Source organism: Pyrus communis, chromosome 9, assembly GCF_041283825.1.
Source record: "Pyrus communis isolate YQ-2024b chromosome 9, ASM4128382v1, whole genome shotgun sequence".
In the NCBI taxonomy this organism is placed as follows: domain Eukaryota; kingdom Viridiplantae; phylum Streptophyta; class Magnoliopsida; order Rosales; family Rosaceae; genus Pyrus; species Pyrus communis.
This window is the reverse complement of record NC_142573.1, coordinates 16,019,346-16,091,434: the sequence shown is the minus strand read 5'-3', so window position 1 is coordinate 16,091,434 and position 72,089 is coordinate 16,019,346. Positions and strand designations below refer to the sequence as shown.

General features: G+C 37.7%; 3 protein-coding genes and 2 pseudogenes across 3 annotated transcripts; 2 read left to right on the top strand and 3 right to left on the bottom strand.

The window, feature by feature from the left end:
* Positions 1-30,177: 30,177 nt before the first annotated feature.
* Positions 30,178-34,492, top strand: LOC137739111 (plastidic ATP/ADP-transporter). Its single transcript, XM_068478603.2, has 5 exons — positions 30,178-31,511; positions 32,066-32,320; positions 33,027-33,170; positions 33,258-33,605; positions 33,855-34,492. Exons 1-5 carry the CDS (start codon positions 30,759-30,761, stop codon positions 34,206-34,208), a joined length of 1,854 nt encoding a protein of 617 aa, XP_068334704.2. The 5' UTR covers positions 30,178-30,758; the 3' UTR covers positions 34,209-34,492.
* A 2,387-nt stretch (positions 34,493-36,879) lies between these two features.
* LOC148694336 (uncharacterized) lies at positions 36,880-40,648 on the bottom strand. Its single transcript, XM_088700808.1, has 3 exons — positions 40,256-40,648; positions 38,023-38,403; positions 36,880-37,449 (listed from the first exon to the last, which is right to left on the bottom strand). The coding sequence occupies exons 2-3, from the start codon at positions 38,203-38,205 to the stop codon at positions 36,880-36,882; spliced, it is 753 nt and encodes a 250-aa protein (XP_088556934.1). The 5' UTR covers positions 38,206-38,403; positions 40,256-40,648.
* LOC148694337 (uncharacterized) lies at positions 38,532-40,114 on the bottom strand (annotated as a pseudogene).
* A 1,381-nt stretch (positions 40,649-42,029) lies between the features above and the next one.
* On the bottom strand, positions 42,030-62,513 carry LOC148694334 (uncharacterized; annotated as a pseudogene).
* LOC148694335 (uncharacterized) lies at positions 54,170-58,694 on the top strand. Its single transcript, XM_088700047.1, has 3 exons — positions 54,170-56,154; positions 57,214-57,805; positions 58,181-58,694. Exons 1-3 carry the CDS (start codon positions 55,080-55,082, stop codon positions 58,692-58,694), a joined length of 2,181 nt encoding a protein of 726 aa, XP_088556173.1. The 5' UTR covers positions 54,170-55,079.
* Positions 62,514-72,089: the final 9,576 nt, after the last annotated feature.

The following is a 72,089-nucleotide window of genomic DNA, read 5'->3' as shown; positions in this document are numbered from 1 at the left end:
AGTTATAATGCATGTATGTTGTGCCCCAGTCTCCGGGAAAAAAAAATTAAGAAAAAGCTTAGAGAATGTTAAGGGTCATGCGTGTCCATAAAATAAGCAACAACGAGTTTCATGTTTTCCACGTACACGGTTAAGCGGTGGTTGATATACATAACAAGACTTGCAAACTGTCACTGTGACCTTATATATGTGATCGTTGTTGATTATGTTTTAATTGTATCCACTATACCAATAGCTTGCTTTAAAGTGTCTTATAAATGCGAAAAGCAGTTTGTTGTTCGATCTCCATTTCTGTGCATAACATGTACATGTACTGTACATATTATGTGCATGTCATGTGCATATAGTGTATATAGTGCGTATTTACATATTTGATACTCTTTGCATTAAGGTAGTTTAGGACACATAAGGCACTGAAGATAACAAGGATACATAGTCCTAATGTTTATTATCATACAATAGTTATCAAATACATTGCACAACTATATTACATTGCTTAACATCTAAGCCTTCAAATTTATTCTACTATTGCTATTAAGCATAACCCTTACTGAGTGATCACTGATACCAAATTTTATTAAATGATTCAATTCCTTCACTGTCAAAAAATCCCATTGTGGTTGATGCGTTCATTTCCCTTTGTTACCTGACGAAAATCCTCAAATCCCTTGTTGCGTTCCTCATCCATTTTGGCATTTCCCTCTTGGGAACGCTCGTATGACTCAATATGGCCGCGACGCTTCTGCGACAATTCAAAATTTAGGAATGGGGATCATTTCTTGAGATGTGTCAACCTTTATTTTCTGCTTACTTGCACGGCAGAGCACTTCGTTGGTTTTACAATTGAGGTCCACAAGCTATTTTTCTGCCTTCATTAGCTTGTGTTTCCAATACTCAGTGACGCCCGTCTCATAATCAAGCCTCCCACGGACCTAATATATATTTTCTAGCAGCGTCTCCTAATCGATAGAGCTAAATGGCCTTAGGTGACCCCAAAAGTGGAGTAGGTTCCATGATGTACCACTCGTGGAACTTGGAGTTAAAACCCCAGTTTCATGTTTGAACTTGGACATGTTAGTGTTGTGAATTATTTTGACTATCTGAGAAGGGAAATAAGTGTGAGAAGCCTATTTATACAAGTGTAGCATTGATGTGGATGAAAACTTGTTGGGTAAAAAAGGGATTATGTTGAAGGTGTTTGTGTGGTGAGGATTTGATGCATGTGACCTACAAAATTTGGAGGAATTCTCACCACTCCTTTTTTGTCCCTCCTGCCACTTCATTTCCAACATATAGCTCATCAACTCCTGCTACTTCATTTTCAACATATAATTTAGGTTTGGGCAATTGATCAGTGGCAGAGCCACATGGATGCCATGGTTGGTCTAGGCCCATCCTAGAATTTTTCTACTGTATATCAATTGTGTGTAAGTTTAAACAATAATCAGCGTCAGGTCAGTTGGTGAGTATAGTTTGATAGTTTTAGCAAGACATGGGTTTGAAACTTGAAGGTTTTTACATCTTTTTTTTTCTTTCTAAACCCTGCCTTATGTTTTATCATATAAAATTCAATTCCTTTTTTGTTGTATACAATTTAAAGGAAGATCTAATTATGTTGAAAAAAAATGTCATAGTAATGTAGTTTTGAGTCATGACCTTAATTTTTATTCAAATTTAATGTAGTAATTTTTTTTATTTATTAAAGCTCGTAAACAAGTTTTGTTCTTATGATATAATTGACCCAATACTAATTTTTTATATATACTTTAAAACTCCATCTCTCATGTGTGATTAAAATTTACCATACTAATGTTTCTTAAAAATCCCATAAGCAGCTCTATGGCGAAAGAGTTTTTTTACATATCATATGCATATAGTGTGCATACCATGTGCATATAGTGTACATATCATGTATTTGTACATAGATTTTTATATATAACTAACAATTGGCCATTATTCTAGAATTAGAGACCTTATAATTCATGTATTTGTGTTGGAATATGATTATGATAACATGGTTTTCACAATATGTGTATTCATGTGTGAAGGTATACCTTATAATTGGAGTCCAAATATACATATGATTGTAGTGAAATAGATTAATAAATAAATAAATAAATAAATAATACAACTGTTTAATTAATTAATTCTAAAGGATATGACTGTTGGATATAACTGAACAGTTATATTCAACGGGAAAAGTTGTAACTGGATAGTTGTATTCAAAGGTATTTCATCTCTATATATATTCACCAAATCCCTTTATTGTCAACCATTCAATTCCACTGTATAATTGTTCTCACTCTCTATCATATCTCTTCCCTTTCTTGTCCAAGATATAAACCATATATTTAAGTTGTTTTCTTAAGGGTTTGTATTTTATTTCAAAACCACAAGTTCGAAAAGATGAAGAAAGCTAGAACCACCTCATCGCCCATACAATCTCTTCCGAACGAACTTCTTGTCCAAAAACCAACGAAGGTTGCTTCCTCGTCTTTTAATGACCTATTTTTAGCAAAGATGATGTGCAAGAAGTTCAACCAAATCAGCGAAGGTGACCGCCTATTCGAACACATCAACATTAGGAAATTTGAAGACTTCAACCTGCTTAGTTTATGGAGCAATAATGAAGATGTCTCCAAATTCTTGAAATGCTGCACAAATTGTAGCAATTCCAACGCCCTGTACATGTTAGGGATGACATAGTTCTTCCAAGATACTAAGAAAGAAGTCGGAAATGAGGCTCTAAAGATGGCGATCTTTGGGTCATGAAGTAGCGACATAAGTCTACTCTATCATCTTGGTGTCCTACTGAGGGATTTGAAGCATGAAGACCTCAAGCTTTTGTATTCTCTCAACTGTCACAAATCGGGACGGTTGAGTGTAATTGAATGTAGAGAGATGGTTTAGCGGTGTTGGTCAGGTCTTTGGGTGGATAGGGAAGTAATAGTTGAAATTATAAAATTTCACGATAACAATGCTACCATTAAGGCATGCAACGACTATGAAAAGTCCATAGGGTCTTTTCACAGTGCAATTGCATTGGGATTTCTTTTACCATGAAAAATTCAGTAACTGTAATTTCTGCATATGACATCAAAAAGTAAATATATTTTGTGAAAAATTTTGTGGTAAAGATAAGTAAACTAAATTTGTTTATTTTCGTTTAATTTTCTTGTAATAGTAGTGTTCAAATTCCAACACAGCCTTTTTTCCTTTTTTCTCATGTACCTTTTTCTTCCTAATTATATGCCCTTTCTATTTTTTATTTGTGCAATAAAAGCCATCATGGATCCTAAAAGTTGTCATAATTGCAAAAAGCCATCAATTTATGGTAGTAATGGACGGAAAATTTTTAGGTGTTCCGGGTACACCAAAAAATTTTGGTGTACCCACACTCATTAAAATTTGATTTTATTATTTTATTGAAAAAAAAGTGAGGGTAGGGTCCACCATTATGAGTGAGGGTACACCAAAATTTTTTGGTGTACCCGGAACACCCAAAAATTTCTCGTAATGGACGGCATCTAAGTTGTCATCATTACCATGCAAGTGTGCAAATCAAATTATTAATAGCCTATATCTACCTTATTTTGTCACTGAATCCTATATCTATATTGTCTTATCATTAAGTCTTATTGAGTCATTTGGTGGCAAGTGTTTAAGACAATTCCTAGGCCCATATATAATGCATAGCCCCACTCATATCCTTTTTGCCGCCATTTTTCTCACTCATGCTTTATTTTACCTATTAAAAGTACACATTTGATAGTGCTCACTCCACAGATGCATGATCAAACACCGACTGTATGCTTTCAATTATGCTTAAAATAACATTACAAAATATCAAAACTTTAGTTACTCCAATTTAAAAGCTCTGTATTACGAAAAGAGGTATGATTGTTGTTGTTATTTGTTAACCTAAAAAAAAAAAAAAAATAGACTCGAACGATCCGGCATAAAAAAACAGAGGTATTTTGAAATACCTCATTTTGTTGAAAGATTATGTATGCATGTTTCCTTGGTGGATCATCATCGTCACATTCACCATCTTCATGGACACCAACCTTCGAACCCAGATCCCAGAGGAACCATGTTTGCACACGTATCCACTAGGTTAGGAAGAAGGTCGGTGCAACTCTGTGTAAAAGAAAAATATTTAACATGTCCTACTTTCAACCATTTAGATTTAAGATCAAGTCATCAATGTTTTCCTTTGTGTTCTACAAATTACTGTTCAACAAAAGACACATTACTTGGAGTCGCTCAGCGAGAATGTTAATTTACCCTACCGTGGCAACAGTGGAGTTATGGTGGAGTACAAACATCACTCACGATCGCGGCGGTCATGAATCGGCGCTCACGGTGCCCCAAAATCGACTCTGGCAGTGATCGTGATGGAAGAAAGAGAGAGTGGGAGAGTTGATTTTTCTGTGATTGCAGGTTGTTGAAAGCCGACCCTTCTTTGTTTAGTGTTTAAAAACTCTAAAAACATATTTATTGTGTTTTTATCAAATTGGGCTTTGATTTTAAGTTGTTTTAATTTTAATTTTTAGAACCTACCAAATAAGAATTTTAGTTTTGGAACTCAAAACTTGTTTTTGAGTTATAAAAATATATGTGGATCGACTAATAAACAGGCCATTAGCTTTTCAGATAAGAGAAATTGATATTCTTATTTTCTTTGGAAGATGCATGTAATTTGAGTAGTTAAGAGTATTTATCCATGCATACGAGATTCTATGTAATGCTACACTTATCATATATTTATATCATCTCTCAGTAAAAGTAGGGTCCACAAACATACGTTAGTCTTATCTTTATTAGAAAAATAGTACAAATAATGACACAAATATGTGATAAGAGTAACATTTTTGTTAATTTCCTCTCCCAATTTTCGGTCTTTAACTAAAGACGAAATTCAGTCACTTAAAAGAATTTTTCGCCCATACCATGGAGAGAATAAACTGGAGGGGCAGAAAACAATATGGCATAAAAACAGAGGTACTTTGAAGTACCTCATTTTGTTGAAAGGTTATGTATATATATGCATGCATGTTTGCTTTCAGTTCACCTTCCTAACCATTACCAACCTTCGAACTCGGAACCTAGCGGAATAATGCTTGGCACCTATCCACAAGGTTAGGAAGAAGATCGGTACGTTTACATGTAAAAGAAATATATTTAGCACAGTTCCATCATTTGGGTTCAAAATTTCTACAAAATAAGACACAATGCTTGGAGTAGTTCAACAAGAATAGTAATTTCATTTCATTTCAAATATTCCATTTGCTTTTTACTTATTCGATCTAGCTTTTCGAATAAGAGATTTTGAAATCCTTCATTTTTAGCAAAGGGTTTGTGTGGTAACAAGAATCTTCCGTCTTCAGTCTTGACAAATTTGTACCTACAAAAAAAAAAAATTAATATCTTTGATCAAAGACTAAAGCCTCACGCACCCCCGAGCTGGTGGGGGTGGAGGTGTGGGGAGGGGGGGGGGAGGTTGGCCAATAGTTCTTCGATGCCAAAGTCATAATCTCTGAAGAGAGTGAGTGTTTAAGGCTTATATGCGTAGCAAAAAGCTTATCGAAATTTGGTGGAGATTGAGGTATTTATAGGAGGAGGTGGCCAGTCATGGTGATTGGATTTTGCCCTACACGTGGTGGCATCCTATTGGCCAAGGTTTGTGATCTGTAGGATGCGCGAGGAAATAATATTTCCAAGATACTAATTAGGAGATAATATCTCAGGATAATGGTGGGAGTATTCTAATTGATTATGAGAAGCATTCCTTACTTGATGGAGTTGATTTTCAATTGAGATTGTATTAAAGATAGGATTTAGTAATTAATCCTATTTTTAATACCTTTGCCTTTTCCATGCCACAAGCTGGGGAGCTTGGAGCAATCGTAGTTCGCTGCTTGAACTTCCAAGGATGTTGAGCTGCGTATGAGAATATTTGTGTGACATGCCCATTTAATGAGGGAACTCTTGTCTTTCTTGCGAAAAAGTCTATGAGGCCTCCATGATTTTTGGGATTATTTTTTGCTCCACAACTTGTAATTCGAGTAAATAAAAATATTTATCCATGCACGCGAGATTTTGAGTTCGATTCCCTTTTACCCAAGTTTTGATTTTATCAAAAGTTATTTTTGCTTAAAGCCTAAAAAATAATCATTGCATTCTCTTCACTTGTAAACTAAAGGTCTTAAGTTCGAATATTGTAAATGGTGAGTTTGAATCGTATCACACATGCATAAAGACTGAAGACTAAAACGGTACATATTCCAGCTTACTCCGAAAGGCGTCGACTTGGGTAACAATCCATCTTCAAGGGAAATAGGTTGCCTCTTAGATGGATAGGTAGGGGTAAGACCATGATTTTCCAGGCCAGAGTAAGGCTGATTTGAATACAGTTACCTCATAAGTTCAGTCATGGACTCACCAGCTTCAAGCGGAGCTGTATCAGACGGAGCAGCGGTGCCACATCACCTTGTTTTAGACCATTAGGCGGAATAACCATGCTTGTTCCGTAAGACACGCGATCTGATCCGGATATGGACATAATCATATCCTATAAGTGTTGAAGTTCCTACAATCTAGGAATTGGTGTGCACTGCAAGTAATCACAACTCCTAAGAGGGTGCGATATCTACTTCTAGATATCTTCTAGGATTCTCTCGGCTTAGAACAAGGATACTATCCTAAAAAAGTCTCCCTCCCACGGTATAAATGCACCTATCTAGGATTCATGTCTAGTAATGCAATCTAAACACTTGAATTATCTTGCCCACTACTTGAGTCTAAAGTCGTTCACTAACTTGACTGTCGGATAGCCTTTGGGCGGCACACTCCTGGCCTTAGGCTTGCTCACGGTTATTAACTGTTTGGCAGGCTGCTTGAGTTTGTGCACAACCATCACTCACGATGGTGCAAAAATTTTGTTCCAACAAAAGAGAAACGATGGTGATGGCAATGGAGAGGAGAGCATAAGTAATACAAGCAGAAGGAACCATGATCAAGAGGATGAACTAAAGGATATTGCAGTTTCACCCTACAAGCAAAGAAGAAAGCCCTCTTTTGCGAACCCAATGAATGGAAAACTTAGCGGAAAAAATCAAGATACAAAGAAAAGATGAAGAGATTTTAAGGTGTGCAAGAAAGACGACGCTGGTCTGATTAGTCTAAGAGGAGTAGTGGCACCTGAAGCCCAAAATGTTGTCCTCAAAGATTACGAGGAAATGATTCGGGGAGGGGGTGCAATACAAGTCTCGTGAGAAAAAGAATTGGAGATTGATTTGAATGTAACATTGCAATTGATGGAGGAATCGAAGAGCAACGAGCAGAACAGTCATAGTAACAATTTCCATAAGAAAGAATTAAAAAATCAAGAGAATTTCTACTGTAAGATAATTTTCCGTTGACAATGTAAAAGTCGAGCTTGAAATCCAAAAGATGCGCTTCAAGTACATGTCAAATACGTTGCAATATACAATGGCTTTGTAGATTTGGCCACTTGAACTTTGTTTTTAAATTTCAGAAACTAACAAATTAATCCAGTTTGTGTCAAAAGTATAATCAATTTATTATTTTTATTCCTTCCCTTCCTCTTATCACTCTTCTTAGTTTCTTTTTCCTTCCTCTCTCTCTATATATATATATATATATATCTATATATATATATATATATATATATATATATATATTTATTTATTTATTTTATTTTTTTTTCTTTTCTTTTCTTTTTTTCATATCTCAAGCACAAATAGTGACAACTAACAACAATATAGTTACCAAACCAACCTTACTTAATTGTTAATACATTATGTCGTGTTATGCTTCCACATGTCGTATGAAGTTATTTTATCCCCTATATGCATCAATGTTGGGACTCAACCATACGTATGTGTTGATAGTATCAATCCCACATCATGAAATGAGAGACCTTGTTTGTGCTTATAAGTAATTGAGCTACTCCATATGTTGCCAATTGGTTTTATGGTGGAACCTCAACTTTTTCATGGTATCAGAGTAGGTTGTTCTGTGTGTAAAGCTCAATGGTCATACGTGCTTCATGTCACTCGATTTGTTTTATCCATATACTAGGCTTGAACATTCATCACCTGGAGGGGGCTTTTTGAGATGATCAATCCCACATTGGCACAATGAGAGACCTTGCTTGTGCTTTTAAGTAGTTGAGCTACTCTCCATATTGCCAATTGATTTTATGATGAAACCTTAACTTGTCACTACTGTTGGACATTAGACTCTAATCCAATGGTAATAGATCAATATAATTATAAGGATTGATGTGGAATGTAAGTGTGATTAAGGTTTAGTTATAAGCTATAACTTGGACTCCAAGTAAAGGTATATAACCTGGTTATGATTGGAGAATAAGGGCTCTTGATACTATCCTATTTGGATTGAGATTTGGTAGATTATGTCCTTGTACAATAAGGAATCCTAGCGTATGATTATGGGAATGTATGCTAGGGTTGTAGTAGTATAAATACCAAGGGAAGGTCCCTGCATACACCACTGATACACATACTTGGAGAACTCCCCATAGGTTTGAGTAATTCAGTGGTGGTGAGTGTGCAGAAGACTAACCTTTAAAGTCTAGGGTGTTCGAGGAAAGCTTGCTGCAATTGCAGTCCTTGCCGTGCTAGGAAGATGACTTCTCAAGGTTAGTTTAATGGTGTTTTAATGGTACATAAATATATCAGGTTTAATAGTTTGTATCAGAGCCAACGTTTATGTAATTAAAATCCATAAAGAACTGACATACTTGAAATCATGCATGCAACATGAATGAACTGATGTTTCTTTAAATTTCGATTCTGGTTTCTTTTCCGCTGCTATGATTAATACTTGCATGTATGAAGTCTTGAGATATTTTCCTTGCATATCTATAATAATATCGACTAAATATAAGACTAAGTAATATGCATAAAGAACTGCAAACAAGAGCCATGAATGTTGTGCTTACATCCACAAAAACCCTAAACTGTCTACCATACATGATTGATGTAAAGAACTGTCTTTGGCCTGTTAAAACTAAGAGATTGTTTGCTATAGAAGTCTTGATTGTTAAGCATGTTTAATAATCGAAGGTTTTAAGGTTCATAACATGCTGAAGGTTATATCATGATCAATGTTTTTAAGATGTAATTGAATGATTGAAACACAACAAATTCGTTCCAATCATTCAAGAACTGCTAAAAATTCAAGGTTTAAATTGATCAATTTGTATCAGTAGCCATAATAATGAGGTTATATCCCCAAATCAAGGTGTGACTAATCGACATTAGTTAGGTTACTGATAGCTCAGTGAGAACATATAAGATGCATGAGCTGTGAAAGTTAATTGCCAAACAAAGGTGGATGGCTTTCATGTTGTACCATTACTTATGCAACTTATATGTTTTGCACTGATACTGATTAAACTTGAAAAACCAAACAAAGGTTGAGTTGTTTCAGTTATATAGAATTTAGAGTCTTGAATGCTTATTTTCATTTGAAAATCTTTCAGTAATTAGCTCCCTGAATTTAATTCAAACACTCAATGGAACCAACTATAAGAAGTGGAGGCAAGATATTGAAATAACTCTAGGGCTCATGGATTTCGATCTAGCTTTAAGAGATAATGAACCAGCTAAGCCTACTGAAGATACGACTACAGAAAAGAAAAATGAGTATGAGAAGTGGATTAAGGTTAATAGAATGACGTTGTTGGTAATCAAAAGATCAACATCTGATCTAGTTCGAGGAACATTGAATCAGATAATGCTAAGGCATAACTTGACTCCATTGAAGCAAAGTTCAAGGAATCTGAGAAGGCAGAAACTGGAACACTCATGAACACTCTTATAACCACTAAATACCTTGGTAGTGGTGTGAGAGAGCACATTCTCTCAATGGTTGATGCAGCTGCAAAGCTCAATGCACTTAACATCAAAATAGATGACGTGCATCTTGCTCTCAATTCCTTACCTCCCGAGTACTCTCAGTTGAAGAGTACTTATATAGCTCAGAAAGAAAAATGGGACCTGAACGAGTGTATTGCTATCTGTGTGCATGAAGAGCAAAATATTCGACAAGATAAGGGAAAGAAACAAGTCAATGCAGTGGAAAGTGCCAATCCTCCCAATGGGAAAAATAACCTTCCACAGAAAAACAACAAAAGGTCTGCAGGAAGGGTTAATAAGGGCAATAACCATTTGAGAATTCATAAGGGTGTTGGAATGAAATGTTTCTTCTGCAAGAAGATAGGACATCAGAAAAATGAGTGCTAGGTATAAACACTGGAAGGAAAACAAAGAGAGTAAGAAAAACAAAGGTACGGTGTATAAAATTTTAGTTTGTTTTGAATCGAACTTGGTTGAGATATCTTATGATACTTGGTGGCTTGATACTGGTGCTACAATTCATGTGACAAACTCATTACAGGGGTACATTAGTAAGAAGGTGCTAAACAAGGATGAGGTGTCAGTGTTTGTGGGCAATGAAGCTAGAGTTGTTGTGGAGTAGTTAGGCTTGAATTATTTTTTGGTTTTTTGCTAGATTTAGTTGATGTTGTTTATATACCTTCCATGAGAAGGAACGTAGTCTCAGTTAGTAGGCTTGTTAAATCAAAGTTTAAGTTTGATATTAATGAGGATGGTTTTTCAATATTCCAACTTAATTGGTAATGGAGTATTGGTTGGTGACATGTTCAAGCCTACTGCAATATACCAACAAGTATGGTTAACACAATAGGGCACAAACGAGCACTGACAAACGACACTTTATCCAAGTTATGGCACAAAAGATTAGGGCATATTTCAAAAGAAAGAATGCAAAGATTAACTAGGAACATATTCTTCCATCACTAAACTATGGTGATTTCGAAATTTGTACTAATTGCATTAAGGGAAAATTGATAAACAAGAAGAAGAAGGGTTCAACTAGAAGTACAAAGTTGCTAGAACTGATCCACACAGACATCTGTGGACATTTTCCAACACAAACACACGATGGATACAAGTATTTCATTACATTCATAAATGAATTTTCTAGGTTTGGGAATTTATACTTGTTGGCTGAGAAGTCTAGTGCCTTTGCTACTTTCAAAACTTATAAAGTAGAAGTGGAGAATCAATTAGACTGTAAAATCAAGGTAGTAAGGTCTGATAGGGGTGGAGAGTATTATGGAAAGTTCAGTGAACCTGGAAGACAGCCTGGTCATTTTGCATTGTTTCTGCAAGAACATGGAATTGTTGCTCAATACACTAATCCATACACCCCTGAGCAAAATGGAGTTAGTGAAAGAAGAAATACAACCTTGATCGAGATGGTGAGAAGTATGATGAGTAATTCAAAACTACCTACCTTTCTTTGGGGAGAAGCAATCAAAACTGCAAACTACTTATTAAATAGGGTTCTTAGTAAGTTTGTCCCCAAGACACCATTCGAGTTGTGGACTAATAGAAAATCAGTGCTAAATCATTTGAGAATTTGGGGATGCACTACAGAAGCAAGAACATACAATCTAATGGAGAAGAAGCTGTACCCTAGAACAATCACATGTTTTTTTGTAGGGTATCTAGAAAGAACCAAGGGTTACAGGTTTTATCGTCCTAATCATACTTCAAGATTCATTAAAACTGGGAGAGCCACATTCATTGAAGAAGCTAATGATGATGAATGGGAGGAGAATCTTGACTGGAATGAAGAGACCATATCAACACAAGAAGAAAACCTAGGTGATGCTGTGACAGATGAAGTTGTTGTACCAATTCCAGTGCAAAGTGACCGAGTTGTAGAACCAACACAAGTTGTTCAACAAGAAGAGATGATTGCAGTAGAACTTGTGCAGTTGATCAATGCACCAACCATTCAAGAAGAGCACATTGAGCTTATGCACATGGAAACCAGAAGATCCACTCATACTAGAAAGCCTACAATTTCATATGATTTCCTTTTGTATTTGCAAGAGGCTGAGTTCAGTAGCCAAGAAGAAGATCCATTAAACTTCAGGAAGGCAATTGAGAGTCTCAATAATGAACATTGGCAAAAAGCTATGCAATCAGAATTAGACTCCATGAATAAAAACAAAGTATGGGAGTTGGTTGAGTTACCACAAGGATGCAAACCAATAGGTTGTAAGTGGATTTATAAGACTAAAAGAGACTCTAAGGGTGATATTGAGAGATACAAAGCTAGACTTGTAGCTAAGGGATATACTCAGCAAGAAGAAGTTGATTACAATGAAACCTTCTCCCCAGTCTCTACAAAAGACTCTTTTAGAGTAATCATGGCACTAGTGGCTCACTTCGATCTAATCCTGCATCAAATGGATGTTAAGACTACATTCTTGAATGGAAACCTTGAGGAAGAGATCTACATGAAGTAACCAGAGGGTTTCATTCAAGAAAGGAGAGAGAATTTGGTCTGTAAACTTAACCAATCCATTTATGGATTGAAATTGGCTTTGAGACAATGGTATTTGAAGTTTGATGAGGTTGTTTCATCACTTGGTTTCGAAGAGAGCCCTAGTGATGAGTGTGTGTACATGAAAAGGAATGAAAACTATTTTATTTTCTCATCCTTTACGTGGATGACATATTGTTAGCATGCAATAATGCATCACTGCTAAGTGACACCAAGAGAATTCTGTCTAAACGTTTTGAGATGAAGGATGTAGGAGAGGCAACATTTGTTCTTGGTATTCAGATCATAAAGGATCGAACTAGAGGACTACTTGGTTTATCACATAAAGCATACATTGAAAAGGTCCTCAAAAGGTTCAACATGGAAGACTCGAATGGCTGTGATGTTCCCATGACAAAGGGAGAAAAGCTCAGTAAGGATCAGTGCCCTAAAACTGATTTTAAGAAGAAAGAAATGGCTAGTAAGTCTTATGCTTCTCTCATTAGGAGTCTCATGTATGCACATGTATGTACTAGACCTGATATTGCATATGCTATTAGCATATTGGGAATGTTTCAGTCTAATCATAGCAATGCACACTAGATAGCTGCCACGAAAGTTTTGAGATGCTTGCAGAGAACAAAAGAATATCAACTAGTATACAAGAGGGATTCAAAACTCGAACTAGTAGGCTATAGTGACTCAGACTTTGCAGGCTACATTGATTCACTAAAGTCAACTTCAAGTTATATATTCACATTAGCAAATAGGGCAGTGTCATGGAAGAGTGTGAAACATGATACTGTGGCCACTTCCACCATGCAAGCTGAGTTTGTAGCTTGTTATGAAGCTATATCACAAGTTATATGGCTGAGAAATTTCATCAGCAGTCTCGAGATCATGAATTCAATTACAAAGCCTATTCAAATTTGGTGTGATAATAAAGCTGTTGTTTTTTATTCCAAGAATAATAAAAGGTATTCTGGAACTAAGCACTTGAACACAAAATATCCATTGACAAGGAAGAAAGTGAATTCTGGAGAGATCAAGGTTGATTACATTGACACTCATGCAATGCTTGCTGATCCACTCACTAAGGTATTACCAAATGCAGTTTTTTCATAAGCATGCAGTCAGTATGAGAGTGACTGTAACCCTAGATTTGTTGAACTAGTGGGAGTAGTGAGTGTATAACATAGTTATGCATATTGGTTATTATTGTGATAGTTAGTTGTAATTTTGGTTTTGTGTTTAGCCAGACGCTGCACTTGGTTGAATTGAATGTTTAATAAAGGGATGCTACTTCAATGATTCATACATTGTTTCAATATAGTTCTAATTCTTATTTTCTATTGGAAATAAAGGTTGTTGAAAGTTCATAAGCAATTGATATGTATTACAGTGAGACAATGTACCAGAAAAAGGTTATTAGCTGCAATTTGTAGTGCTGAGAGATTGATTGGCATATGTACTGAATTTTGTCACAAAAAATATATGTGAGCTATTCTTATAGCTTGAAAGCTTCATAGGAAACATGAAGCAGTCATAAATAAGACTGATTAAGTGGACCTGGAAGTGATGGAGTTGATGCTTTTGACTCATGGTTATGTGGCTCACTTCTGTACCAAGTTTGTGATTGATTATTTCATCTAAGTAAGGATCTTATTCAGTGATTATAAGAGCTCATGAACACTCATGTAAGTTCATAGTCTCCGATAGTTTTGAAAGAGTAATCTTTACTTGACAAAAGTATGCAAGAAGCTTATTAGCTTAAGTGAATCTATTAGCCAATAAAAAATCATGCTTACATATTCATTAAAGTTCTTTCTTGAATTAACTAATTGACCTAGTGGGAGAATGTTGGATGTTAGACTCTAATCCAACGGCTAATAGGTCAATATAGTTAATAAGGATTGATGTGGAATGTAAGTGTGATTAGGGTTTAGTTATATGCTATAACTTGGACTCCAAGTAAAGGTATATAACCTGGTTATGATTGGAGAACAAGGATTCTTGATACTATCCTATTTGGATTGAGATTTGGTAGATTATATCCTTGTACAAAAAGGAATCCTAGCGTATGATTATGGGAATGTATGCTAGGGTTGTAGTAGTAAAAATACCAAGGGAAGGTCCCTGCATACACCACCGATACACATGATTGGAGAACTCCCCATAGATTCGAGTAATTCAGTGGTGGTGAGTGTGCAGAAGACTAACCTTTAAAGTCTAGGGTGATTGAGGAAAGCTTGCTGCAATTGCAGTCCTTGCCGTGCTAGGTAGATCACTTCTCAAGATTAGTTCAATGGTGTTTTAATGGTACATTAACATATCAGGTTTAACAACTACGTGTATGACTGTCAAAACGAAAGATTTAAAACGTTCTTAGTTAGTATATATAATGCTTTTGGCATTAATTTATCACTCCTTTTGAACCAGAAGAGCAAATTGGTTCAAATTATGGTTTACAATGATTGTTTAGGTGTTTAAAAGTGGCTTACGATATATATGTCTTTTGGGGGTAGGTATTCTTGTATTGTTGTTGCAAACGTGCAACAACCGAATAACTTGATTGTCTTCATGTGTAACCATTATATATTTTGGCGTGAGAAAAATAGATGGAATCTTTGGGTTCTGTTTTCATTGTTTTCTGATTACACTCTTACTTGATTTCCTATTTTCCTATCATATTCCTCATCTAAAATTCAATTTTTACGATTAAGAAGTGAATCAGACCACAATGCCACTTTGTCAAATGACATATTCAACTTGCAAATATAAGTTCTATTCAAGTCTATACCAAATTCATATAAACATTTCCAAGTAAATTCATACATAATTAATTTAAAAATAAACAAAATATTTAGCATATTAGGCTTAAACACTTACTCTGCAAAAAAAATACTTTGAATACTGATTTCAAGTAATCCAATAGCTGATGCTTAACTCAGAAAAAGACTCAGACTTTTGCAATTAGATTCTAACATAATTTAAACCCTACAAATTTCATTAATTAGGTTAATCCACAAATTAGATTTTCACGTTGTAACATCCCACATTGCCCAGGGGAGTGGATCCTGTAAGCCTTAATATGTATATTCCCATCTCTACCTAGCACGAGGCCTTTTGGGAGCTCATTGGCTTCGGGTTCCATCAGAACTCCGAAGTTAAGCGAGTAGCGCGTGAGAACACTCCCATGATGGGTGACCCACTGGGAAGTTCTTGTGTGAGTTCCTGGAAATAAAACCGTGAGGGCATGGTTGGGGCCCAAAGCGGACAATATTGTGCTACGGTGGAGTCGAACCCAGGATGTGGTGGGGGCCCGGGTCGGGATGTGACAATTTGGTATCAGAGCTTAACCCTGGTCGTGGTGTGTCGACGAGGACGTCGGGCCCCTAAGGTGGGTGGATTATAACATCCCACATCACCCAGGGGAGTGGATACTGTAAGCCTTATATGTATATTCCCATCTCTATTTAGCACGAGGCTTTTTGGGAACTCACTAGCTTCGGGTTCCATCGGAACTCCGAAGTTAAGCGAGTTCACGCGAGAGCAACCCAGGATGGGTGACCCACTGGGAAGTTGTCATGTGAGTTCTCAAAAACAAAACCGTGAGGGTATGGTCGGGGCCTAAAGCGGACAATATTGTGCTACGGTAGAGTCGAGCCCGGGATGTGGTGGGGGCCCAGCTTGGGATCCACCATATCCTGGGCCCGCTCCACCACTGTTGCACGATATTGTCTGCTTTGGGCCTCGACCACGCCCTCACGGTTTTGTTTATGGGAACTCACACGAGAACTTCCCGATGGGTCACCCATCATGGGAGTGCTCTTGCACGCTACTCGCTTAACTTCGGAGTTCCCATGGAATCCGAAGCCAGTGAGCTCCCAAAAAGCCTCGTGTTAGGTAGAGATAGGAATATATATATATATATATATATATATATATATATAAGGCTTACATGATCCACATCCTTGGGCGATGTGGGATCTTGCACACGTAATCTCAAAAGAGTTTCTTTTAATCATAATTTGAAGAAACAGAACAACCAATGCATGCCAAGGTTCTAAAAGACGCTAGGCGCTAGTCGGGCGGCGAGCTGGGGCCTAGCGCTTAGGCGGCTAGGCAGAGCCTAAGCGGGGGCTTAGGTGAACTAGGTGGATTTAGTTAAATTTATTACATATCATATAAAGTTAATTAAATTTACTCTATAATATATAAATAAACTTTGAATAAAATGTTATTTAAAAAAATATATCTATATGTAAAATTTTAAACAATTTATGTTAGATTTATATATTTTTAAGCCCATAAGTTTTGTTGGGCCTTTTATTCTCATTAACAAAATGAAAGGCTGGGCTTTAATCCTTGTTTTTGTTGGTTTGCACATGCTCAATAAAAACCCTAACTAAAGTCTAAAGCATGCTAAAGGTGCTAAAAGTCTTAACCATTGCCGCCGTCAGACATTCCCATTTCTGCTTTGTAGATCTAGTTCCGTCCCTTTTCTTCCTATGCAGATTTTTCCAACCAATGCCACAGCTCCTCCCCCTCGTTTTTTCTTCCTCTTCAGATTTCTCCGACCATTGTCGACATATTTGTTCACAATTGCAGATCGATTTTGTTTGGACATCGAGAGGGAGATGGCGAGACTCGGGGAGACAAATCGGGTCTCACGACATATGTTCTTTCTCAGGCTGACAAACCACCTAGCATATGCCCAGGTTACCCAGATGGCTGTCTTATGCCGACTAATAACCTTGCTGATTTTAGAAACGATTTCGTGTTAATCGCGGCGGAGCACCACCGCCCAGCGCCTAGGCGTCGCCTAGACCATTTTTTAGAAAATTGATACATACACAATCACAAAGCTTAATCAGAACATATGAACCTAAACAGAATAGAAGTTTCACACTATTATCTCACCCAAAATAACTTCCCATAATCTGGAAAGGGTTTCTATAAATCCTGATTTTAAGGCAACCCAAAAGTTGAATTATTTGCTTACCAAAATATGCAAACTTTTGCTTTAGAATTGGAAATGCCATCACTTGAAAGCTTAGGCAAAACCCATGAATCCAACCATAAGAAAGATGCAAACTTTTGCATTGGCAAACCATCCATAATCCAAAAATATAGCTTAAGCAAAAACCATGAATCCAACTCAAAAAGACCCAAATCTAAACAAATCAAGACAAATAAAACATCAAACATGGTTCATTGTCTCTATTTGCATTTGTTAAAGCTCAAAATTTATGAGGCTAACAAAAGGTTGAACGGATCAAGTATTGATCTTTGATGGATTTGTTAATGCTCAAAACTGGTGAGGCTAACAAAAGGTTGAACGAATCAAGTTTAGACCCTAGATGGATTTGGGCTTTGCAACTACTAAAAATGGACACAAGGCTTAAGTGGTTCACCCCTTAAAATTGTACTACATCCATTGAGTTTCTTTTGATTGACAAAGGATCGTGTTATAAATAGCGGTTAGCTAGAACATTATATGTCTTTCTCTTTGAAATCGTCAGAGCCTCGTTAAGTGGTTTCTAGCCTCTTTATATATAGGCTTTATTGTGAATTCCTTGTTTTTTCCTCTGAACCTGCCATTTCCCTTGCATTTAATGCGTTGAATGCACATACTTGACTTACAAGCTGCCTATATCTTCTTTGGCTGACACGTGGCAACGAGGTAGCTTCTGCATAGATCCACTTGTGTCTTTTCTTGGGACGAGACAACTGAGCGCCTTGCTTGACTCAATTGTTGGTTGACATCCGTACCTTAAGACCTCACTTGTCAGCTTTTATGTCCCTTCATAGGCCTTTTGTCTCCTGTTTAACTATCATGTGGCCCATAGTAGACATCTAGGTAGGCCTGCCTCTTTGGTTCCTAGGCCTTGAAAATGTAAATTACCAACTTGTTAGAGCAGTACTGAGCAGCACTATTTCTGTTTCTCTCCTAATCCACATGACTTGGGCGGACCGCACATGCATAGATTCAACAAATCAAACACACATCTATCCCACATTACAACAAATTCAAACATGTCAAAAAACTTCATGTCATTCAAGGGTTTAGGGTTTAGGGTTTAGCCAACATACATTTGTACATCCATACTCCTTTCCATTTTGCACGAAGGTTGAAAATTGATGTCCTTGTGATTTGTTCGGTCAGCTAAATCATATGTTGTATATATAAGATACAATGAATTTTTTGCTACAAAATATGGTCCATATTAGTAAAAAATGCCTCATGTTCCTTATTTATTAAAAGCCAAGAAATTAATGTTGATTATTTTTTAAAACAATAAACTTGTTCAAATATTATTGGACAAAATTAAAAAGTGAATACTTTCTAGTGAGCACTCAAATGTATTATTCGTCATATTATTAGAAAAAATGGTCAATAAAAAGCCAAAACACTATTAATGTCTAATGTACACCAATGAATGACACATTCCACAAATTTATAATCCCTTACATGTAACTTTCATGTGCCATGAGGCTTAAGGCCCTCAACTCTGAGAAGTTTTCTAGTGCGCCAGAAACACTGTCTGGAACACCAAGTGTCATAATACAATTGGTTGAAATTGTTTTCTTCACGTTTCCAGTCAATTATATTATTACACTTTGTGGTACCGGGCCCTGTTCTCGGCACACTGAAAAATCTCTCCTCAACTCCAAGTAACAAAAAAGGAGTGAGCACGGTTTGGTTCGGTTTTAAGGTGAAACCGAAATCAAATTTTATTTTGGTTCGATTGGGTTCGGTGCTATTCAATTTCAAATGATTTTGGTTTTGATTTGTGCCTCACTTATAAGCCCGTTAGAAAATTGGCATTATTACAACTATCAACATTCAAACAAATTCAAAAGTTCAAAACTTAGTCATTTACAAACTAAATGCTTTATGCCATTAATATAACCCAATTGAAAAAGAAATTTATGACGATCGCCATACTAAAATTCAACTTGAAACAAAGTTCAACATCAAAAAACCTTATCATAGTATTTTAGTCAAACCAATTGAAAGAGTTAAGTTTACAATACTAAGATTAAAGTCCTAACAAAGTTCAACGTCAAAATGCCTTATTATATCGATAAACCGTTTCTCAGTCCCTTTCCTTTTGGATACTTACTCTTCGAAGGTTTAGGAGGCCTTTGAGCATGAGAATGTGATACTTAGGAAGACCTTAGACCTTGTGAAAGTAAAGCTGATGGAGAAGTCATTGAATCTTGTGAACTAGAAGCTTGATATTGCCTTGGAGCTTCTTGTTTTGGTTGTAGATTAAGAGTAAGAGCAATGATGCATGAATTCAAATCAGACAACTTTACACAATACAAAAACATAAACGATATAAAGTAACAAAACACACTGAAAAAATAAAACAAACAAAGTTGTTAAATACTAGTTTTATTGTTTGGCTTCATTTGTCAAACCTTGTATTTGGTACCACACATGCTCATAGTTTAGAACTAGGATGCAATGCAAATATGGAATTACTATTGGGGATTGAACTTGTCAAAGCACCAGCCATCTTCACTACAAGAGGTTTGAATCATACATTTGCATACGCATGTCAGGCTTATTTTTCCAGAATTCCTTTTGTCTAATGTAGTTGTACAGTCAGAAGTTTCGCCTATTTTCTAGCTGTCTAGGCATGCAAAATAAGATAGCCCACATGGGCCATTTGACACATTTTCCCGTGCATGGATATCTCACCCTTAAACTGAGAAGGTCTTTTTGGCTCGTGACACGTGTCTCTTTGTTCCCTTTGTTTGAAACATCCATCTCTTTGATTATAAGAGTTTTTAAGGTCACATTTGTTTCTTGGTTAAGTTTTTCAGATTTTCAGAAAAAACAGTGTATTTAGCCTAGAGCTACCTCCAAAGTTTCTAAACTGAAACCCTAGCCACAAAACCATCTCATGCATAAATACCCAATCACTGCATATTTGGGTTGCATTGCTTTAATGGTTTTGCATTAAGCTTTTGGTCTAAACCTAAGTTTTCATATCATTCATAGACCAATCTCTTAGATTCATATTAGGTTTTTCTTCATCTGTTTGACTGGAAAACCTGACTGGTCAGTTAAATCTAAATCTCATGTGCATATCATAAAATCATATCACATCATTGATCGTGTTGATCTCGGTGTCACAAGGTGATGAGCTCAGGAGAAGCTACCACTTCATGAAGACCGAAGGAGTTCGTCTTGTGTAATACAAGCTTGCACAAAGGTAAAGCTGCTCCTTAGATATGGTTCTAGGAATTGAGCTTTGTGTGGATCTTTGTATGAGCCTTTGTTTACACTAGTGAATTGGACTCAGTGGAGAGTCCCCAGTTTTTTAACCCAGAGGTGAATTTTTCCAGCCAAAAACTTCATTGGGTTCAATAATTTACAAAACCTTATATATAACCTTGTTGGAACTAAACATTATAGGGTTTGCTAGTATTGACACTTTATTAATCAAGTGAACTTAACTCAAGTACTAAGACTAAAACTTAACTGAAGTTCACATTGTTAAGTTTTAACCTTTTAAGTTTGATTTATATGCTTGTGGGATTCTAACAATCTGTACTCAGTTGACTAGGTATTCCATCTGGTACCAATTTCAATTGGTTTCAGAGCCTTACTCTAGACATACATAGCATAATCTCTGGGATTCTACTGGTATTGAGTGGTCTCACATCATGGATCATGATCGTGTAACTCTCCTCCATTCTTTGATGGCTTGAATTATGTAGCATGGAGTAAGAAGTTTCAAATATTCCTTGAGGCTTATGATTTTCTTATTGTTGATTATCTTACTCTTGAGTGGAGGGCTCCCTCTAGAGCTATTGATGGGGAGTTGGTGATCAAACCTAAAAGTGAATGGACTACTAGTGAAGTGACATCTGCCATGGCAAACAGGAAGGCAATAAATGCCATTGTATCTGCCATATCGCCAACTCAGTTTGCTCATATTCATTACTGTACAATTTCCAAGCAAGCTTGGGATAAACTTCGAATCCTTCACGAAGGTGATAAACAAGTGAGGGATTTGAAGCTTCAAATGACCCTATCAAAGTTTGAAGATCTAAGAATGCTTGAGTTCAAAACCTTTTTTGCCTTCTATGAAAAGGTAGAAATGTTGACGAATGAAGCCTTGGGATTAGGGAAACCAATATGTGAAACAACAATTGTCCAAATGATCTTGAGATCTTTGCCCAAAAGATTCTAAGCAAAAACGGTTGTCATCCAAGAGTTTCAAGATTTAAATAAGATTAAACTCGGGAAGTTAGTTGGGAAACTTATTACTTATGACATGGAGCTTGACATGGATGATGATGTCACTAAAAAAGGAAAAGATGTTGCTCTTCAAAGTGTTGATAACAGCAACATTGCAAGTGACTCTTGTGATTTGCTCTCAGATGATAATCTTGCCCTATTTGTCAAGCAATTCAGACAATGCCTAAAAAAATAAAGGAATAGAGGTCAAGTGGTCTGAAAGGTCATCAAACAATCGTGGAAAACTATTCTCTGGTGAGAAATATAGTGATTATTCATAAAAGAAATACAAAAGTATATCCAAAGTGTTTGGCCCTTGTTTTGCATGTGGTGGAAGTGGGCACCATGTAGCTGAATTTGCCAACACCAGACTTCTTAGTAAAAAACGTGAAAAAGCTATGATGGGTACTTGGAGTGACAGTGATGAGCAAGATTCTGTGTCATTAGACAAATCATTAGATGATGAAGATGAGAATGTTGCGCTTGTTGCATTTGTTGATGAAACATCCTTTAGAGGAAAAGACAAAGTATTAGATGATACTGTTACGTCATCATCTCAGGAGCTGTCCAACTCGTATGAATCTCCATTTGATGAGATGTGTTTGCAACATTGGACAATGTTGTCAAAAAGATATTTGTGTTACAAGAAGAGGTTAAGTCTCTCCGTCTAGTCAAAACAAAACTGAGTGACAAGGTCATATAGTTAGAGACTAAACTTCACACGTTAAATGAAAAAGGTTCATTATGTGGTGATCATGATGAAAGGGATGACCTAATCGCCTCTCTTGAAGATCATGTTTATAGTTTAATGATATCGCACGAAAGTCTGCTTCAACAAATGCATTTGCTGCTGGAAAACAATGAACTGTATCAGGAAGCTAATTTGAAGCTAACTTCTAAATTGAATGAGGCTACTTGCAAGTTAAATTGTCTGTTTATAGGTGTTGACTCATCATAAAGAGTATAAGTTGCAGGAAATCAGTTTGAAGGTGATGATATGGTTGCTTGTGATGAAAGTAGCTTAAGTTCCACGAGTGTGAACTTGCATGCTTCTAAGGAATTATCTATTATATCTCATTTGGCTGACTCTACTTCAGGGTCTACATTCGTTCCCAAATGTCATCATTATAATGATCTGGGCGATATTAGATCTATGTGTAGAAAATTGCATTTGGAAAGGAAAAATGATCTAAAGGAATAAGTGGATCGTTTAACCATAGAAGTCAGCAGAATGTCCAATATTGTTAATTCTTCGAGCTCAAGAAATGTCAAGCTAAGTTCAAGTGGCTTTTAACGTGGATTTGGGAAGTGTTTGGTTGCTCAAAGTTCAACATCATTCTCTAGCCCATACATCTAGCACCTTGACAGTGGTTGTTCTCATCATATGACAGGTGACAAAGATTTTTTATTTTTTATTATTTTTTATATCTTTTGTACCATTCAAAAGTGGTATGGTTGAGTTTTGTGGAGGAGACAAGGGTGAGATTGTTGGATGAGTAGTGAAGATTCCTGGACTTCCTATGCTTGATGATGTTTGCTATGTGGCTGGTTTGTCAACTAATCTCCTTAGTATTGGTCAACTCGGTGACGAAGTTGCTAATGAAATTTACTTTTCCAAGTCAAGTTGCAGAATTGTTGATAAACGTGGGAAAAACATGTTGGTGGTTCCAAGATCAAAGGAAAATTGCTATACAATTGTTGCCTCTAAGTGTGATGATTGCTCAAGTTAGAACATAGATACTTTTTAGCAAAAGGTCCAATGTGGAAAATTACAAGACTTCGTCTCTGAATGCTTTTTGTGTGAACCTAGCATCTTAGGAAGACATTATCTAGAAACAACTAGTTGTGAACTTCATATCTCTTGGAAAATAAAAGACACATAAATCTTCGAGGGTTTGTTGAGTTATGTGCTTTTGACTGAACAGTTTGAGTAGCTTTGCTTCTATTTTGTTATTCTTCTACATATTTACTTTTCCTGTTCTTGTGTCTGTCTTGTCAATCAACTCGTCAGTTAAGTCTGTTTGTCACCTTGTGCATTTCTTAACTGTTTCACATTTTGGTATTTTGTAGATTAACCTTGATTAATTATTTCTCTGTGATGTCAAAGGTTCTCGCTATTATGGCTAATAGCTTTTGAAAAATCTTTGTCTTATTTGACAAAAGCTCTTGTTGATTTATGGGTTAGGCATACTTTGGTCTAGATTGAGGTGTAGTGATAATTCTTCTCTATATATTGGGCTAAGTGTCTTTTCTAGTGTGAAACACCACCTAGTTAGTCATTCATTGTGCTCAGACCATCTCAAAAGTAAAATCATATTTCAGAGCTTCAATCTCTACATTCATAAGCAAAGTTTTCAAAAATTCAAAAAGGGGAGAAGAGAAAATTCTAAAATTCTCAAAAGTGTTATCTCATGCAATGTCATGAACATTCAATTCATTTTTCCCCTATCTCAAGGACTCAAAATGTGTCTTGGATTGTCCAAATGCAATTCTCACCAATCCTATCAATGGTTAGGTGCTCCATATCACCTTTGCCAACTTAAAAGTTTTATTAGGCTAGGGTCTTTATTGTGAGTAGTTTTGTGTTTAGACATTGGCTCAATTTATGTTGCAATGATTGTGACTTATTCTCAATGGTACTAGGTTTGTCACTATAGTTGTTTTTCTTTTGTGTGTGTGTTATCTTCTCTCTTAGTTACAACTTGTTGCATCAATGTAGTTTAATAGTGGTTTTGTTCAAAATTCTTACTAGTCAAGTGTCTTAATTAGAAAGGTAAGGTTCATTAAGGGCATTTCTGTCTTTGCAGGTCTTTTTGACCTTATGCACCTCATCCATTGGTTTTCATTGCACAACTTAGTTGTCTTAGGTTCTAACCTCATCTACCACATCTAGGTTTTTACCATACCTTTTACTGTGCCATTTGCTTTGAGTTATTTTTCCCTTCTGTCTCAAACTCTTAATCCATTTCACCGAAAAATTTCTCTATCAATGGTTGGAAACACTACTTCTGCCCGTGTTTAGCCCTCTTGTTGCTCTACTCAATCTCATATTGCAAGGAATTCCTCAGGATGTACATCTAATGACCAAGTTCCCATCTTTTCGTCCACTCAGGCCACAAATTTCTTCTCTACGATGGCTGCACAAAAGGTCGTGCTTGAACAACTAATCGTCTGGGATGATTTTCCCTTGGCTAACGCTATCTGCTTTGATTACTTAATTGAACGGTATAGGTTTCATAGGGTAAACTCTCATCCTCTAAATTTCAATTTGTCTATGGTTCAAGAGTTTTACTCTAACATTCTGTCAACTTTTCCCGAGTCTGGTAGTCTTATTTATGTTCGTGGTGTCATGGTTGCCTTTGACCCATCTATTATTTGTATGGTCCTTGATCTTGACCCGTCCTTTGCTCCGTGTCATCAAAGTTTAATGTTGCAACCAGTAAGTATGACCTGAGTGCCTACCATCATGAGGCTTATGCTGATCCGTCTATTCCTCTTATAAAGGTCAAGTCTCAAAGTCTCGCCTCAAACCCTTCCATAGGAATTTGGTCCGACTTTATCCGTAGAAATGTTCTAGGTACATCAAATAATGGTAACCCTACCCTTGAGTCAGCCAGAGTATTATTTGCCATGTTAACTCACTATGATGTGCCTTTTGGCTTTCTGATTTTCAAGTCCATTTTTTCGAAGTCCAAGCGTCCTGGAACCCACCAAAAAGGGTCTACCATTCATCCTTGTCTGATCAGTCAGTTATGTAAGCTTGCTGGTGTTCAAAAACATCCTGATGATCTTTGTTTTAGAACCACTAAGGACCTTGACAGAAATATGATGAATCTTAGTAATGTCATGTGTGCCATAGCTCAAGGTGATCCTAGACCAGTCCCACCATCAACTGTCTCCCAGGATAGGAAAATAGCATATCTTGAGTCTGAAATCAACTCTCTTAGAAAACAATTTGTTGATTTTAAGTCACTAGTTGATTAATCAACGTCTTTACCACTTGTCAGTAACTCATTCTCCTCACCATCTCTGAGTAAAACCTCTCTGAATCCTCTTTAATTTGTCCCCGAGCCTTTTCTGTGACGTCCAAAGCTTGTTCTTCATCGCCATATGGATCTTTCATCTGTATCCTATCACACCATTGCTTCCTCCGGCCATTCTACTACCGTTCCTGCAAAGATGGCTGCTATCTACGCTGCTAAAGGAAAATGAGTGTCCATCAATGTTCACCAGCATTTCTCTTCACTCCTACTTTGAAAGGCAAGCACATCAGGATCATATATTCCTTTGATAAAGATGTAGATGAAGAAGGTCTTGGTCACGATCCATGCCCTGAAGGTGTTCCTGTTGAAGATGTCATTGTTGCTGGATCTCCTATCGGCTCAGATGACTCATCACAATTAGAGGAGTTCTAGGTTTATGGGGGAGCACCTATAAGGGTTTAGTATGCAAGTGTTATGGGGGAGTTTCTTATCTGTTGATCTTCAACAACGTTACTAAAGTTGATTTTTTTTTTTTTGGTTGCTTGGGCTTTTAATGTAATTAACCTTGCTACATTTGTTTTGTTGTTGTTCATTCATGCTACTTAGAACTTCTGAGCTTAATTTGCTAAATATCTGACTTGTTTGGTACCGATAATTGTACCTATTTTTAAGTTCGTTTGGTGTTCCAAATTTGCATTGTCTCTTTATTGTTATTCCTTACCAGTTTTTGCGCTTATCTGTTTATCATTTTCTTCCTTTGTCTTACCATGACAAATGGGGGAGAAAATATCAACCAATTTAAAAATTGTAAACATGCATTTTGAAATTGTGTTTTGGAATATACACATGTTGGTATCACTTGAGCTTACTATATTATTTTAATCTCATAATCCATGATGAACCTCACTTGTCTGTTGTCGAGATATGTGTGTTGTTGCAGGAGTTGTTACTTGCTCATCTCTTGTCTTAGCTTGCTTTCTTGAGTATGGGTGATGTGTGAATTAGTTATAGGTTTGAGATTATTTTGTCAAGAAAAGCCAAAGGGGGAGATTGTTAAATACTAGTTTTATTGTTTGACTTCCCTTGTCAAATCTTGTATTTGGTACCACACATGCTCATAGTTTAGAATTAGGGTGCAATGCTAATCTGAAATTACTATTGGGGATTGAACTTGTCAAAGCACTAACCATCTTCACTACAAAAGATTTGAATCATACATTTGCATATGCATGTCAGGCTTATTTTTCCAGAATTCCTTTTGTCGAGTGTAATTGTCTAGTCAGATGTTTCGTCTGTTTTCTAGCTGTCTAGGCATGCAAAATAAGACAGCTCACATGGGCTATTTGACACCTTTTCCTGTGCGTGAATCTCTTACCCTTGATCTGGGAAGGTCTCTTTGGCTCGTGACACGTGTCTCCTTGTTCCCCTTGTCTAAAACATCCATCTCTTCCATTATAAGAGTTTTCAAGGTCTCATTTGTTTCTTGGTTAGGTTTTTTAGATTTTCAGAAAAAAAGAGTGCATTTAGCCTAGAGCTACCTCTTAAGCTTCTAAACCATAACCCTAGCAACAAAACCATCTCATGCACAAACACACAATCAATGCATATTAGGGTTGTATTGTTTTAATGGTTTTGCATTAAGCTTTTGGTCAAAACCTAAGTTTCCATATCCTTCATAGACTAATCTCTTGGATTCATGTTAGGTTCTTCTTTAATTGTTTGACTGGAGAACCTGACTAGTCAGTTGAATCCAAATTTCATGTGCATATCATAAAATCATATCATATCATTAATCGTGTTGATCTTAGTGCCATAAGGTGATGAGCTCAGGAGAAGCTACCACTTCGTGAAGACCGAAGGAGTCCGTCTTATGTAATACAAGGTTGCACAATGGTAAAGCTGCTCCGTAGATAAGGTTCTAGGAATTGAGCTTTGTGTGGTGGATCTTTGTATGAACCTTTATTTACACTAGTGAATTGGACTCAGAGGAAGGTCCCTGGGTTTTTTAACCCAGATGTAGGTTTTTTCAGCCAAAAACTTCATTGTGTTCAATACTTTACAAAGCCTTATTTATAACCTTGTTGGAACTAAACATTGTAGGGGTTGCTAGTATTGACACTTTATTAATCAAGTAAACTTAACTCAAGTACTAAGACTAAAACTTAATTGAAGTTCATATTGTTAAGTTTTAACCTTCTAAGTATGTACTCAGTTGACTAGTTCGTTGGCTAGTCAATACAATTGCTTTTAAGTTTTTATTGTAGGGTATTCCACCTGGAACAAATTTCAAAAGTTCTTTTACTTGAAATGATTTACTTACCCGAGTTAACACTTTTAGGGCATGTTTGTTTGACCATGTTAAGTTTCACTGGACTGGCTAGGATTAGTAGTGAGTGTAGTCCCGTTTTGTTAGCAGCGGCGACTAGCTTTAATGAGACTGAAGAGGACTTCGCTAACCAGTCTTAGCAAGACCCTCCAAAATTTAATGGACTGTTAAGACCTCTCTGCTCCACTTCGCCGTTCTCATCTACTTCTCTTCCTTACTTTACCCCTTCCATTGCGCACATCTTAGTTCCTTGCTGTTTGGAAAAACCTCAAAACAAAAACTCAAATACGAAAAGTCACAAATCGGTCGGCAAGATCAATAGAGAAGAAGGGAGGGTTGTCATTTGGAAGTTCGGAGAGTTGAGTGGAGAGAAGATCGAATTGGAAAATTGCAAAGAATATGAAGAAGGGCGAGGCGAGCAGTAGCAGTAGAAGCAACATCGGTGATAGTAACCACATAAAGGAAAGTGTGGTGGTGGATTATATAGCAATCGCCTACTCGCTCTAGTAAATTTCACGGTTCGTCTGCCTCATTAACTCTCCCTCTCTCTGTCGTAATTTGTTTGGTTTTAAGTTTGTAATTTGGTTGCTTTGTCTTGCTAATTAGAATTTGAACACAAGTTTAGAATTTTGATTTGGTTCAATTAGTAGTTGTTGTGGATAAGAATTTGGTTGATTTGGTTCATTTAGTAGTTGTTGCGAATTCTTGAAAAATTTGTAGTTTATCATTGGATTTAATTCCATAAATACAAGATGCTGTGATCAATTTGCAAATCAGTTATGAGGTTTCTAAGTGATTTGAATTCAACAGAAAGGGTTTGTATGTTAGGCCAATGTTAATTGCGTTTTACATATTGATGTTGAAGATATAAGGGAAATTGGTAGTTAATTGGAATGCTAGGAATTGAATTAGAACTAGAAGTCAAATCAACTTCTTAGTCCGACAGTGCACCAAACACTTCACCAAGTTAGTCTAGCTTAGTCTATTCTAAGCCAGTCCAGCTTTGTCCCTAAAGCTAGTCGAGTTCGAGATAGTTCGGTGCAATAAACGCACCCTCATAGAACTTAATATGGTCAACCGAATGTGCATTATCCTCCAAAGTAATAATGTCATTGCCGCCTCAACCAATTTTGCATGCATAGCAGGGCCTCCATACTAAATGTAAGGACGCTACCAAATAACTAATTACACCACAACATCAATGTTTTAAAAAATGTGCCCCAAGGCGCGCCTAAGCAGTTTCGGAGGTAGGGCTTCGGTGAAATCAAATCTGCCCAGTGGAGTAGGCGAAAACTTGCCTAGACGTAGGTTGAGGCATGCCTAAGGTAGTCAATTGGGTGTCATTTTGTGTAAGAGCTGCTAGAATCTGGAATTTTTTTGGTTGAATATGGAAGTTGCAGACGCAACATGGCTGCTTGAAGAAGATGAATAGCACGGCATCGTGTTGTGCTTTCATTTGCTTACTTTTTGTTTTTTTAATATTATTTTTTTGGCTGATTCTTTTTCTCTTTAAAGTGACTTCCAGCTGTCCAGCATCCCAACTTCCAGCATATTCTTCAACATATTCTTCCAACATATCTATATTATTTTATAGATTTGAAGAGACTCATTTCTATAAACATATCTTGTAACTTAATATTCCTTAAAAAGTAAGTGGCCAGAAAGAAAAATAATATTTGTTTGTTTGTTTGTTTTTTTGTTTTTATTGTTTTATTGTTTTTTGTTTTTTTTTGTGCGTGTAACGTTATATATATTTTTCTTCTTAAAATGTTTATTCTTGTTTTTCCTTTTAAGACTCTTAAGTATTCCACCAAAATATTATATAATATATAATTTATACTAAAAATCATAAGTCTCGTGAGGTTAGGCTTCGTCTCACACTTTAAGGTTTTCACCTATGCAAGGCTATCCGTATAACGTCTTGCCTACGTCTTCTCCTTTTAACACATTGTTGTGTATTGAATTAAATTTGTTTGTATTATACACCTAGTTCGATTTTGATTCGATTCAAGATATTAAGAACACTGAAACTAAATCGTTTTTTAACTTGCGATTTGATTTTAAACCGAAATCGTTTCAAAATCGCAAAAATCAAATTGTTCAGGTCAATCCGATTTGGTTTTTGTCGGTTTCGATTTTCAATTCTAAGTGTCCCTCCCATCAAAAAGTGAAAAATATCTTAAGGGCATGGACTCATCTTTATGTTGTCCCCATTAAGGGCGTTTTGGTGATCTTAATAAAAAAAAAAAAAAAAAAAATCGTACTGTCATAATATAGGTGTACTTTGGTCAGTGCAATTTGCCCCAAGAATCAGTCTTTTGCAATATTTCCGGGATTGCTTTCCGTCGACCCCCGACTGTGTCGCTTACCCATTCATTTTTCCGAATTAGCCTCCAGTCACACTCTAATCTGACTCACATCACTCCATCTCTGTTTAATTTAAATTTCTGATAAGAAAAATTAATTTTCTTCTTCACTGATGGGGAATTATCTTTCTGGGTTATGATTCACAGATTGCAGAACCTATTTTTTAATTTAATCTTCCAAACTTGGAAAAAAATCTCCACTTGAAAATTTTATTGGTTTGGCTTGTATTTTCCCGATGATAAAATATTGAAGATATTTGTTTCTGCCCTTTACACTTCTCTGAAAATCAATCTTTTTTCTTGAGGCAGCCACCTCATCTCTCCCTTATCTGTGTCTCTCTTCATATTCTTCTCTTGAGAAAAACCTACCTCTGAATTTTCTTGAAGAAACCTAAAAGAGGGGAGACATGGAGGCTGTCTTACAAACCAAAGGGCTTCTCTCTCTTCCCTCAAACCCCAGAACCAGGGTTTTTCAATCTTCTTTGGGACTAAAGCAGAGATTTTTCTCCACCAAACCCAAAACCCCAGGTGGGTTTTCTCTATCCTCCAATGGGTTCCCGAAATTTCCAAGCTTTGTCCCAAAAAATCATGGGGTTGCCCCAGTAGAGAGGAACTTGTTCATCTGCAGGGCTGAGGCTGCAGCTGCTGGGCAGCCAGCATTTGGGGAATCTGAGCAGCCCAAGTTCCTTGGGATTGAGACTGTGACCCTCAAGAAAATCATCCCGCTTGGGTTGATGTTCTTTTGTATTTTGTTCAATTACACAATCCTCAGGGACACAAAAGATGTGTTGGTTGTGACAGCCAAAGGGAGCAGTGCAGAGATTATACCATTTTTGAAGACCTGGGTGAATCTGCCTATGGCTGTTGGGTTTATGCTACTCTACACAAAACTCTCTAATGTTTTGTCCAAGAAGGCTCTCTTCTACACTGTTATTCTACCTTTTATCGCCTTTTTTGGGGCGTTCGGGTTCGTCCTGTATCCTCTCAGTGGCTATATCCACCCTGAAGCCCTTGCTGATAGTCTTCTCAACGTTCTCGGCCCGAGATTCCTTGGTCCTCTTGCAATTTTGAGGATTTGGAGCTTTTGTTTGTTCTATGTCATGGCTGAATTGTGGGGGAGCGTCGTGATTTCTGTGCTTTTCTGGGGGTTTGCCAATCAGGTCCTTTCGTAGACAAATCTTATCATACCAAAAATATAGATGAATTAATGATTTATCTGGCATAAACTATTTCTAGATTGGTTGTTCATACTTTCCAGTCTCGGTTTTGTATATATTTGTTCAGGACTGGGAAATTATGTGAACACAATATATGGTATATGTGTCTCTGTGATGTGTCAGTTTTTCAGAAGTATAACTGAAATGTATTTTGCGATTGGAATTGGAAGCTTGGTATTTTAATCATACACGTATAATATGCTAGATTCCTTTTTGGATATCTCTATCTGCTATTTGCCTCAGCAGATTGGACAAGAACTTACTTTTCTGCTCAAGGGTCTTGCTTTCTAGTTTCTAAGCATGATTCGTATCAGAATTTATTTTTTCATATTACGGTTTTTATTTTGCAACAACCCCATTTGAGTTGTATAACAAGATATGGATTCTTATAGAATACTAGGAATGATCTCAAAGTTTTCCCCGGTCGAAGTTTGAGGTCTGCATCACTGTCATTGACTGGGAACTGTAAATAATTAAGGTTACATGCATTTGTGCAGATCACTACCGTTGAGGAAGCAAAGAGGTTCTACCCTCTTTTTGGATTGGGAGCGAACGTTGCACTAATTTTCTCAGGCAGAACAGTGAAGTATTTCTCTAATCTGAGGCAAAATTTGGGTCCTGGAGTTGATGGCTGGGCCATGTCCTTAAGGGGTATGATGAGCATTGTGGTGTTGTTGGGGTTAACTATCTGTGGCCTGTACTGGTGGGTAAACACTTATGTTCCTCTTCCCACCCGTAGCAAGAAGAAGAAGGTAATATTTTTGTCACATCTCAATTGTGTTGTTGGGGTTGCATGTATCTGTTATTTTTGGTCCCAAATATTCAGTCTGTTCTGTTTATCAGCATTACCATATGTTAATATGTTTCTGGGAAGTTAAAAACGTAACATATTGTTTACTATCTTATACATACTCTGGTCACTTGTCAATTACCATATGTTAATATGTTTCTGGGAAGTTAAAAACGGAACATATTGTTTATTATCTTATACATACTCTGGTCACTTGTCAGTTGTCATTGTTAATGCGTCCAGGAATTTATGCCAATATTTTTGTAGTGGTCATGTTTTCTGGTTTTTTTTTTTTTTTTTTTCCCTAGTTTCTTAATTTTGGTTAACAGGTGCTTGAATGATTCCGGGTTATTAAAGCGATATATTTTCTTTGAAATGTTTAAGAAATCATGTTTGTTTATCATTTTATTGGTAATAACTCTTATGCTAATGGCATGGATGGAAGTTTCATATTGCTGAGTGATGCCTCATTTGTTATGAAGTGGCACCATTGTTCCTATTTTTAATTTTTCTAAACTATACGGAAAGAATTCCAAAAAAGAAAATATGAATGTATACTGAAGGATACGTGTGGTTTCCATTTGATTGCATAATTTTGCTGCAAATCCTCAATTCAAACCTTATATTTGGACTTGATGCATCTTTAATAACTCTCAATTACCTTGCAGGAGAAGCCAAAGATGGGGACAATGGAGAGCTTGAAATTTTTGGTGTCTTCACCGTACATCAGAGATCTTGCCACTTTGGTGGTTGCATATGGTATTAGTATCAACCTTGTGGAGGTTACATGGAAATCGAAGCTCAAAGCTCAGGTAGACCTTAGCCCGATTTTCTTAATCTTTGGCTATATTTTTTTTTTTCACTAATTTGCCTCTCTTGTTTCTCTGCAAATTGTGCAGTTTCCAAGCCCAAATGAGTACTCTTCTTTTATGGGCGACTTCTCAACTGCCACCGGAATAGCAACTTTCACCATGATGTTGCTAAGCCAAGTTATATTCGAAAAATATGGATGGGGAGTTGCTGCCAAGATCACACCTACAGTGCTACTTCTGACTGGAGTTGGTTTCTTCTCTCTGATATTGTTTGGTGGCCCACTTTCACCCGCTATTGCGAGCCTTGGGATGACTCCTCTTCTTGCAGCAGTATATGTGGGTGCTCTGCAAAACATTTTCAGCAAGAGTGCCAAGTACAGCTTGTTTGACCCATGCAAAGAAATGGCATATATTCCCTTGGATGAGGACACCAAGGTTTGGACTCTTACTCACAACCCGTGGTTTTAGAATTTGGGTTGGCAAATAGTTTCAACTGTGGCTGTTTTTATTTGTTTATGTTGTCTATCAGTTAAGACATTTGGGGGATTGAATTGGGGGAGCTTATTTGAATCTAGGGAGGTTTCGGTCCTATTTTGAATCCTGTTCAAGAAAAAGTTTGACTTTTCTAATTTGAGTTTTTTTGAGCCCTTTTGTTTTACGTTCCTTGTTAAATTATTTCTGTAGGTTAAAGGAAAGGCGGCCATTGATGTTGTCTGCAACCCATTGGGGAAGTCTGGTGGTGCTCTGATTCAGCAGTTTATGATTTTAACCTTTGGATCACTCGCCAACTCAACACCTTACCTTGGAGGAATACTTCTGGTGATTGTTCTTGCATGGCTGGCAGCAGCCAGGTCTCTAGACACCCAGTTCACTGCATTGCGAAGGGAGGAAGAGCTCGAGAAGGAGATGGAAAGAGCGGCAGTTAAGATCCCAGTTGTGGCCCAAGAGGGAGGTCGGAATGGTCCTCTTGCCAGCGACTCAGTGCTGAATCCAACAGCTGGAGACTCAACCGGTGGAAAACCTCCGCGCAGAATATGATGTGTCCTGTTTGAGGAAGAACCAGAGGGTTGATGAGATTGAGAAGCAGCAATATTTGGTGAAGTTATTGGTTGGTAGGATCTTAGTTTGCTTAAAAAATAAACAGCTTATGACTTCTTATGAGTCCAGTTTATTCATAGGTATTGAAATTGCATTATCTGTTTAGTTGAAGTTGCTAATAGTTTAATTGGATTGAATTAATAAACTTGGTTGATTCATTATTTAGAAATGTTATTCTTATTGGAAATATTGTATGCATAAAGCTAAGCATTCCAGATTTTACATGCATGTTGTGTTTTCATCTCATAAATTCAGGACTGGTTACAATACTTAGTACTATCACACCATACGACGATCACATACAAATACCTGTAAGCATTGTAGTTAAATCACATAAATTTGTTGTACACCTGTGAGGTGCAAACACTTTATTTTTAAAGTGGGCCTATGAATAGATATTTTTTTATTATTCAAAGACATAGTTTGCTACCCCACTTGTAAGGGTGGGGCGTCCCTACTCACCCGAAAGACTGAAGGCATGCTTAAAGTGACGTCACAAAAGTGAACAGATTTCAAATATCGTGCCTCACTTGACCAAGGTTTCATCACCCATCAATCACTTTAATGCCTTACTTAGTTACAAGCTTATACTATCAGGATAATTTTAGATATTTTTAAGTCGTGGCGAGCCAAAAAATTTCAGTATACTTAGAAATTCAAATCAAACTCGCACAGTAAGTTGAAAAGATTTAGTTCAGTCGGAGTGGGTTCAATTGTTGACTGATGTATAAATGCTGTTATGGAGGGATTTTATGATAAAATGGGATTCGCTTGTGTCAGAGAGCCGGAAACCAGTCCTTCAGATGAAGTTGAAGCTTCGAAAGCTTCGAAAGCGGAGATCTTCTGTGGACATAGCGAAGGACTTGCAGTTGCATTTGGGCTCATTAATACAGCGCCTGGGATGCCTGTATGGGTGACTAGGAACCTTTACATGTGCCAAAGCTGTCACAGTACTATCAAATTTATCTCCAAGTTGTGCGTCGGGAGATTTCTGTCAGGAATACTGAAAAGTTTCACCATTTTAAGGATGGCTCCTGCACTTGTGGGGATGAAGGTTACTGGGGAAACTCCGATAAATGAGCTGCCGGAGGAATATTTAATCTTAGAGAAGTGTGGGGCTGTAGATAATTTGGGCACAAAGAAGATGTACCGCAGAGATCTCAGGAGGCGAAGTTGCTGCTTTCTGTGAGGGCACTTCAAGTTGAAACTTTTACTGCCCTCTTGGAGCAACTTCAGAAGCCCGAAATACACAAGCAGCCTACGAAAGTGTGGTTATTTATGCAATACAGTGGTTTAAAACGTTGTCCACTTCCAATGGATAAGGACGTGCATTGAACTTACTGGCACGAGATTGTAGAGCTCTGTTTATTGATCCACTAATAATTCTGAATGTGGGATTTGTTTGTTGGATTTGTTTTCTGCAGATACTAGGGCTTCAGTTCAAATTTCACGTACGGCCTAAAAGGGGCTTCAACTTACAGTATCACACATGACAAACATTGGTATGAGATCACATATCTATTCCATTTAATGTAGATCATGGTAAACATCTATGGTGCGTTTACGTAACCGTAACGAAAAAAGGAGGAATTGAATTGAGGAGGAGTTGGAATGAGGAGAAGTCAGAATTGGATTCCTGTTGAAAATGTTTACTTAAATATTCTGGAATCGGAATAGAATTCCATAAAGCTGTATACTAATTCAGCAGAATCGAAATATAAACCAGTATGTTTACTAAAATGCCCTTGTCCCAAATCAAATATGTATTAATGCTAGCCAATATAGTGTAAGCCACCGTGGTTTGCGTATATTGTTTATAACCTGCTCTTTGTGCTCGATGTTACTTGAACTATGCTTAGGCATGCTCGTTTTGTTCTTAAGATTGTGTATGTCATGAACAATTTGAAATTCCACATGGTGGAATGATATAGTTTTATAAATGTGTTAGACAACATAACAACTATTCAGCTTGTGTTTTAGAGAGTGAACTGATGAAAATTTTCCATATCTTTGGTGGTATCAGGGCAGTCTCAGCCACCATGCCACATTTCAGTGTTTCTTGAAGTTACTGATTCACGGAATACTTCCAATGACTGGAGTTGTTTTGTGAGCCATTGTTTGTCGATTGTTAACCAGAGGATGGAGGAGAAGTCTGTCACAAATGAGTCTCAGAACAGCTACTCCAAAGCTGCGAAGGACTAGGGCTGGCGTGAATTTTGTTTAATAGTAAATAAATGAAGGAAAAACATTAGGAACAAATAAAGAGTAGGAAATAACTTCATTTAAGTTAATATTTTACATCAAAGTACATCTATCTAACCATCATAACCAACCTAAACAAACTAGTCATACTTTGCCTAGGCATCATATTATCAACAAAATATTCATAACCTGCCTACACATCAGATTGTCAACAAAATATTCCTAACATGCCTAAACATCATAATATCAACAAAAAGTAGTTCTTCACCATCATGGTGACCATCATGGTGTCATCTAATCAGTCAGTAGATTTACAAAACATTTACAATTTTCCTTGATATGTCATTATGGCAGCAAGCATGTCATAGCATTAGCAAAAAACTAGCATTCACATTCTTTGGAACATCACTTAGACGTCATTATGCACCCAAGTCTGCAACAAAGTAGTCACACATGCACTCTTCCTTTCATCAGACATGTTGAAAAAGACCATCAGAAGGTCATGTTCTTTGGCCAAGAAGTTGGTGACTTGAAATAATTCTATGGGAACCAAAAACTCCATTTTGCTCAACTCACCGTCAAGTTTTTGTTGCATTTCTATTAGATTTATATCGGTTGACAATGCATGAACTAGACCATCAAGCTTAGGTCCCACATCGGCTATAGCTTTAGCCATAATAGAGAATTGCTTAGCCATTTCATCCCTTACTCTTGCCCTCTTGTGACTACTGTTTGATGTGTTACTTTCTGCATTCCTTTGTTGTTGGGTATTTGGTACTGAGAAAGAAGTATCAAAATCATTTCCACTTTCATCCTCACCTTCATTTTGATTGACATTGGCATCTTCAAGTCTAACTTCTTCTTCATCGTCACCATTACCAACATTTGCACCCACAACACGATCTTTTGCATAAATCTCTCCCAAACTGTGGTAGTGCGGAAAAGGCTTATTGTACAATCCACTTGCATCCTTTTTACCCTACAAACAAAAAACACAAAATCCAAGGCACGTAAGAAAAGCAACCTTGTGTTTAAAACTTAGTTTTCATGATTAAAGCATTTTTTCTCAAGTTTCAATTTTCTCGCTTCTCAATTCTTTTAAGGCCACAACTGTGATTGGAATGTGTAGGATGTTTGCGTGTCATCTCCCAGAGTTGCTTTGGAGTTCTATCGGGCTGCTAGGGATGCTCTACTTCTATATGAAGTTGTGGTTCCTATCAAGGTTAGTACATGGAAACCAGTTGTAAACTTTACCTACTGACCTTTTTATACATTTGCTAAGCCAATCTAAAAAAGTGCAGGTGGAATGGTTATGTCTGTCCTATTGCGCTGTCTATTGTACTAAATTTTTTGAGAATCCGAACCCGGCTACCTTATCTCTGTCCCTTTATAAGTTTTATTCATCAAAGATACAAAAGATGTCACTGACGACAGTTGATTTTACAGTATCATTATGATTTTTATGTCATTTTTCTGATGAACAACCACAAAAATCATTCTAATATTTCCATATGGTATAATCTTAAATTAGCAAGGGTATATATGTGCATACCTTCGTAGTCTCATCATACACACTTTTCTCACAAGCCAACATCATTTTCTCTTCATTCCACTCAAACCCACTGAGAGCTAGCAATTCAGTTAAGGCAAAATATTTTGCCTTCAACGTCTTGATGCATGATTCAATGTGGGGAGATGCCTTTAATCCGCACCATGGGAGTTTGGCTTCCATCATAGCTCAAATGAGACTACGAATAACTAGTGTCAGCTTCCACCATCATAGCTTCCAACATTTTTGAAACCAGTGTCAGCTCGCCAAGTCGGGTCATTATGCAACTCAAGCAAGGATTCAACCAATATTGTATCCTCAGTAGTTGTCCAATAATGTTTCTGTTGTCTTCTTCCTCATTTCGCAACTGAAGCAGACGCCATTCTACATAACAATATTAGAAATCATAAGCATTCCAAATGATTTCAATTACAAATAGGATGTCTTTCTTAACTTAGAAACAAATACAACATTCCAAATGTTATTACACAAACAATATTAGACATAAGCATTCCAAATGATTTTGATTACAAATACTGATGTCTTTCTTAACTTAGAAACAAATAAACCATTCCAAATGTCATTACACAAACAGTGATGTCTTTCTTAACTTAAAAACAAAAGAAGCATTCCAAATGTTATTACAAACATTATAATATAAAAAGACACACTAATGTCTTCATTAAACGAAAGGACATATCAAACACCAACTCAATGAACCGCCCTATTGTTCCACATTTCTTGGGCAAGGTTATCCCTCCATGCAATCCACTCATATGAGGACTCAACAGTGGTAATATAGTTATTCTCATATGAATTCCCATCTTGAAATTGCCCGTTCGCTTCAGCTTCTATAGGATCGAAAACCATCTCCCTCCTTATAAAATTTTGGAGCATACAACACATTGAAATTATGCGACGATGTGTCCTAATGTCGTAAAACGATGGGCTCTTAAGAATTCCCCAACACATTTTCAATAGCCCAAAACACCTTTCAATGACATTTCGAGCACTTGAGTGTTTCATATTAATAAACTCAGCCGGTGTTGTAGGACGATAACCATCTCTCTACTCATTTAGATGATAACGGGTTCGTCTATAAGGTGCAAGAAAACCTTTTCCGTTTGTGTAGCCACCATCAACTAAATAGTAACAACCTATTGTTGACAAAGAATTAAATTGTCAAACTTACAACTCTATATCACTTGCAATTCAAAAGCTAAGAATTTTAATTACTAAAAAAGGTTGTGAGTGTTACCATTAGGGACTTTGAATCCATTTCTCCTAGTCACAGCATCTCTAAGAACTTGACCATCATGTGCGGACCTTTTCCATCTAGGTAAAACATATATAAACTGCATGTCTGGAGTGCAGACTCCCAAAACATTCGTTGCTATTTCATTTTTCCTTGTTCTGTACTTTGGTTTATCACATTCTGGTACATGCACCTTAACCGGTGTTCCATCTAGTGCACCTAAGCAATTCTACAGTATATAGGCTACTAAATTAACAAACTAAACTATGAAATAAAAAACTAGTAATTACTAAGTAGTGTAGGCATGTAGATATTACATACCTTAAACCATTTCCACTTTGGGTCAGTTGAGTTCTCAGGGATACGCTCAGGTGTTTGCCAAAAATCCTTTTGGCATCGAATCATTGCTTTAATACACTCATGGAAATATTTTCTAATTGTTCGACCAGACCTTCTAAAATGGTGGTTAATTGTGCGATTCTTAAGATGGTGTGCAAGAATGTATAGAAAAAATGCAACCATCTCCTGTATAGAGACATTTTGAGTAGCTCGTAGCCGTCCTCTAGCCACAAGAACTTGACATAATCTATGAAAGGATTGTCTATCCATTCGTAGTTGAGCAATACGTGTCACATCACTCTCATAAATTAAACCATGTAAGTATTCTAATTGCTTGTAAACTCTTATAACTGTTTGAGAAGGTGAGGGACTATTTTGGAAACGATACCAAGAATAGAAACAAGAAGTAGCACGTGCAACAAATATAGTTCGAAGATAGACAATCAACACATTCAACGCAGCATGTAATTTCTTCTTTGTGGACAAACTTAGACCAGCCATTGGTCTACACAAAATAATGAAGAAAAAAAAATGTCATGAAGGACTTCAATTAACAAGTTAATAAACATATCGGCAAACTGAAATAAATTAACATACAGAACACAATCAGTCACAAAAATTTATATTTTTTTTCCTCCATACCTGCAACCAGTGAAGAGAGCTCAACCCACAACCTTGTCCTCACTCTTCCTAATTTCATAAAGATGATGAATATTTGATTAATAAACATTTGTGAGCATAAAGAATTAGGGATAAAATACTCTTCCTAATCAATACAACATTTGTGAGCATAAAGAATTAGGGATAAATTACTCTTCCTAAACAATACAACATTTCAAGGATCACATGGACTCAATAAGTTCCCAACAACCAAATAATTCAAGTAACTTACATAAATTTAGAACATGCAGCAGAACAATAGATGTCCAAAAAGACAAATCATGGTGATTTGCATGAGAATGATTGCAACGAGAATATAATGATTGATGTAAGGCCAATACTATCCACACGTATCATAAAAAGTCTCATAAACATCTTCAATCTGCAAACGAGCCGAAGTTTATAACACATGCAGTTGATATCAAAGTGCACAAAATGCTTAGCTCTGGTGCAAAATAAATTTAGCAATTAAGTCTTTAAAGACAGAAATAGTAATTAGTAATTTATAACATTTTATAATTGAACACAAGCATCTAATCCCCAGGGCAGACCTCAACCAAAGGCGCAAGACAGACTGCCTGTTTTAACGACCCATATTCCCTGTTTTGACGACCCATATTCCCCAGACCTTAACCAAAGGCGCAAGACAGACTGCCTGTTTTAACGACCCATATTCCCCTTCTCGCCTCAGATTCCAGAGAATGTTTACTTTTTCCAACTACATTCTCATGCAATCATTCACTTGTTGGATTGAAATCAGACCCAATTCACAAATCCAAAAACCAATAACAAAGTTTTCAACTTATTGAAATTTGTAAAAAACTTAGAAGAACTAGTGGGCAAGAATAAACTCAGACTCTCTCTCTCTCTCTCTCTCTAACAAGTGAAGTCAAGTGAAGTGAAGTGAAGGAAGCAATGAAAGATTCAACAGGATGCGAGGAAACACAATTAATGGAAAATCTTTCATTTATTTTCTATCAGAGGTCAGAGTCTTCGTCTAGAAACTCATTTACTCGTGTAGTTCAAAGCAAAAAATTCAACATAGAGATAAAAACGCAGAAGAAGTAGGGATTTACTTGTTCGTAATTGTGACGAGAACTGCGGCTGAGAGGAAAGAAAGGCATGTGGTTGAGAGGAGAGAAAGGAGTTGCGTTTAAAGGAAAATGACAGTCTAGGGTTAAAAGGTTAATCTTGGAAATAATGAAAGTAAGTGAAGGCATAAAGGGAACAAAATTAGCATTCTGATTGCCCGGAATCCAAATACCTTCCCTAATTTGGGAATCTAAATCAGCCAAATATTGGAATTGGATTCCAAAATTTATGTGGGACCCACTAAATTTTGATTCTGCCAGATTTGGTAAACACCGAAGTATGCTATAATCGGAATTCAATTCCGTTTCTTGATTCCGATTATCCTTATGTAAACGTGCTACTAATGTCTTCCTTATCAGATTTTCTTCTTCTGCGTTGTTGTAGACTTCTAGCTGAACATTTTAGATACTTCTAGCAACCGAGATCTTGCAAGGAACTTGAAATGATCCTTATGTAGGTAAACTAGAGAATGCAGATTTTAGCCGAGTGAAGGAAACGGAAGCTGAATTTATTTAGTGAAAGTACAACTAGCTTTTATCACATCTCACACATATCAATCTTATACACAAATAACACTATAAAAGAATACCTAAGCTTGACACAATTATTCTAAGCTTAAGGCGTTGTCACCTTTGCTTGCTCTCTTTACCAAAACAAAAGACATCTAAAAAAATTTGTAAGGAATACAATGGAGAAGAAAAAGAATGAATATTTTCACTGCTTTCTTGATTGTCTTTATGGATGACTTCATAAACCTGTTTCCCATAGCATAGCTTTCATCGTCATCGTTGGTTACCATGGCTTCTTCCGTATACAGTCAACACCTTTTTTCATGCTCAGTATTATAGATGGAGAAGATGGGATTCGTCGAAAGGCTCTAGCACTCTCAGACCTTGGAAGTTTTTCTTCCTTTCTGTTACTCTGGTCCCTCCCTTCAAAACTCTTCCTGTTAATAACCCCCTTAAGGGGCTTAACAGGAGTACGCACTTGATGTGCTTTGTCATCCTTCTCTTGGACAATTAAATGCTGCCTCGACACACCTTCTTTAACCTCAGCTTGTGGACACTTCACATTCTTGACCCCCTGCAGGTACTTCAAATTCATTTGACTGATTATATCACTAGTCCTGTGTTTTTCATTTGCACTTCCTTCAATTTGACTGATTATATCACTGGCCCTGTGATTTTCATTTGCACTTTCGTTTTGAGGATCCAACTCTTCTGGAGTACTGTCCAACAGAATCTGAAGCCACTTCTCTAAGTTCTCCTTGCCATGTTTTTTCCTTCTTTCTTCATCTTCCACAATCTCTGGTTCTTGAATGACAGGAAATTGAAATTTGTGCTTCCCTTCTATTTCTAGTCTTCGCATTTGATTCTATAACAAGCTCTTATCCTCTAATGCAAACACTGTATCTGGCCTGCTCCCAGAGGTTGTCAATAGACAATCGTTTTTTCGGTCTTTCCAGTTCCTCATATAGTTCAATTCTCCTATCGTCTTCATTAATTTGGGATAAAGCAGCATCAGATGCCTTCTATTCTTCCTTTAGAGACACTTTTAGTTCCTTACATAAAGGCATTCTTGGCTTGATTGCTTGTAGATAAAGAACCATCGTGCTGTCTTTCTCCTCAGCTAATGCATCATCCATTCTCGATCTTTTCCTTGCTTGCTTCCATTCAGGCTTTATCTGTGTCTCAAACTCATCTCTTTCTTTGTGTTTCTTATGAAGTTCCTTCTCCGATGCATCGCAGATTGCCTTTTGTGACTCAAGTCTTGCCATGAGCGCACTACTTGTGGCATGGTTCAGTCTCAATTGCTCTTTATAGATGACGAACCTTAAGAAAAAACAAAGAAAAAAAGCATCAATGAATCAGTCCGTAAAACACAAACTGAAAAGATTGAAAATGACAAATCCTTCTACTCAGATTGTTGTTTTATAATCTTACTGGTGCATAGAATCTCGAATCATCTTTTCAAGCGTAGTTCTATACGATGACTGTGCCTCTGGTAGCCGCCGGCACTTTTATGCTCTCTGCCTTCGCTTTATCAATGTCAGTTCCAAGTTTTGAATGGTGAGCTTCTCATCTTCATTTTTTTGCCTCAATTGATTCACTTCATCATCCAATTTTTGTATCTCTGCCTGCATCTTTGCAGTTTGTTCTCTTTGTTTTAGGGAATCTCTTGCTATGAGAATGGCTTGGTATGGGTTTCTACTGAAGTCTGAGTTCTCATTTTCTTTCAAAACAGCATGTTTCCCTATTCTTGCAGCTAAAACAATCCAAAATAAAAAAGGGTTATGAATAACGATATTCGTTATTATTGAACAGACAGTAAAAACTGTTGAGTACTTTTTACTTGAGAACTAACCAATTGCATAAGATTGTGGCCTTATTTGCTTATTGTAGTCCACAGATTTCAAAGCAGATGAAGAACTATATGACTCCTGTCGAGATACAACAATGGCAGCTGGAGCTAGGCCCAATTGCTCTTTCGATTCCACAAAATGTTGCGGAAAAGCATGTGAGTCTACAATCTCTGAAGAATTGAGTTCCTCACATTCACCTTCAGAGACGAGAAATGAGAATGCTCTGTGCCTGCCAATGTTGAGAAAGGACACAATTCGTAAGCATGCAGGCAGGGACGGAGCCACCTTGGGCTCATAGGGGGCAGATGCCCTCACTCAGTTTATTGGCAAACAAAAAAATGTACATGCTTGTGACATTAGTAAGGTGTATAACATGTTTACTTGCTTGTGACATTAGTATTAACTCTTTCAATTGCAATTGCCAATGTTGAAAGAGCATTTTCGGCCATGAAATTTCTGAAGAATTGATTGAGAAATCAGATGGGAGATAAATAGATGAATGATAACATGGTTATTTTTATATAGAGAGATATTTGATGGTATTGGTAATGAAGTTATCATGCAACGCTTTCAAATCATGAACACGCGTCGAGGGATATTGTAATATTTTGTATGAAAAATCTTATGGATTAATAAATAAGTATTTGTTTAGTAAATTCTCTAACTTTTTATTTTGTGACGTTGTTTAACGATGCCCCCATCCATACAGATTTCTGGCTTCGTCCCTGCGTGCAGGAAGATAAATATGAAGTAGACCTGTTTAGGTTATTATTTAACTTTGGGCTTCAAGAGAAGAAAGCCCAAAAGAACTCAATAAAGGAGATTTTGCCCGAGGTGCAGGGTCAAACCCAGATACCTATCTCGAGACAATATGCGGCTCCCTATTTAATGCAAAGGTTAGGTGCTTACAAGAGAAGTGACAACTGATGAAAATCGATCCACCTACTCTTGGCCCAAAAGCACTTTCTGAATGGCAGAACATGTAAAAATGCTGATGACTCACTACCCTTCAGTTGCTTTCGGGCAAGAACAGAAATGGTACAGTTGGGTTAATTCGCCTATAAAAGGAGGAAGAGGGCCTAGAGACAAAGACACTCAACCAATCAAACAAACAAACATACAACTTGCCTCTCAGTCAAGCAAATACCCAGAAAGCTGTGCTTTATCCAGATTCTGTACCCTTTTAGCCTTAGACTGCCCTTAAAAAGACATCTTTTGTCTAGTGTAAAAGCTATGCTGCATTTTCTAAATGTTGTAGCATCGATTCTCTTAGGTAAACCTGTTCACCACTCATCCTACTTTATGTACTAAACCCTCTGTAACTAAAAAGAGAAGAGACCGCAAGACATTTAAACCTTGGCTGACAAGGTGAAATCTTGCCCGACTCTCTTTGTTTTGTCTTTAAGTTAATAGATCTGGTGTTATGATGTATTCCCCAGTATATATTTAAGTCATTTATAGTCTTTTGATAAGCCAAAGTTCTTTTAGTTCTCAGATCTGGTTCACTTAATGGTTTTACCGTCATAAGAAGACTAAATGTGAATTGAACTGATGACCTGATCAGATCTGGACCTCTACCCTTTAAGCATACAAGATAACCAACTAAAGGTCCTTGATCTGAAGGCATAGAAAATAATTTAATGTAGACTTAACCTATTTACGACAATCTTTTGATAATAAGTCATAATAACTTGGGGGGCAAGTAATTAGCTTAAACACACTTGTTCTACATCTGCCATACTGAGATGGCAGTGGCACTCCTAAACACTCAGTTAGTTTTGATCATGAGCCTCAAGGCCTACACCTAAGGCCCCATAAAGGCATCTTTCAGAACTAACTTTGTCCTCCTCTTGCAGCATCTCGGCAAGCTGGAGTTCGACAATCAACCAAAGTGCCAACTCCTTAAGGAGCTATGTAATCGAGCCAGGGACATTTCCCAACGAGATTTCCTGCCTGAACATAGCTTTGGCATGCCTCGTGGGACCATAAATCTTGTATGTCAAGAAGACAAATGAAAGAACAAACCTTCAAGAGGAAGACAGAGCAGAAAACACCCTAGTGTACACCAAGATCTAGCATGGAAAATCTCCTCGAAGACTTGTAAGGGCCTGTCTTGATGGAAAGCCCGACTCCTTCTGAGAAATCAGGAGCGAGGGTCACAAATGAAGACCTGCAGGCTACCATGATAGCTGTCTTGAAAAGCATGGAGAAAAACTCTCTAGAAATGAAAAAGGAAATAAGCAGACTCTGTTCCTTAACAGGAAATCTGCAAAGAAGGTTAGATCTGGAATATTCTACCCCTGAAAATGACCGTGTTAGAGAAATGATGAGAGAAGCCAGCCCTGTGGAAGAGCCAATTATTCCTCTGTTTCCTTTCCTTGAGGAGAAGAGGAATAAAGGAAAGAGCAAGGAAGAATCCGGAAGTACTCAGCCAATGTTGGAAGAGATCCAAGAAGCAAAGTTGCCTAACCCCTTTTTATTCTCATTAAATAGTAGGGGCAATGTGAGCCAGAAATAAAGTTATTGCTAGAAGACCCACAGACTGATACAATGATTGATATTGATCCCTTTATATCGACCCCAGTAAACATAATTAACCTAACATGGGCAGAGAAAGGGAAAGGGAAAGCCACTTGGGAAGTGAGAGCAGAAATGAGGCCAATCGAGAGACCAACTGAAGGAACTATCAAGCTGCCCGAAAAACCTAAAACTGCTATAATAAAAGAAGTAGTACTATGCATCAGGTGTTAATGTGAATGCGAACTAGAGGTACCAATAGTAAGAGCTCTCCTTGGTCAGGAGCTGATCAAGAGAAGGGAGAAGGAAGAACATGAAAACCATGTGAACGTCATGAGAACAACTAAGAATGAAACCTTTAGGAACATCTTCTAGAGGTTGGGGAGAGTCTCTTAGCCTAAAAACTTGTTAGAAGTATTCAGAAACTATGAAGCTTCAGAAGAAGTGGAAGATAAGGATGCCAAGGCGCCAAGGTTGGTGGATGTGAGGCCACCCCAGCTAAGTTATGCCGGTGGAGATATTAGAATGAAGGGAAGAACACAGAATCCGATCACAAAGAAGAATCTTGCCCGACTTGGGGGAATATGGTATATAGTCGGAGGAGATGGAAGGCCTGTTAAAAAGATGGGAGCCTCCGTGACCAAGAAAGTTCAAAGGCAGCATAGGGCCCACATGAACTCGTTGAAAATTCCCACTACTTCAGAAACCTTGAAGAATGTAAAGTTCGAAAATGTACCTCATGAAGGGAGAAATCAACCTCATTGGATGAGTAAAAAGGAGGTGAAAAAGGAAAACAGTAAAATCAAAGGGGAATGAGATCATGTACCACATAGCCCCCATCTTGGAAAGTATAGAATCTTGAAGAGAGCTCAGGAGGATATGATAATGATGCCGACACCTAAGTAGAGCCTGAAGCCAATTTGTTTCGGAACAATCTTGCTCGAGAGAAGGATACCCTTACAATTGCTCGTTGACATTCTCTGTGAGAGCCTAGTGCATGCGCATAACTTTGGCATAACTTAAGAGGAGGGGTTGCCTAAACTAATGCTGCCAGAAGAAGCACATGCTTGGTTGGATGAGTTTATGAACCACATTAGGGGCAAATAGAAAGATTTACTCGGACCCAGCAATTTCCATGTAAACATGACATATGTTTTATCAGCCATGTTTTGCGCTGAGCATGATCAACCTCCCACGATGGAAGGTGATTAGTTGGCTACAGAACCTATGATGACGCATGTTAGTGTCGAAGAAGCAAGACATGAAGAACCTAGCCAGGTAGGCTTGCATGAGCAATCAATGAAGAAGCCTGAGAGAATATACTCGGAAAAAATGGTCTTTGTTCCTCCGAGTTTGGCCCTGGCCAACCATCTCAAGCCCATATACGTAACTGCTCACCTGGAGGGAGTACCCTTCAAGAGGGTCTTAATTTACAGAGGGGCTGCGGTCAATGTCTTGCCATACAAGCAGATGAAGAGAATGTGCAAAGGTGAAAAAGATCTTATCCCCACAGATCTCACAGTTTCTAGTTTCTTGGGAGCTATCACTAGGACTCGTGGGATACTACAATTAGAGGTTGATTTGGGTTCGAAACAAAGCATGTTGGCCTTTTTTTATTGCAGACAGTACTTCCACTTATGGGGCTTTACTGGGCAGAGATTGGATTCATCAGAGTCTTTTTGTGCCATGTACCTTACACTAACAAGTGGTTGTGTAGCATGAAGAAGGAGAAATAGGACCTGGGTTCTAGGAAATGGTAGAGACCGAATCATGACCATTTCTCCCTACAACCAACATTGCAAAAGCCAACTTTTACAATCCTAGTGTTGGGATTCTTCAATGTTCAGGAGTTGATAAGAACAGCCGCCTAACTAAACTGATGGCCCAAAAGCTTCTAGAGCAAGGGTTATCTCTTACAAGGGAAGAATGGGATCGGCCCTTTATCATCCCAATTCCCCAACACCATTAAATGTTAGAAAAGAAAAGCAAAGACCAAGTAGTTGCAGTTAGGTCCTTAATAAAAAAAATTGTTGGTGTATGGGAGAGAAGAAACAAGAAAGGGAAAATTTAGCCGAGGAAGAAGAAAAGTGGAGTGGAAGGGCTTCAAGAAACCGAGTGAGTAAAGAAGGATTTGCCCGATGATTTGCCCGAGAATCCAGATGATTTGCCAGATAATTTGCCCGAGAATCCAGAGTTGGTTGAGTTTTTGTGTGCAGACCTTGACAAACCGGTCCCAGAAGTACAAGATCCTTTGAAGACCATTGATTTGGGGCTTTGAAGACCATTGATTTAGGGACTGAGGATGATCCAAGAACTATACAGATCAGTGGTTTATTGGAAACCAAGGATCAGGTAAGGATTGTCGATCTTCTGCGTGAATATAAAGATGTTTTGCTTGGCATTACACCGAGATGCTAGGTTTAGATTCAACCTTGGTAGAACAAAAAATGCCTATTAAGGAGGGATTTAAACTTGTCAAGCAAGCACCACGGAGGATGTCAACAGAAATTGAAGAAAATGTCAAAGAACAAATCGAAAGGCTGGTGAAGGCCGAATTTATTAGGCCTGCCAAATATGTTGAGTGGTTGGCTAACATTGTACCTGTTTTAAAAGCTATAACTAAAGCAGTTAGATGTTGTGTTGACTATAGAAACATTAATGGAGCCACGCCTAAAGATGAATACCTCATGCCCATGGTTGACCTATCCATAGATGTGGTTGCTAAATACAAAGTTCTATCTTTCATGGATGGGAATGCTGGTTACAATCAGATAAAAATGGCTAAGGAAGATATACATAAAGCAACTTTTAGATGTCTACATTATATCAGAGCATATGAGTATTTGGTAATGCCACTCGGGCTCAAAAATGTCGGTGTAACTTATCAAATAGCGATGAACGCCATTTTTCATGACTTAATCGACCATAGCATGAAGGTATATATTGATGACATCGTGGTAAAGTCCAAAACTGAAGAGCAGCATTTAATGGACCTCAGACAAGCCTTAACAAGAATGAGGATCCATAAGCTAAAGATGAATCCAAAGAAGTGTGCTTTTGGGGTAAGATCGGGCAACTTTTTGGGATTCCTTGTTCATTAAAGAGGAATGGAGGTAGACAAGAACAAAGCTCGGGCAATAATGGAGTCTCCTTCCCCCACCAATAAAGTACACTTATAAAGGTTGCTGGGAAAAATCAACTTCTTAAGGAGATTCATTGCTAATTTAGCAGGCAAGATTCAACCACTAACTCCTTTGCTAAGACTAAAAGACAAAGAAGAGTTCAAGTGAGGCCCACCACACCAAGAGGCTTTCAACAGCATAAAAGCTTACTTAGCTTCTCCACCAGTGCTCATGCCACCTTAGAGAGGGAAGCCGTTGAAGCTTTATATTTTTGCCTCTGAGAAATCATTTGGAAGCTTGCTGGCCCAAAATAATGAAGGTGGGAAGGAACAAGCCATATATTACCTCAGTAGAGTCTTTACTGAGGTAGAGACAAGATATACTCCAATGGAAAAATTATGTTTAGCTTTGTACTTTACTACTTGCAAGCTAAGGCATTACATGCCTTGCCACATCCACATCATTGCCAAGATCGACGTGATCAAATATATGTTGTCAAAACCAATGTTGACAGGTAAAATTGGAAAGTGGATTCTTGCATTGTCAAAATTCAGTTTTTAGTATATACCTTAAAGAGCGATCAAGGGGCAGGCAATAGTGGACTTCATATACCTTTCATTATGAACATCAAGAAACAGGAGCCGAACTCTGAAGGTGGCTAACCTTTGGATCCCACCAAGAAAAGCCCTCTTGGGCAGGGAAAAATGAGTTCAACAGGAATTAAAGAGGATATCCAACCTTTGGATTACTCCATGGAGGCTATATTCTGATGGATCTTGTACCCAAAATGCTGCGTGAGCGGGGATTGTCATCGTCGATCCTAGAGGAACTCATCATTGTTATTCCTTCTTCCTAGATTATCAAGAAACTACCAACAATTGGGCAAAATATGAGGCATTAATAATTGGCTTAGAGATCTTGATAGAGTTGGGGGCAACTGAAGTTGAGGTATTCGGTGATTCAGAGTTAGTGGTCAATCAGTTAAATGGGGAGTACAAGTGCAGACACATTACCATGACCGGTTATTACTTAGCGGCCACTCAATTGTTAAGCTATTGGGGCACTGAAATATCAGTTAGCCATATCCCTAGAGGATCAAACGCGATTGCCAACGAGATAGCACAATTGGCTTATGGAGTACAGATCCAAGAAATGAGGTTTGAAGGGGATATCGAAATCCAGATAAAGAATCTCCCTTCTATCTTTGAAAGAGGATTTAGCGTAGATGTGTTGACTGAGGAAATAGATATAGAAGATTGGAGAACAACTATTATTCAGTATTTAAAAGATCCATCATTCCCCACAAGTAAGAAAAATAGACAAGTAACTAAATATGTCATGTGGGATAAATCTATGCTAAGAAAAACTCTAGACGGACTGTTATTAAAGTGCTTAGGCCAAGACGAATCAATAAGGGCAATGGTCGAAGTACAAGAAGGGATTTGTGGGGCACATCAAGCTGGAACTAAGATGAGATGGCCGCTTAGAAGGTATGGTTATTTCTGGCTTGAGATGAAGAATGATTGCAAAGCATATGCCCGAGGGTGTGAGGAATGCCAAAGACATAGACCTCTCTAACATGTGCCCTCTGTGCCCTTAAACCCTATGGTCAAGCCTTGGCCCTTCAGAGGATGAGCAATGGACTTCATCCGGAAAATTTACCCATCTTCTAGCAAAGGACACGTTCATAATCGTGGCAACGAATTACTTCACCAAGTGGGTAGAAGCTTCAGCAGTGAAGACAATCACCTCGGCTGTAGTCAAGAAGTTCATTGAAACCAAGATCTTACATAAGGGTGCCCGAGACAATTGTCACAGACCATGGACCATCTTTTTAGTTTGCAAGAAAGTTTAAAAGAAAGATGATTCGGTCTAGTCTTTACTACCCCCAGTCAATAAGCAGAAGCTAGCAACAAGGTCTTGGTGAACATTATCAAGAAGGTGGTGGCAGAAAGCCTCGAAAAGTGGCACGAGAGGTTAGGAGATACTTTGTGGGCTTATAGAACTTCCAAGAGAGCAGGAACTAGAACTACTCCTTATGCCCTAACCTTCGGGCAAGATGCTGTCTTCCTTATGGAAATTAATGTGAATTCTATCAGGATTCAACACCAATTCGGGCTACATAGTGAAGAATACATTCAAGCTATGTGTCAAGGAATTGAAGATCTTGATGTAGCCTGAATCGAAGGGTTAGACAAAATCCAAGAGGTGAAGAGAGCTGTTGCCCGAGCATACAACAAAAAGGTAAAAATAAAAACTTTCAAGGAAGGAGAATTGGTTTGGAAAGCTACTTTGCCCTTGGGATCTCAAATCAGAGGCTTTGGAAAATGGAGCTCGATTTGGGAAGGTCCTTTCATTATTAACAAAATACTGGACAAGGGTGGATATTACTTAGTAGATGTCGAGGGAGGCTTGCAAAAACATTCAATCAATGTTAAATTCCCGAAGAAATATCACCTAACCTTGTGGGATGTTAGGGACTGTTACGTAAAAGAAGAATTATCAGCGTTGCATAAAATCTAAAGTCAGTTTCGTGCTTATCATATATGGATCTCAAGAGGATGCAAGAAAAAGTGATTCGAAGAAATCTTGTTCATTTCAGCGAATGTTGAAAGTTACATTAGATTTAGCGCAATCGTTTTACATCCTTAACTAGGGAATTTATCCTAAAAAGATGGGTCCAACTTTTGTTTGTTGTCTTGACTCCTTTGAATCTTCTGTGCCTTTGCCTGAAAACCCAACCAAGTCGTCTGGCCAATCAAGTTGTGGTAGTTGATCCCGAAGCATACACCTATAATGATGAAGTGACCAAGAAAGCATAAGCTATGGGGAAGTCTGGGCTTGTGAATATTAGCGCGAGCGGGGTCTACCAGTGCGATTAAGGCTGCTCGGTTACTCCTCAATGATATAAAAGTCCTGAAGTGAAAACGGGGAGTAGTGCGATGAAAGCCCAGTATAAAGGCCCACTTGAGGATGATGAAGGCCATTAAGAAGGTGATGCATGGTGGAAATCCTTTTACCAGTCTCAAAGGAAAATTGGATTCATGTGGCTTCGGGTATCTTTGAGAAAAAGATGGGAAGCAAAGTTGGAATTAGGAGGATTTGAAAACGTTTAAAAGCCCTGAGAGATTCTCGGAAGATTTTGATAATTCAAAAAAACTTGAATTGGTTAAAGTGTTTAGCCAAAGAATGGAATTGATGGGAGTTCTATAGCGAAGAATCAAGTGACAGTTGGGATTCATGGGTTAGTGTAAAGGACCCAGTTCACAAACGGCTACATTAAGAGATGTTCCAAGTAAAGGCGTGCGACTATGGTTACTAAAAAACAGCTGTTCAAACATTATTAGCGCCTCGGCTTGCAGGCTTAACAAGATTGAAGAAGGCACTGTTTGGGTTATTATTTAACTTTGGACTTCAAGAAAAGAAAGCCTAAAAGAGCTCAATAAAGGAGATTTTGCCTGAGGCCCAGGGTCAAGCCCAGATACCTATCTCGAGACAATATGATGTCTCCCCATTTAATGTCAAGGTTAGGTGCTTACAAGAGAAATGACAACAAATGGAAATCACTACACCTACTTTCGGCCCAAAAGCACTTTCTGAATGGCAGAACATGTAAAAATACTGATGACTCACTACCTTTCAGTTGTTTTTGGGCAAGAACAGAAACAATACAATTGGGTTAATTTTCCTATAAAAGGAGGAAGAGGGCCCAGAGACAAGAACACTCAACCAATCAAACAAACAAACATATAACTTGCCTCTCAGTCAAGCAAATACCCAGAAAGTTGTGCTTTGTACAGATTTTTTACCCTTTTAGCCTCAAAGTCCCCTTCAAAAGACATCATTTGTCTAGTGTAAAAGCTCTACTACCCTTTCTAAATGTTGTAGTATCGATTCTCTTAGGTAAACCTGTTCACCACTCATCTTGCTTTAAGTACTCAACCCTATGTAACTACAAAGAGAAGAGACCGCAATACTTTTAAACCTTGCCCGACAAGGTGAAATCTTACTCGACTCTTGGTTTTGTTTTCAATTTAATAAATCTGGTTTTATGATATATTCCCCAGTATATATTCAAGTCATTTCTAGTCTTTTGATATGTCAAAGTTCTTTCAATTCTCAGATCTGGTTCACTTAATGGTTTTACCGTCATAAGAAGACTAAATGTGAATTGAACTAATGACTTGATCAGATCTCGACCTCAACCCTTTAAGCATACAAGATAACCAACTAAAAGTCCTTGATCCCAAGGCATAGAAAAGAACTTAATGTAGACTTAACCCATCCACGACAATCCTTTGATAACAAGAAGTCATAATAACTAGGGGTGTAAGTAATCGGCTTAAACACACTTGTTCTACATTTGCCATATTGAGATGGCAGTGGCATGCCTAAGCACTTAGTTAGTTTTGATCGTGAGCCTCAAGGACTATACCTAAGGCCCCACAAAGGCACCTTTCAGACCTAACTTTGTCATTGTCTTGCAGCATCTTGGCAAGCCGGAGTCTGACAATCAACCAAATTGCCAACTCCTTGGGAAGCTGTGTGCTTGAGCCAGGGACCCATCCCAATGAGATTTCTTGCCCAAACAAGACTCCCACTTGAAATCGGAGTTGGTAGAATCGAATTTTGATAAAAACTGGTTCACAGATATGGCTAACTGAAAATCCCACCATGGAATGAGAAATTGAAGCATTTATGTTCTTTTTGTAGGCCTGCCATTGTAGTATCCTCAAATTGCTTGGGACAGTCAATCCTCCCCTTAAATTTTTAGCAAAGATGACAACAGGTTACATATATATGTTGGAGTTTGAGACCCTCTTGTCCCACATTGGTCAACAGTATTTTTTCACTAGCCTTTATATAGGCTTATTCCCTTTTCTTAGTAATTAGAACTTGGACCATTTGGAAATGGATTGAAGGTTTGGGCATTATGGTTGTGTGGATCAGGCTTGAATATAATATAGCCTAAATACAATTAATATTAATTAATCAAGACAAGGGCCTTGGGCCTTGGGGCCTTGGAATTTAAAATTAATCAGATTCATTAATTTTAATTTTCGGATTAAGTTTTTAAATTAATTTATTAATTAAAAAACGCTTTGATTAAAAGACACATCTATTAGAAAGAGTTGTACTTTTTGATTAAAAGATACAGCTATTAGAAAGAGTTGTGTGCTTTCAAATACACTAAACAGGTATTTGAAAGGGTGTGAAACAACCTATATCTTTGCAATCACATTATCCAAGTGAGAATGATCTTTTCTTCCCTCTTTGTCTTCCGTACAAAATTTCCAGAGAGTAAACATGCAAAGCAATTCGCTAGAGTTCTATAATCCTGTGCGGGTTGTAGAATTAGGTAGTTGTATCCTGGTTGAGCAGACGTTGTAGAACCACAAGCACAAGAGTGGGACGAAAATACTGTTCGAAGGACATAGCTTTTACGCTAGCCTCTACCTTCTGTGATCAAGTTAGTATCATTGATATTTTTATATTAGTTTATGTATTTATTGTATAATTTCATTCTGCACATCAAGTATATTTGGTTAATAAAATATTGGAAATCAAGTTCTGTTTAATTCTGTTATTTTTTGTTTATTTCTAAATTGTTCTCCAACAATCTTCGAACAGTATAGAATAATCGGGAACTAAACCTCATTCTGAGAAGCCTGAGAAATTTAAGGGCGGAGACTTCAAAAGATGGCAGCAGAAGATGTTGTTTTATTTGACAACCTTGAATTTGGCTAATGTTCTGCGCGAGACTGTACCTACTGCAGATGGAGAAAATATTTTTTCTGCAGAAACTTTAACGGCTATAGATGCCTGGAATCATAATGATTTTCTCTACAGAAACTATATTCTCAATGCATTAGATGATTCATTGTATGATGTCTATGTAGTATGCAAAACAACCAAGAAACTTTGGGAATCACTTGAGAAGAAATATAAAAATGAGGATGCTGGTTCGAAGAAATTTGTTGTGGGCAAATTTTTGGACTACAAAATGGTGGATTCCAAGGCCGTTGTCTCTCAAACTGAAGATCTCCAGAAAATCATCCATGACATTCATGTTGAAGGGATGGTGATCAATAAGTCTTTCCAAGTGGCGTCATTTATAGAAAAACTGCCACCTTCTTGGAAAGAGTTCAAGAATTATCTTAAGCACAAACGTAAAGAGATGACCCTTGAGGATCTCATTGTAAGGCTGAGAATAGAGGAAGATAACAGAAAGAATGAGAAGGGCTTGGTTTCGAGTATGGAAGCCAAGGCGAATGTTGTTGAAGGAAGTTCATCAAAGCAAAGGCTGAAGTTCCAGAAAACTAAGAAGAAGGAAAAACACTTTGTCCCTGGTGCGAAAGGCAAAGACTTCAAGAAAATCAAGGGAAGTTGCTGGGTTTGTGGAAAGCAAGGCCATAGGGCTCAAGAATGTCGCCATCGAAGGGATCAAGGTCCTGGAAATCAAGGCAACAACAACCGCGCAAACTTGATTGAAAACAATATGGATGTCTTAGCTGCAATGATTTCTGAAATCAACCTTGTGTCTGATCACGCTGATTGGTGGATAGATACCGGTGTAACTCGCCATGTGTGTGGTGACAAAAATATGTTCTCTTCGTACCAGAAAATCGAAGGAAATGAGCAGCTGTTTATGGGAAATGCATCTGCATTTGTTGTGGCTGGAATAAGGAAATGTGTTCTGAAATTCACTTCTGGAAAGGAATTAACCCTCCTTGACGTGCTGCATGTCCCCGATATAAGGAAGAATCTTGTTTCTGGTCCTATCCTTAGTAATAAAGGATTCAAACTAGTTTTTGAGTCTAATAAGTTTATACTAACTAAAGGGGGAATGTTTGTAGGGAAGGGTTACCTTGCTGATGGATTATTCAAACTAAATGTACTTGCTAATGCTATGAATGAAATAAATAATGCTTCTGCTTATATTGTTGATTCGTCTAATTTATGGCACTCTAGGTTAGGACATGTAAATTTCCGTTCACTTTTTAGAATGCATAATTTAGGTTTGCTGCCCAAAATTGATTATCTAGATAATGTTAAATGTGAGACTTGTACAGAATCGAAATTTGCGAGTCAAAACTTTAAATCAGTGCATGAAAAGTCCAATGATTTATTAGATTTAATTCATAGTGACTTGTGTGATTTTATATTATATCCAACTCGTGGTGGAAAGAACTATTATGTAACATTTATAGATGATTTCAGTAAGTATTGTTATGTTTATTTACTTCATAGTAAAGATGAGACCTTGGATATGTTTAAGACATATAAGGCAGAAGTTGAGAATCAACTTAACAAGAAGATTAAAGTCTTAAGGTCCGATAGGGGAGAAAAATATGAGTCTCATGCCTTTGCTGAATTTTGTGCCACATATGGCATAATTCATCAAACAACAGCCCCTTATAGACCACAACAAAACGGTGTTGCCGAACGGAAAAATAGGACTTTTATAGACATGATCAATTCTATGTTGAATAGCTCTGGGCTTCCACACAATTTGTGGGGTGAAGCTTTACTTACTGCAAATAAAATTTTGAATCGAATTCCACCTAAAACGAGAAAAGAGTCACCATATGAATTATGGAAAGGAAGAACCCCAACGTTTAAATTACTTAAAGTGTGGGGTTGCCTGGCAAAAGTACAACTCCCATTGCCAAAGAAAACAAAATTAGGGCCTAAAACTATAGATTGTGTTTTTATTGGTTTTGCATCTAATAGTTCAGCTTATAGATTCTTAGTTTTTCATTCCGAAGTCAGTGATATATATGTCAATACTATTATAGAATCTATAAATGCAATATTTTTTGAGGATATATTTCCATACAAAATAGGCAAGTCTAATTTATTGAAAAAGAGATTACATGATGATGTATCTGAGGTCAATGATGAACCTAGAGAACATGATGATGGTTCATCCTTGTCTAGAGTTCAACAAGAAGAAGAACTTGAACCTAGAAGGAGTAAATGGACAAAAATTCGAAAGGACTTTGGGCCTGATTTTGTGACCTTATTAACCGAGACAGAACCTCAATCATTCAAGGAGGCCATGTCCACTCCTGAAGCTCCATTTTGCAAGGATGCAGTTAAAAGTGAGATAGATTCCATTATGCAAAATCATACATGGGAATTAGTCGATTTGCCCCCTGGCAATAAGCCAATTGGGTACAAATGGATATTTAAGAAGAAATTCAAACCTGATGGTACAATTGACAAATATAAGGCTCGTTTGGTAGCTAAAGGATACCGTCAAAAACATGGTTTGGATTTTTTTGATACATACTCGCCTGTAACGAGAATTTCGTCAATAAGACTGTTGATTGCTATAGCTGCACTCCATAACATGGAAATACATCAAATGGATGTAAAGACTGCATTCTTAAATGGAGACTTAGATGAGGAAATATATATGGAACAACCTGAGGGGTTTGTGGTTAAAGGTCAAGAACACAAAGTTTGTAAACTTGTGAAATCACTATATGGGCTTAAACAAGCTCCAAAGCAATGGCATGAAAAATTTGACCATATTATGATAACACACGGTTTTAAGATAAACGAGTGTGATAAGTGTGTCTACACAAAAACTCAAAATAATGCTTGCGTTATGTTGTGTTTATATGTAGATGATATGCTTATAATAGGAACTAACAAAGAGATAATAAATTGGACCAAGAAGATATTGAAATCAAGTTTCGATATGAAAGATCTTAGATTAGCTGATGTTATTCTTGGTGTAAAAATAAAAAGAAACCAAGAAGGATATATTCTTACACAGTCCCATTATATAGAAGCTACACTTAGAAAATATGGTCATCTGGAAAGTAAAGATGCAATTACTCCTTTTGATGCCAATAGCAAACTTAAGAAAAATAGAGGTGATGTTATATCTCAACGTGAATACTCACAAGTTATTGGAAGTCTTATGTACATTATGAACTGTACAAGGTCTGATATAGCATACTCAGTGAGTAGACTGAGTAGATATACATGCAATCCTGGGCATGATCATTGGGAAGCTTTAATTCGAGTATTGAGATACTTAAAGCATACAATGAATTATGGATTGCATTATACAAGATATCCTCCTATGCTTGAAGGATTTACTGATGCGAATTGGATATCAGATAGTAATGATACAAAATCCACAAGTGGATATGTATTTACTTTGGGAAGAGCAACAATATCTTGGAAATCTTCTAAACAAACATGCATAGCCCGATCAACTATGGAATCAGAATTTATAGCTCTCGATATGGCTGGAGGAAAAGCTGAGTGGCTAAGAGATTTTTTTGGAGGATGTTCCCATATGGCCTAAACTTGTAACGGCAATATGTATACACTGTGATAGTTTAGCTGCACAATATCGAGCTAAAAATAGTGTATACAATGGGAAGTCTAGACAAATTAGACGAACGCATAATACAATAAAGCAATGGCTCTCTAGTGGTGTAATTTCTATTAACTATGTTAAGTCAAAAGATAATATTGCAGATCCGCTTACTAAAGGTTTGTCTAGAGAGCAAGTTAAGCATACATCGAGGGGAATGGGTTTAAAGCCAATAGAGTAAAAATGAAACTACCAAACGGAAACCTAACCTAGTTGATTGGAGATCCCATGGTCTAGGTTCAATAGGCAAACTGGTTTGGCTAGATTCAAGAAGAAACACACTTACATACCCATTCCTATGATGGAAGAAGTGTGGTGACTACTGATGATGTAGGATACATTAGTTTAATGATATTGATACTTGTAAATCAAGTGGAATAGTAGCAGCCTATTCTTAATCAATATCACCTATATGAGAGTAAATGTGGGGTCGCATTTATGAGAATTACATGGCTACAGTCTCTAAAGCTCTCATGAATCCAGGATTTGTTCAGGACCAAAAAGAACACAAACGTATGAATTTGTGATGTGTAAATGTGGCATATGTTTTGCTTATTGTCTTGGTTTACTGCGGAGATGAACAATTCAAGATTTTATATTCACTGCGTCATCTAGTAAATCCGATAAGTATATACTAAGGTAGGTTCAAGTCCAAAAGACACATCTCCTAATGTATGTCACATCTATTGTTTACTCTCGTATCTTAGTGTGTCTAGGACCAAAGAGTCGTCTCAAATGTGGGGTATTGTTGGAGTTTGAGACCCTCTTGTCCCACATTGGTCAACAGTATTTTTTCACTAGCCTTTATATAGGCTTATTCCCTTTTCTTAGTAATTAGAACTTGGACCATTTGGAAATGGATTGAAGGCTTGGGCCTTATGGTTGTGTGGATTAGGCTTGAATATAATATAGCCTAAATACAATTAATATTAATTAATCAAGACTAGGGCCTTGGGCCTTGGGGCACTTGGAATTTAAAATTAATCAGATTCATTAATTTTAATTTTCGGATTAAGTTTTTTAATTAATTTATTAATTAAAAAACGTTTTGATTAAAAGACACAGCTATTAGAAAAAGTTGTACTTTTTGATTAAAAGATACAGCTATTAGAAAGAGTTGTGTGCTTTCAAATACACTAAACAGGTATTTGAAAGGGTGTGAAACAGCCTATATATTTGCAATCACATTATCCAAGTGAGAATGATCTTTTCTTCCCTCCTTGTCTTCCGTACAAAATTTCCAGAGAGTAAACACACAAAGCAATTCGCTAGAGTTCTATAATCCAGTGCGGGGTGTAGAATTAGGTAGTTGTATCCTGGTCGAGCAGACGTTGTAGAACCACAAGCACAAGAATGAGACGAAAATACTGTTCGAAGGACATAGTTTTTATGCTAGCCTCTACCTTCTGTGATCAAGTTAGTATCATTGATATTTTTATCTTAGTTTATGTATTTATTGTATAATTTCATTCTGCACATCAAGTATATTTGGTTAATAAAATATTGGAAATCAAGTTCTGTTTAATTCTGTTATTTTTTGTTTATTTCTAAGTTGTTCTCCAACAATATATATATATATATATATATATATGTATATGTATGTAGAGAGAGAGAGAGAGATTAGTGATGAGCTACATAATTGAGCAAGGAAACCAATGATCTACATCCCAAGCAAGAGGAGACGTGGAATCAGCGTGGTAATATAGAACGTTGCCGTACGGGTCTACTCGAATCACTGCAGGATCAAAGCCGGCATTGTGAAATTTTCAAAGCAAGTACAAACTTAAGTAAAAAATATCATTGGTGCACTCTCCAGTTTTGCTAAAACTTTGAAGGTTTTTGGAGAAAAATGAAGAGGGTTACCCAAGGTGGCTGAGCTACTTCCACAAAGGACTAACAAAAATCTTTGGCCTGGTTGTCGGTTTCGCTTTCAGGTCGATAATCGGAAACATCTCCGCTAAATCTCTTGTTCTCAGATCCTGAAAACCACATCATATCATCAAAACCAGCATTCACAGAATCAAAAAAATGTGCACATATGTCACATTACAAAATTGTAAACTATACCTAGGAGAAAAATGATTTTTATTATGTACGTAAAATATTTTTTTTTAAATAAAAGCATAATGTTTGCTATTTCTGTATGACTATTGAGCATGGAAAGAATTTCAATGTTTACTCCTTGAATCATGAACTTCTGCTATTCCGGAAAGGTTCAAGTTTCTTCAAGTCAAAATAAGCAGCAATGCAATGGTGGATTCAGGAAGATTTTTGTTTTTTTTTTTTTTTTTTTTTTTTTTTTTTTTTTTTTGTGTGTTTGGGGAGAGGGGGGGGGGGTGGTGTCACGGTTATATGTAAAAGTTCACAATTTTTTTTTAAATGTCTAATAAACTTAAAAATTAAACTGTTGTTTCATCATTTGTAATTTATAGAACAATAACAATAAAAGTTATAATTGTTCACGAAGCGTTTTCATATTTGAATACACTACATTATAGCTTGATTAACAATGGAAGGAAAAAAATAGTGCTCTCAATATAAACGACCATGCTATCACTCAACCATTGATATGTCATTCAATTATGCAATGGACTTCTCACAATTCATAGCAGAAAATACTTTTTCCACTAAAGCAGTAGCAACTAGTATAACCAAAGACAATGTAATTAGCAACTACACATGATTATATATTATATTCCTCCTTGTCTCCACCATCTTTTTGCAAGACTACCAATACCTTTCAATTGAGAAAATTCACTACTCGAACGCATATCAAGAATATAATGCTCAAGTTGATCTTGAAATACCAAGAGTTGACAAGTATAAAATTCATTCAGATAAAATTGAGCAAAACGAAGTAGCTTTTGTTTGTCAAAAGTCGAGATAAAGCATTCAGGTTTGCTACAGCATGTGGGTTTGCTAATTTTTTAAGCTGCTGCTTGTCTACTTTTTTCTTATGAAATATCTTGTTCTAAAACTATGTCGTTTTCTCCAAGTAATATTTTTAGAAAAGATAATAAGAAACCAAACTCCTCTTTGAGACATTTTATCAAGCAGTTGGAGGACATGTATAAAGGGCAACTCCAACCTTTAAAAGAGTATCATCCAAATCGTCCATGAAGATTCACGAGACTTTGGAAGGTCAGCTAACCCCCCTTGCCCTTTCAACCATCCGTCCTCAGCAATGACTTCACTATTTGAAGTTTGAACAAAAAATATACACACCTGTAAAAGGCTTGGAAAGCCCCTTTTAGCACAAGTCCAATTCCAATATTCATGTTATTCAAGAGCATCTTCATGAGACTTTCCCCACCACTTTTGAGGACTTATTTAAAGACTTAAAGGAAATTTTAATGGTCCTAAAGGAATATTGTCTGCAATAAAGAAGTCATTATAGCATGAACCCTAAACTTGAGGACTCTTCATTTGAAACCATTGATTTTAAACGGTAAGGAAAAAAAAAAAAAAACCTAGAATGAATCTGGACCTTTGATTTTGCAACAGTTAAAAAAAACATAAGCAGCATGTGCGTTGTGGGACCCAAGCTTGCAGTTGCATCATCAGTTGCTGATCGAAAAGCAGTAGCTGCATAACAACAATCATATAGGTGGGTCAAGTTTTCCACTCAAATGCTCACTAGGCTCCACCACTTTTGTCCCTGAACTGTCTATATGTATGGGGACTTGCCTCACATATTCGGTTAGTCCCCATCTCCAACGGTACCCTATATTTAGGATCTACCACCATTTGGTACTTATACATAAGCACCACAGCATCGCCAACGGTACCCTATATTTAGGATCGACCACCATTTGGTCCTTGTACATGTTCCTACTCAAAGTTGTTCATTGTCGATTCATTGAACTTTGTATTTATGATTAAAATCGTTCATGTTATAAATCACTCTATAAAGATTGCTTCTGTGAAAATCAATTAAATTAAGGTCATTTAGTCATCAAATTGTGTAAAAACATATGAACGAAATTGGTAAAAACATTACAAACCGTATATGTATTTGCTAACATAGCTTAACTAAATGACTTTAGTTTTAATTCGTTTTTTGGCATAGATGATTTTTACAGTGTGATTCATAATTTAAATGGTTCTAATCATAAACACAAACCTCTATTATTCAAACACGAAGAATTTTGAGTAAGAGTTCATACTCCTCCCTGAGTAGCCAAACTTTATTCATATTTCTTTAGAGACAAAGATTCCATTTAAGTCCCTAAATTAATGAGTCATCAAAAGTGGTGATTGAAATCCTTAAATAGGGACTCAATTTCTGGTGCATTGGAGGGTCTTGTTCCTCAACTATGGAGACCAGATTGTTCTCGTCCATCCAAAACGGTATTATTCTTGGACTTCTTTGGTTTAGGGTTTATAGTTTAATAAAAGAAACAAAAGGGAATTTAGCAAAAAATCAATGAAATCTTTAATCATTAACCATATATCAATGGAAATTTTTTGTTATTTAGTCATAGGTCAATAAATAAGTCCAAAGTTTTTATAAATACACGATTGACTTGTTTATATAATTAGCATAAATACTGCTAATACTAAAAATGTGACATCCCAGGGGAGTGATCCTTATATGTATATTCTCCTCCCTACTTAGCACGAGGCTTTTTGGGAGCTCACTGGCTTCGGGTTCTGTAGGAACTCCGAAGTTAAGCGAGAAGGGGGCTAGAACAATCCCATGATGGGTGACCCACTAGGAAGTTGCTCGTGATTTCCCAAAAACAAAACCGTAAGGGAATGGTAAGTCCAAAGCAGACAATATCGTGCTACGGTGGTGGAGCGGGCCCGAAAAGTGATCCGTCCCGGACCGGGATGTGACAAAAAACATTTTATTGATTTTAGAAAAAAATACCCAAAAAAAAAGACAGGAAATTAAATAATAAAATCAGTTTTTTTTTTATATGTATTTTTTATTTTTTTTTATAAATGGATTTTTAGTAAAAAGAAACCAAAAATAGGGAAGGCAAAGTTGTTCCCAAAGCATGGAAGCACATATCCAACTCTCTCCTCTCGTTTGTCCGACATTCCCAAATTATAACGATAAATGCAAACACAAATGCTCAATAGAAAGTTAAGTTGTGGTTCAAAATTGTTTGATTTCAGCCGCAGTCTAGGAGAAAGCGCAGTTGGATTAGGAAAAGAAAAGATTTGTTGGGATTGTTAGAGTGGTCACAAATGGTTACAACAGACACAATTTTGATCCTAGACGAATATTTAGTTGAATGACTTCCTGAAAAAATGGCTAGTTGTTCGTTAAGGATAATGCTACGGAGATCAAATTTTAAATTAAATTTGCAAACCAAATGACATGTTATCAATAAAAAACAAGCAAGTTAATCGACACTTAATCAATAATTTAATTATCTACAACCGCATAATTTGATTTGCAAATTTAGTTAAAATTTTTTTGGTCTCCTTAGCATTACCCGTTTGTTTAATATGATCAAGTTTGCATAGTTTTTAGAGATAATTGGCATTTGTACTTCACCACACAGAAGTCATCTTCATTAACTTGATAGTTCTTGAATTGGCAATTGGGATACTAGAGTATGATGGTGGAATCTAAGCCTTAGTTTTTCTCTCATTGGTTTATATTCAAATTTTTGTTTAATTTTGCAAAAGGCGCTTTACCATAATGACGTAAAACAATTGCCTATGCATTCTGACACGAGTTCGATAATTAAATGGATCGTTGGATGAAATAGTTTTTCATGAAAGGCTGTTTCTTTCACTTAAGTGATAAAGATAAGTATGCATTACAACAGTATGTAATGTGATATGCATATGTTTGAATTGAGATATGATTGTTACCGTCTTGTTATTGCAGCGAAGAATAATCATATGAATAGTGTACATAAGTGTTGACCCTAAAAATTACAAAGCCTATGTGGCACGCAGACCGACTAACTAATGAGCTAACTACGTCCTTCGGTTGATGCGGGGAGTGCCAACTCGTCGGCTGAGCTCGGCTGAGGAGTAAAATTTGTTGATGTTGCGTTAAGCGCATTGCTGACTTCTTGATCTTGCGATTGCAGCCGAGGAAGGAACACTTCTCGGCGTTCGGGTTCTGTAGCTTGAAGACAAGGCTGCTAGTTCTATGAAGTTCACGAATCGTCGGCGCCAGGTTCGGTCACAATGATTATATTCATAAGAGTATAAGCACGTCGAACCGGCTCCAAATTATACGGACACAAGTACTCAAAAAAGATGTATGTCTTGATGGTAAATATGGTTCGGTCGTCAGAATGCCGAACTCTGAAACTCACTTGTGAGTATCCAATCATAAAACCGCTCGGCGTTCAATGCACCGAATGTAGTAACTTTTAACACCTTACTTCACCTGGAAGGCTAATAAGATGACCTCTGCCAATAAGGATTCAGAAACCCTTCTCGACTGAGACTTGGATAGGTAACCAGTCAGCCTCGATGCAATGTTGTTTATCCCAATTGAATGTGCTCCTCAGTCGGCTGATTCTACGGCAACAGTGCTGTTTATCCAAACTGAAGATGTTCGCCAGTTGCTTTCACAGTGCTGTCTATCCAAAGTGAAGGTGTGTTGGCGAAAAAAGAAAATAAAAAAAAAATCTCAAGATGTTTGAGAGGTTTGCGCAGGGTAGTTGTGTGTTAAATTGGAAGGGGCTTGAATGATGCACTCTGGTATCTATTTATAGCAACAAATCCTCCTTAAGATTGAGTTGAAACCATATTCGGATTAGGACTTCTTATTCTGATCCAACCTTATCTCGACCAATCCTACTCCTATTAGGATTTTGAACTCACCCCCCTTTTCAGGCCGTATTCATTTCCGGCCAAGAATCCTCATTGCATTAGGACCCCTTATTGTACTAGGACTTCAATCCATCCGCTTTTATCCAAATCACTCATTCTTGCAATTAGAGTCCACCGCCCTAACTGAGCGGTTTAGGATCACCAGACAGCCTATAACACATTTGAAAAAGCTTTGGGCTGAACATAAACCTACGCTCGGCCTAATAATATTATTTTGGGCCCAAACATTGCCCTTTCACTTCTGAGGTCTTCGACCTAGAATTCCTTAGCCGATTTTCGACCTTGAAGAAGTGAAATTAAACCCTACAAGATAACTAAAGGATAATGAAAAGCCTCAAACATCCCATCAATCGAGCACATTTATGAAGGACGATCCCACGATCTGAGTTCCTCTGCACTTTTTGTCGTGTGTCAATCCTTTGGTTACCCTAGCAGCCCTTAATCATGACCATAAAAAATATGCGCTGGTCGAAACATCTCTTCCGCATTAAATCCGCTGCCATACGCAATCGTGCGTCTTCAAACCACGAAAACCTCGATCCTTTCCCACAGACTCTCTAAATATCCATTATGATTAGTGATTTCCTGGTCAATTCTGCCCTCAATTTTGAAAACCAAACGTTTAAACTTCCTTCCAAAACACCTATAAATACCTAAACTCTTTCCATTTGCATTTTACGCTTCCAGAAACCTTGAAAATCCATTCGCCATCTTTGCCTTCAAAATCCTAGAAAATCTCAGGCTCTTAAATCAACAATTATTCCTTCAAACCCAAAAAATTCCAATCTTCATCAATGGCTTCCTTCATCTCACAGCTCTCTTATGAGTGCAACAAATGCAAAGGCTTCATTGACCAAAGCGCCATCAAAACTTTACGCTTTGAGAGTGATCTGAGCACCACTCATCAAATCCTGGGGCCGCTCTTCAAGGACGCAGTACCATTGTCCATCACCACGCTCTTCAAGACTCACTGCCTGACACCATTGCTGCAAGGATTTGATTGGTCAAAATGGGACCTAACAAAGCCCCAAGGAGTCTGGTCGACGACAAACGCCAACTGGGCAGCCTGGGTCGTCCGAATGGAAAAATTGTTTGGTCAAGAATAAAAGCTCTTGGCATCTATGATGTCATTAGACTCTTGACCATAGAGCTAGCAATGGACAAAGAACTTCTTATGGCAGCACTAAGCCTCTGGTGCTCGACCACCAACACCATGATCCTTCCCTTTGGCCCTATCGGCCCCACCATCCTCGACATCTCAGCTATTCTTGGAACTTCTTCCTCTTGCATCCCAATAGATGCCGCCCTTTTTGGGTGCCCGTTAAATCTCGACCTCAAGGTGCTTTTCGACAAACGAGTCGTCGAGACGCTGAGTCAAGATGGTCAAGAGCCTTCGAAAGAAGAAGTTCAGAAGTTGCACAAGAACTTCTTTAACTACAACATCCTCATCCTCCATTTTGCTAGCCGAGGGGAGACGAGTCTACGGAAGGGGGAACACAAAGCCTTCCTATATTACTAGTACAACAAGTTCTATTGTACCAAGTCAAACAAATGCCTGGTCGAAAATATGCCAGTGGCTGAAGCCTTAGCTATTGGTGACACCCTGGCACTCAGCCCGGCAGTTCTCGCCAATCTCCTTCGCTGCCTGGCTGAAGCAAAAATTAACCCAAACCAGAACGGTCATCTCTGGGTCTTCCAACTCTAACTACAGGTCTACTTTGCCACACTTCGGCCAGAGATCCCCAACTTCCAGTCCACTAAATCGCTCGGCCTTTAGTTGGCATCCCAACTGGAACCTCCTCACCGAGCCGAAGAAGTCTTTAAATATTTCTTCGACCTTGATGTTATTTCTGACAATGAATTTTTAATATGTCGTCGCCAAGAGTACCCCTCTTTTATCAGGCTTCCAACATTAGCATGGAGTGAAAGTGAAGATACTGATCTTCGTCGAAACTGGGGGTCGTTTGTGTTAACACGCGACTTTCCCATCGGTTGTGATTCTCGCCGAGCGAGATGAGAGGTTTACTACACCCATTTTACTGCCCGACAACTCGGCTACCTTCAAGGTTGTCTGGTACCTCTACTTACTTCCTTCTCCCTCCTAAGCCGAAGACGTCTTTCTGGTTTTTTAGAGAGGGAGTGTAGAGATACCGAGAAAGAGTTTCAGGAACGGTGTAAAACATTCCGCCTCCGACCAACTGTTTCTGAATCTCTCAGCACTGACACCTTCGGCGACTGGTGGGAAGAGTATAATCATGACTTTTTTGGGGCTTCGATCGAAAACATCGTTAACAAAATTTTTGACGACCGACTCGAAAAAACTTCTGCCCCTCAATCCAAAGAGACAACCCGAGGTATACGGCTATCTCTACCTTTATTTCCTTTTTTTTATTATTATTACTAAACTTTACTAATTTGATCTCGCTTTCTCAGATGGTCGAGTGTTGAAAAAAGCGGACGTGATCATTGCAGCTGTGGCCAGGAAAATATCGGTCCCCTCCAAGAAAACCAAAGTTGCCGCGCAATCCCCGCTAAGCAAATGGCCTCGCCAGGGAGCCGAGACGGCAAATAAAGCCCCTCGCCCTACAAAACGCATTAAAAGATTGGCGAAGAAAGGAAAACGGGAGATTTACGTTATCTCCAGCCAGACTACGGGAGTGATCGCTCCTAGTGTCTCTCATCCCGCTCCTGTCATTCAAGCGTCGATGGAGAAACGGCTAACACCAACTAGCCAAGTGGCCCAAATTTAACCGGTCCCTGGGGTCGTGGTTGAACCAGTTGCTGCTCTGTTGGTCGAAGAACCTGCAGCTCTGGGGTTGACCATTGCGCCTGTCTTGGAAGAGGTGGCTCCATCCGTCGGGACAAATATCCCCAAAAAACAATCAACGATCATCTTGGAAGAGGTATGATTATGTTGTTGGTAACTCCTTTCGTCTCATCAAATTCACAAGTATTAATAGCTTTTAATTTTAGGATAACGAAAGCGACGAGATTCCGTTGGCGAGTCGCCCTCGACCAACCAAAACCCCTACCACTAATCCTTCTCCTGTGGTTGAGACGGCCGACCAAGTCGACCCTCCTGTAGCAGACTGTGGGAAGAGGCCTCTCGTAAAGCCTGAAGCGACGGCAGAGACGCCTGTCCATCTGCAGGATCAAAACCTTGGCGTTCCTCCTCAAGAAGTCCCTTCGGCTTTTGTAAGGCTCGATCCCTTTCTCCTGTTAGTTTTACTATAACAAATCTGAACCGAGAAAATATTAATTGTCAAGTGCCCAACTATTCATTTCACCGACAATTCTATGCGTCGAAGGGTTTTATCTATATTTCCTGGCCACCTCAATGGCCTTCGAACGTGGATAACCTCCATCGGCTGCATGAATTAATAAGCAATCTTAAACACTGGGCTCAACCATTGAGCTCTCTGGGTTCGAGCAATGAACCAGGGGACATGGTCGAAGTCTCATTTCGGCAGGTTTAAAACAGATTCCCTTTGCTATGTTCCTTATAATTTTTTCCTTCTGCTTAAAATCTTTTCTTATGCAGCCTTCATGGGAGGTCGAGCTTGACGCTCTACTCTTGAGTACTTTAGGAGTAGCTGGTTCTTCTGTCGCATCGGCCGAACCTTCGGAGACTGTGGCCAAATCCCGTGCTTTTATCAAGCTACAAGAAATCACATCCTTCTCTGCCTCTCAGGTCCTCCAATGTAAAGGTCTCGACTTCATAGGAGAGTGCCTGAACGACCTTGCAGACGGCGGCTTATCGAGCACTTAAAATGTCGTCTATTTGTCTGACCTTCTAGAACGGACCCGACATCACTTTATCACTTTTGAACAAGCTCTCCAGGTCGAAGACGACCTAAAGGTGACAAAGATTGCTCATGAGGCTAGCCGGCCAGAGGTTGAGGTTATAAAAGCAAAGAAAGCACAGCTGACTAGCTTTGATTGCCAAATTTTCGAGCTTCAACGTCAAATTGCCGAGCTTCAACAACAAAGGTCAGTTGTTGTTTCAAAACTCGAAAGGGATTTCGAGATGAATAAAGCTCGACTGATAGATTTCGCGGCTGGCATAAAACGGATCCAGCAAGTTCAACTTAATAAGAAGACAAGGCAGACCAAAATCATACTGAGCGAAGTAAGGTGGCTGGAGTTGAAAGCCGCTCTTAAAACCTTTCTTCCTTCGACCCCCTAGAATTTTAGGAATCTTTTATAAATTTACTTGTACGTCCTTTTATAAATTTAATGAAATGATCTTTGATCTTTTATTCTCGCATCTCCCAAGTGACTGGGTAGTATTTCTTTAAAATTTTCCCATTGATTGGCAACTTGTGAACTAAACCAGTCCGATCTTTGAGGTGGTATGCCCCTTTGCGAAGAATTTTGTGAATGATGAATGGTCCTTCCCAATTCTTTAAAATTTTCCATTTGAGGTGGTATTTCTTTGAGGTGGTAGCATGGTTTGCCATACCAACTTTCGTTCGCCGAACGTTTTTTGTCTGACACGCCGATTATAAGCTCGCTCAACAATCTTTTTCAAGCCGAATTTCTTCCAAGTTTTCCAACTCTTGTCTCATGGCTTGACTGTATTCGGCACTGAACAAACTACTTTGTTCAATCACTCGCAATGAGTTTATACTCAGCTCGACCAGTAACATAGCATCGTGTTCATAGGTTAACACGTATGGAGTCGTTTCGGTGGTTGATCGAGCTGAAGTTCGATAGGCCCATAATGCTTCGTTTAGCTTCAAATGCCACATACCAAGTCTCTTTCTTACCATTTTTTCAAGAATGATAATCAAAACCTTATTACTTGCTTTGGCCTGCCCATTCGCCTATGGATAATACTGCGTAGATTGCTCAAGTTGAATATTTAGATTCGCCATATACTCCTTAAATTTGTCGGATGTACAGATTGTGCCATTGTCAGTTATGATCATTTCTGGCACGACGAATTTGGTCACAATATTTTCCTCTACAAAATTACAAACTTCTTTGGTAGTTAACTCGGCGTATGATTTTGCTTTGACCCACTTAGTAAAGTAATCGGTTGCCACTAGTATCCGCATGTGTTTTGCTACTCCAGAAGATGGTGTGATTTTGCCGATTAAGTCTATTGCCCATCCTCTAAACGGCCATGGTTTGGTAACTGAATGAAGTAATTCAGCCGAGACTCTCTATATAGGTCCGTAAATCTGACACTGTATGCATCCTCGTGTGTATTCAATGCAATCCTTCAATATACTCAGCCAGAAGTAGCCGTATCGGTGAAGCAGCCAACGCATTTTTATTCCGGATTGGTGAGCCCCACAAATCCCTTCGTGTACTTCGGTGATTGTTTCGGCAGTCTTCTGTGGGTTGAGACACAATAACAATAAACCATCCTTACTCTTTCAGTATAACTCATTCTTGTATGGCACATAGTTTTTGGCATGGACTCTTGTCCTCCGGCCGTGTTTATCACTGGGTTATCGAGATATCGTATAATTTCCCTTCTCCAATCGTTTGGCAATGTCTCAACGGCACATACTTTTATGGGATCTCCTCGTTCTAGCAACGATTGTAAAGACATCACTCGTGTACGTATCACGTGATTGCACTGGTGAACTTGCTGATTAACTAAGGCTGGGTAAGATCGTCGTCCTATAGGTGTTGCCTGGCCTATCTTGCCCCCCGGGAGTTGTGCTCTAGAGGTTATTTGGGCGAGTTCGTCTGCGTCAGTGTTTCGAACATGTGAAATGTGCTCAATTGTAATTCCTTCAAACAACTCTGCCAAATAGGTGGCAACCATGTGATAGGGCGCCAAAGTACAACTCGTGCAACAAAAAATGTCGTTTAGTTGGTTAATCTCCAGTCCAAAATCACCAAAGACAAGGACATGGGCTGCTCGTAAGTCGTGAAGAATGTGAAAGCCGATGATAAGAGCTTCATATTCAGCCTGATTATTCATACAGCTGAAGTCTAACTTGAGAGAGAGATACCAATGGTAGCAGTCAGGGGATTGAATGACGATGCTAACACTAGCTGAGGCTGAGGTGCAACGACACCAAAATTTGATGCGAGATTTATACGCACACAAATTAAACCCTCTTTTTGACAATTGTAGTATAGATATAAGTAGGGATCGTTCTTAACCGGGGATTAGGAGGGATTGCAAATCACTTGGAAACTGACTCAAAAACGTAAAATAAAGTTTAAAACACTATACTAGACTCAAAGAATGCAAAACTAAACTTTAAAACACTAAGACAAACCAAAAGACTCAAAACAAGTTCAAAAGACTCAAAACTGCCTAAAAACACTAACTAGGCAGTTTCTGACCTTAAACCCAATTTTGGACGAGTTTAAGATTATGGCTTGATTCAAAACACTTTAAAACATAAACTAAACAGATTCTAAGCACTAAAGGACAAGAAAGTAAAGGGGGTTTTTGATTTGACGAAATTAAACTAAATGAACAGATTGTAATTGAAGGTAAAATGTAAATATGAATGCGATGAAAATATGGATGGAATGCTAGCT

What these genes read in the sequence shown, in the direction of transcription:
- LOC137739111 (XM_068478603.2), top strand. Translation starts at nt 30,759, where the DNA reads ATGGAGGCTGTCTTACAAACCAAAGGGCTTCTCTCTCTTCCCTCAAAC. An exon ending in TCTGGGGGTTTGCCAATCAG is followed by an intron (nt 31,512 to 32,065) that starts GTCCTTTCGTAG and finishes GCATTTGTGCAG; the next exon opens with ATCACTACCGTTGAGGAAGC. An exon ending in AATCGAAGCTCAAAGCTCAG is followed by an intron (nt 33,171 to 33,257) that starts GTAGACCTTAGC and finishes CAAATTGTGCAG; the next exon opens with TTTCCAAGCCCAAATGAGTA.
- LOC148694336 (XM_088700808.1), bottom strand. Translation starts at nt 38,205, where the DNA reads ATGATGGAAGCCAAACTCCCATGGTGCGGATTAAAGGCATCTCCCCAC. An exon ending in TGTATGATGAGACTACGAAG is followed by an intron (nt 37,450 to 38,022) that starts GTATGCACATAT and finishes TTTTGTTTGTAG; the next exon opens with GGTAAAAAGGATGCAAGTGG.
- LOC148694335 (XM_088700047.1), top strand. Translation starts at nt 55,080, where the DNA reads ATGTTGTTTTATTTGACAACCTTGAATTTGGCTAATGTTCTGCGCGAG. An exon ending in TGTTTCTGGTCCTATCCTTA is followed by an intron (nt 56,155 to 57,213) that starts GTAATAAAGGAT and finishes CATACAAAATAG; the next exon opens with GCAAGTCTAATTTATTGAAA. An exon ending in TATATGGAACAACCTGAGGG is followed by an intron (nt 57,806 to 58,180) that starts GTTTGTGGTTAA and finishes AGCTACACTTAG; the next exon opens with AAAATATGGTCATCTGGAAA.